Source organism: Manacus vitellinus, unplaced genomic scaffold (assembly GCF_001715985.3).
Source record: "Manacus vitellinus isolate BGI_N305 unplaced genomic scaffold, ASM171598v3 scaffold_87_pilon, whole genome shotgun sequence".
In the NCBI taxonomy this organism is placed as follows: domain Eukaryota; kingdom Metazoa; phylum Chordata; class Aves; order Passeriformes; family Pipridae; genus Manacus; species Manacus vitellinus.
Window position 1 is genome coordinate 261,748 of NW_021940854.1, and position 68,933 is coordinate 330,680.

Here is a 68,933-nt window from a genome sequence, read left to right on the forward strand (position 1 = left end):
CGTGCCAGCCAGGAGCAGCTCCCATACCTGATTTGTCGATGATGGCGTCGATCTCCTCGATCACATCGAAATAGGCCTCGTTGTTGGTGTATTTGACACCAGTACGTCTCCAAGGCACCACTGAGAGCTGCCCAGTGGGGAGCTGGTCACCCACATTAGTGCTTCCTGGAAAAAGAAAGGCAACCACAACCCCCCAGACGTCAGACAGTGCTCCAGAACGAGTCCCCTGACCTACAGAACTTAATTGTAATTAACCCTCGAGTGCCTGTTCCTTTGTAGGGGGGCAATTACTCTTGGAGACCCACTGCGTTCTACAGTTCACATCTGTCTTACACCCAGCTCTAAAACACACCACAGTAAGGCACGGGCAAGTGTGAACATGTGGGGATGTGTAAACCCACAGCACACTGACATCCTGCAAGTCAGGGCACGGCTGTGACTGGGGATGTAATCTGACTGTAAACCAACCCAAAACCAAACCAAAACCCAAAGTGCAGCTGGTGCTGGAATTGGAAGGATCCCCAAGCAAAGCACTTACACACCTGTGCTGCAGTTTAGAATGGCAGGGAACATAAACTTCCCTCACCCATGTCCTAATTCACTTCTGCAGGGATATTGCACATGGACTTCCCAGTCTATCTGCTCCTTGATTCCCTGTACCTGTGATGGTGTTGACGACTGTCCGCAGGATAGTGGGAGGTTTTATCAGTTCCTTAAGAATATTAGACTCTGTTGCCAATGGAAAGCCATTGTCCAGCATCTCCTCCAGCACCTCATAAACCACCACAACATTGTCCTTGATTATCACCTCTGAACACACGCCAAAGTAATCCTGTGCAAAAGAAATAATTACTCAACAATTGCTGAAAGAGAATCTTCTGATCATTCAGTCCTGTGTCCCCCCCCAGGAATAAATCCAGCTGCTTCTTGGAGGAGGTGAAACAACACTGAAACTCCAGGTTCTATGAGCAGACAGACTGACCACTCCAGCAGACATGTGCAGCTCTGAGCACCCTCTGCCACTGCCCCACTAAGCTGCCAAATCCCTGCATCAGCATTCCCAATTAATTCAGCAATTTTTAAAACTGGACATTTAATTTCCTTACAGTCTTACTCTATGTGGACTTCACACATCTTTCAGGAGAGAGCACAAACACACACCTGAGCTGCTGGTTAGTTACAGCAATTTAGGAGATCAGACATTCTGCACAAAGCATGAGTAATAACAGGCTGTGACAGCAGAGAACTCCTGTCCTGCACTACAAGCACTATTTCTTTTTCAGACATATCAGATTTTAATAAATGGCCAGGCCAGTGAAGACACACATCTTGTACCCCAAGAAAAAGCAAAACCTAAAGGGCTGACAGGATCCCTTTTTGGCCTGAACAGAACTCAGAATACACTCACATTTCAACTGGCATCTGGAAGGGAGAGCTCACATGACACTTGTTTGACCAAGCACCACATTTCCTGTGTTCTGTCAGGATGCTGGTCACAAGACATCTCAAATCTGGGCAACACAGCCCTGTTGTTGGCAGGCAGAAGGACAGGCATCTTCACCATTTTCTTACATGGACCATGTCCACCAGAGCCCAGAGGGAACAGGGCTGCTCTGGGGCAGCCCCACTGTTTAGGAGGATTCCAGGGAGCATCCCTGGACGTGAGCACAGGGGCTGGGTGTCACCAACTGACTAAAGCACGTCAAAGAGCTCCCCGTGAGAACAAGGTCAGCTTGGTCTTAGTTCCAGCTGCCAGAGCAGGAACACCGACTGCTGAAAGGTCCTTTCCCTGAGCGCGGGTGGGTCCCGAAGCCATCGTAATTCCTGGCAGTAAATCCCCAACCACCGCAAGCCCCTGTCTGTCCCCTCGCCAGTGCAGGATGCGAGTGAAGTGACAGGCGAACAGAGCGACCCCAGGGCCGCGGCACCGAAGGGCTCTGCCCGCCCAGCCCGCGGGACCCGCACCTGGAACGTGTCCACGACGCGGTGCAGGAACTCGATGACGAAGAGCGGCGGCACCTCGCTCTGGATGACGGCCACGAAGAAGATCTTGTGGCGGTACACGCTGAGCAGGTAGTGGTGCGGCGTGGGGATCACGGGCGGCACGTTCTCCGCCTCCGAGGCCCGCTCCTGCGCCTCGAAGAAGTAGTCGCAGACCGAGCGGCTCACCACGCTCTTCCAGTGCTTCTCCAGGAAGATGTCCCCGGCGGCGTTGATCAGGAACAGGCTGTGGATCATGGCTGCGCTGGGATGGGGGCGGTGGGACTGGGGCTGGGCTGAGCCGGGATGGGCTGGGGCTGGGGGGCGGTGGGACTGGGGCTGGGCCGGGCTGAGCCGAGCTTGATCTGAGCCGAGCTGATCTGAGCCGGGCTGAGCTGAGCCGAGCTGATCTGATCCCTCCCGGGCCGGGCTCGGCTGGGCCGGAGCGAGTCCCGCCGCGCGCGCTCCGGGACAGGCCCCGCCCCCCGGCGCGCGGACAGACACGCGCCGGGCTCTGTGGGCGGGGCCGGCAGCGAGCGCTGCTATTGGCCGGCGGGAAGGGCGCGCGCCCGGTGACGCACAGGGCGGTGCGGCGCGCGGCGGCGGGAGCGGGTCGGGGGCGCGCCCGGCAGCGCCCACGGGGGTCGCGGCCCGGCCCCCCCAGCCCCTCACGGGCCCTCAGGGGGCCCTGTTCCGGAGCTGAGCTCGGGGATGTTCCAGAGCAGAAATCAGGGATGTTCCAGAGCTGAGCTCGGGGATGTTCCAGAGCAGAAATCAGGGATGTTCCAGAGCTGAGCTCAGGGATGTTCCAGATGAGACCTCAGGGATGTTCCAGAGCTGAGCTCGGGGCTAGTCTGTGACACATGGGAGTGACCCGGCCTTGCAGCGAGGAGCAGCCGGGGGAATGATCTCCACTGTATTATTTTGCTGGTCTGTTCAGCACGGAGGAGTAACACCCCTGAAATCACGACCCAGCTGGCACGAAAGTGACAGTTGTCGTGCAAAATTTACCTGAACTCTGCCAAATGATTCCTTTGCGCAATTAGAACAGATGTTTCATGTTCACAGAGCCGATCCCTGGACTTCTGAGTCATGCAGATGCCATTACAAATGGTTTTCCTCCTACACTGTTGGGAACAAATAGAGAACCAACAGGAAAGCGGCCCTTTGTACCCTGTTAGAGCAGCTGTCTGAGCACACAGCCCTTGTCACAGGGGAAAGGAGGTCACAGGTCCCTCACTGCTCCAGGGGCAGGTTTACTTTTAACACAGAGACATTGTAAAGATTATCATATCAGTCCAGGAGGCTCTTGGAGACTGTATTAATGGGAGTCATAGAGATACCACAGACAGAACACAGTTAGACTGACAACAATGTAAAGCCTTTTTACATTTGGTTCTCCATGAAGCACAAACCTTTCTGGTTTTAACCTGGACCTTAAAATCAACAGTCACGGGCACAGGTAAGGAGTGCCCGCTCTCCGAGCTAAATGGTATCGTTATTTCAGAGTTCATCGCTTCGGGGTCTTTAAAAGCCCAGACTCGTGGTTCCCAGCGCAAGTTTAATTAGGACTAAGAGAGGGATTTCCTGCTTTCCAGGATACGGGCATCCATCGAGCGCCAACCGGACCCCTGAGCCCTCCCGCGGCCCCGCCCGTTCCCCCAGTCCATCCCGGTTCCCTCATTCCATCCCGTCTCCCTCACTCCATCCCGGTTCCCTCACTCCATCCCGGTTCCCTCACTCCATCCCGGCTCCCTCAGTCCATCCCGGTTCCCTCACTCCATCCCGGCTCCCTCAGTCCATCCCAGTTCCCTCACTCCATCCCGGTTCCCCCAGTCCATCCCGGTTCCCCCAGTCCATTCCGGTTCCCTCACTCCATCCCGGTTCCCCGGTCGGTCCCTCTGTCCCCCGGCCCCGCCCCCTCGGCCCTTGCCCCCCCCGGTGCCGCAGCCGCGGCTCCTCAGCGCCCCCCGGCGGCCGCGCGCGCCCCCCGCGCTGTTCCCGCGCCCCCCTCCCCCCGCGGGCTGTTCCGGCCCGCGCGCCGCCCCCCCTCCCCGCCCGCCGCAGCGCGCCGGGCCCAAGATGGCCGCCGTGTCAGTTTTCGGGCTTCGCCGCCCGTCCGGCCCTTCGCCCGCCGGGGCCCGGCGCTCGCGGACCTCGGTGAGTAGCGCCGGCGGGGCCGCGCGCCGACCGGGCCGGCTGGCGCCGGGGGGACTCGGGGGCGGGCGGCGGCGGCCCCGCGGGCTGGGGACGGGGAAGGCCCGGCGGGCGCTCCAGGCTCGCGCGCGCCTGTTCCGGCCCCGCCGCCGCTCTGCGCCAGGCCCGCCCCCGCCGCCCGCTCCCCGCGGCGCCCCCCGGGCCCGCGCCCCGGGCAGGCGGCGGCGCGCGGCGCGGCGCGGGAGGCGGGCGGAGCGGCCGGGCGGCCGCGGGCTGAAGCCGCGCTCCGCGCCCGGCGCGGGAGGAGAGCGCGGCTGGGGCGGCCGCGGGCCCGGCCGTGCCGCTGCGAGGAGCCGGCCGGGCTGCACCGCCCGTGTCCCGGGAGCGCGGGGAGCGGCGCGGGGCCCGCCGGGCGGCCGCGGCTGCGGCGCGCCGCTCCCGATGCCGCCGGTGCGGGTCCCGTGCCGGGGCAGTGCCCCGCGGGGCGCGGGACCCGCCCGCCGTGCGGAGGGGACGGGCGGTAGCAGGTGCAGGGGCCGCTTGTCAACGGCGAGAGCGAGCGGGGGAGAGACCCCCGGTGCCGGGACCGTCCCGCTGCGGCCGGGCCTGGCCGGGCGGTTACGTAACCCCTGCGCACGGAGCTGTGCCGGGAGCGGGCTCGGCATCCCCCGGGCTCGGCATCCCCCGGGCCCCGCCGTCCCGGCGGGCAGCGGCACCGAGCGAGCGCAGCTCCGCTCGGGCAGGAGGGCACGTCTCGGGGACCATTTTCCCCTTCACGTCTGTTGGAGAGAACTCTAGACAAGCCCCACGTCCTTCCCGGTCTGGAAGCCGGTCGGGATCTCTCCGGGACCGGCCGTGTGGAGCTGTGCTGTCGAGTCTGATGTCTGTGTGGAAATGCCTTGTGCGTGTTGATAGATTCTTCAGTGCTTACTGGAAAGGAGAACGGGAAAACTGTGTTGACAACTTAGCTCTTGTCTGAAACTTCGCTTGCAGAAAATCATTATTCCTTGTGGTAAACAGTTTACAGACCCTTCTGGGTTACTGTGCTCCTGCAGTAGAACTTCAGCACAACAGACTGTTATCACGTTTAGAAAAGGTCTTTGTTAAAGATAACTATTAAATGCTCTGAAGTAGAGCCTCATACCCTTTCATTAGCATCTTTAATTAGCAGTGTCATAAGCATTCCTTCTTCACTGTGCATGGTCACCTGTTACTGTGTCCTCAAGTGTTTTCAGATTGCCTCATCTATACTGAAAATTACATTACATTCTTTTTTTCTATGGTCTCTGAAAGTGGAATGTTTGATTACATTCTCCAGCTGTGTCTTCGGTTTTTTTTCTTTATGGAACAACTGTCATAGCTTTTCTTAGCAGAAGGCAAACAGACCTATGATTACACTCCTGGAAGAGCTCTGCAAGTTTCTTGCTGTTTGCACAAGACTCTTGGCTATTCCCGCCTTCTGCTGAGGTTTCAGGCAGTGTCTTCCATGTGCAAAAATGAAGAGACCTGCAGCTTTTTTAACATCTTTGTTGTGGTTTTCTTTTTTCCCCCAAAATATTAAGTTGTGTTTAGCAGTGATATAAAACTTGGTATAGAATTTATACTGACTTATTGATCAAAATGGAAAGGACACAGCCTTTTTCTGTGGGTTGAATGGAGATGCTTCAGTGTTAAAGTCTGCTTTTATTAGTAGTGAGGATAAAACCTGAAGTATTACTTGAGTATTTCAGAGCTGTAGTAGTGGCTTAAAACTCTGCTATATGTTTAATGAATTAATATTGTCTGCTGCTTTTTTTTTTCCTTCTTAACTGTTCTTTGGAAACATCTCTCTCCTTGTTTTCTTCCAGGCCTAACGTTACAGTTCTTGTGATTGTGAGTGTGCAGATCAGAAGCTGAGGTGAGAAATGCTGAGATCTTTATGCCTCTGTGGAAGAACCTTCCGTGAAGTTGTCCGGGGGTCTGTTGGAAGGAGTGCAGAAGTTTCTAACTGTTTCCTTTCCTCCCCTTCAGCGTGCACACAGATGATGTTCGGGCCGAGGGGGTTGCCTCAGAGCAGACAAGGTGCATGCTATGGTTAGCTGCCTCCCCGCGCTCGAGGGGCTGTTTTCTCGTCGCGTGGCGCTCGCTCAGCCCCGGGAGAAAGGATAACGACTCTATGGATATACAGAATCCTTCACCATGGTAAAACTCGCCAACCCGCTGTACACAGAGTGGATTTTGGAGGCAATCAAAAAGGTAAAGAAGCAGAAACAGCGGCCTTCGGAGGAGAGGATATGCAATGCAGTGTCGTCTTCTCATGGCTTGGACCGCAAAACTGTTCTGGAACAGTTGGAGCTGAGTGTTAAAGATGGAACGATTTTAAAAGTGTCCAACAAGGGTCTCAACTCCTACAAGGATCCTGATAATCCTGGGAGAATAGCACTTCCGAAGCCTCGGAATCATGGCAAGTTGGATGGTAAACCAAATGTGGACTGGAATAAACTCATCAAGCGGGCGATCGAGGGCTTGGCTGAGTCCAGTGGCTCATCCCTGAAGAACATTGAGCGCTTTCTGAAAGGTCAGAAAGATGTGTCTGCATTGTTTGGGGGCAGTGCTGCCTCCATTTTTCACCAGCAATTACGGTTAGCTGTCAAACGTGCTGTTGGCCATGGCAGGCTCCTTAAAGATGGACCTCTCTACCAGCTCAACACTAAAGCAACTACTAATGCTGATGGGAAGGAGAGTTTTGAGTCTCTTTCCTGTCTCCCTCCAGTGTGTCTCCTTCCCCATGAAAAGGATAAGGTAAGACACGGTTTTTGCCTGGGCATTTTCTTGTGATTGATGAGATGTGACAATACAGAGTCCCAGTCTGAGGTCAGTGGTTTGTTTAACTTGCATCTGGTAAGTTAAAAGTTACTAGTGTGCATTTAGGATCCTACTGTGTCCAAATTTCTAAGCAGGATCACAGGAGGTGTAATGGATTGCAATTAGTACTTGGAACAGAAAACTGCAAAGGAGCTGCTGTGGGGAATTTACCTCCTAACTTCTGTACAGTGGAACTGAATGGATGGTAACAGGCTTAGCAGAGTTGTGTTAGCAAAACATAGGAAGTAAAGCCTCCTCTCTTTAAGGTGAGGTGGATTTGCTAAACAAATTTGAGATGATCTCTTACTTTCACATTTTTATTTGACTACCAGTTCACCTTCTCATTTGAATTCAGGTAACACAGTGAAGTGCTGATTAGCAATTACCACCCAATGCTGTCTTAGAGGCTTTCTTTGTTCATAATGAGCAAATCCCTTTCTGTCCCAGAACCACTTTGTTGTGAAATAGGAAGAAACTTGGTCTAGTGGAGGGGAGTTGGATATGGATGTTTTTTAAGGTCCTCACCCAAAGCATTCTATGATCTAGAGAGTGTGGAAATGCTGGGATGAGCACTCAGGGACTTCTGTACCCTGTGCCACTGCCCACCCAGTTTACATGTAGTTCATTATACAAACAAAGGATTTTTCTGTTGCTTTCTCTTATTTCTTCCCTTCCTTTCTGCCATCCTTCTGCATGCCTAAGGTTGTGTATCCTCCACTCCAACCTCAAGATGAAGTTGTTGGAGTGCAATTCATACCCAGTCAGTGTCTTTCCATTCTTTCTGCTGCTGTGGGTGCAAAGTAAAGCAGAAGTTTGTCTTTTTTTATTTTTTGAAGATCAATTTGCCAGTCATTCCTGTATTTGCACCACTAGTGTCCAGGACATCTAGAATGTAAAAACTATGTTTTCTGTTCATGAAAGATACGTTTTTCAGCAGAATTGGAATTTCTTGTTGTTGTAAATATCCTGTTCTGGGATGAGTTCTTTGCATCTGTGCTGCTCCTGTTTTCTGGAGTCAGGTTCACTCTCTGGTGAGAGGGCTGCTTTATAATCTGTTAGGGTTTGAAGATTTGAAACCACTGTAGGAATCTTTTTCCTAAAACAAAATCTGCACAGCTGTTTTATCACCAGTAAAGTTTCTCTGAAGTTCTGGTTTAACTGTGGGAGGGCTCCTGTGGCCACAGTACTTATCTAGTCAGTGTTGTGTTGTGGGCTGGTGTCACATAGGAAGTCAGGATCACTATGCTGAGAATTCCAGCAGCTTCCTCCATCCTTTTTTCAAGTGCTCTGTCTACAAATGTTTCCTGTGTACATCTGCAGCCATATCTGTAATGAGATCAGTATAGCTGTAAAACGTTATGAAAACTGGATGTAAGCAAGCCTGGCACGTGAGGTGGCTGGACTGAGAGTGCTGGTGGCAGTGGAAAATATTAGCTGTGCATATTATTATTAACACAGTCTGTCTGACAGGCCGTGCAGGCTCCTTGGGAAGTGCCAAAACTCAGGACCCATTGATATTCTTTGAGATAAATTGTTCCCTGCACTTTTCTTAAAGTGATATATCAGAGTGGTGAATGATGATATGAGGTGTCATAAATACTGAATTTGGTCTGGGATTTGTTTTTTTGTCCCTCTGGGGAAAATCTGTGTATGGAGTTGCTGTGTGTGTGTCTGGGTTGTTAGATATGCTCTCTGATATGTTCCCACCTGTTCAGATCTGAGCAGCTTGAACACTGGAAGGATTGTTGGTAGCATGAGAATGCACAGTAGCCATAGTGGAAATTCTGCAGGGGATTTCTTCAGTAAATTCTTCTGAATATTTTTGTCTTTAGTGGAATATACTCAGTACAGATTCTTTGGGAGTATTGTGACAATGTTTCTCTTGATTCTTAGAAGAGCCTTGTCAGTAACATGAACAAAAAAGTTCAGCCTCCCAAATCTGAGAAATCCTAACAGCTTACTGTTAATCTTTTATCCTTGCACTGTTTGATCTTTGACATGCATTTGAAAACTCTCCATATATGATCCAAATTTATGAATCTTAAAGGTGTAATATTTTTTTCCTTTCATTTATTCAAGTGCAGCATCCACTCAGCTGTGAGTCAGTCTGACAGCACTGTCACTGTCACTTTGTTGGATATCTAGCAGTGGACATTCAGTTCTGGATATTTTCCCTGTATTATGGAATTGAGCACCTTGCATGAGATCTGTAAAGCTGAAGCTTAAATTTTTTAATCAAAATAAACATAAAGCAGCACTACGGAAGCTTTGTTTAGTAAACACTGTTTGATCTTATTTTTTATCTCAGTGTTCTGTGAATACCACATTCTAGTGTTCAAGGGCAAAAGACCTGGCAAGTTGTCCTGGTTTACTGGGTAGTAATGACATGCTGCTGACATTATGGTTTTGAAATCCCTGGCCTAAAACCACTACTTGGATGAAAACAAGCAAACAGAAAAAACCCCTCCTGATGGGCTGAGCTCACTGCTGAAATTTGCTTATCTGATAGTGACAGTGGCCTACAAAAGGAGAGTAGTCTTTAATTCCAGTTTTAAGGCTTTAGGGAAGTGGCCTTTCCTTTCTTTTCAGTTTCCTGAAAACTAGTTTAGAAGGGAAAATGTGAGTTGAGCTATTTCTGTATTACTTGTTCTGGACAAAAAAATTGATGTTTGTTGGTGGTGGTTCAGAAGAACAGTTTTATCATTTGTGGGCATGACTCTCTTGACCATGGCTCCAATAAATAAGGGCTGCTGTCATCAAACCACTGCTCACCCCTCACAGGAGGACAGGTGCTCATCAACTGCCCTGGGCAGCACTTGTTGGGGAGGTTTGAATTATTTTACCATCATTGCTGTTATTTTCCCTCTCTTTCCTGTCTTATTAAATTGTCTTTATCTCAACCCATGAATTTCACTGGTTTTTCTGTCGATTTCTTGTGCTCTGAGGGCGTCATGGTTGTTTTGAAGGCCTTTAAGCATAGAATAGCTACTGCTGTGTTGTGTCTGGTTTAGGTTCATAACTGTGAATTCCATGTCTTAGAGGAACTGTCCGATCCGGGAAGGGGTTGTTTGTGGGTTGGTTGGTGTGGGGTGGAGCACAGAAATGATCTGCAACCAGAGCATTGTAATTACATCCTGACAGCTCACCCTTGCTCTCCAAGGGTGCTCTGCAAGCTTTGGCTCCCAGCTGGAGGAGGATTAGGATTCACTCTCCTCCAGCTGGTTCTGGGGAAGAGAAGTCTGTAGTTCTGTCTCAAAAATGCCGTGGTTGATAACAGATGGCCTCCATCTGTACACTGGGTAACTCTGGAAACCAGTGCTAAGAAATGGCTTTGAACTTTATTCACTCGATTAGTGAACAGGTGAAGGAGCTCTCAGAGCCCAGGAGAGCAGGTCTGGAATGCTCCTGTCAGGGGCAGCTGCCAGTGGGTGCCATGGGCTGGATGGCACCGGGGGGGCTCTGCCAGGGTCTGCAGTCCTGGGAACTCAGAGCAAAGCTGTCACTGTGGGAGGACATCAGGTGTGTGCTGGCTCCCTGTGTCAGCAGGTGCCACTGTGGAGGATGTGTCTGTAACAGTGTTCTCTGACACAGGCTCAGCTGGGCAGAGGATACCTGGTTAAAAAGGAGACCAGTCCAATATGTCCAGTGTGTCAGTCCTGTCTGTCCTGGGGACTGTTGGCAGATATGGAATGACACATCTCTGAAGTTTGGTTAATAAAGGAACTGTATTTACTACAGAGCTTCAAAATCTAGTCAGACAGGGAGGAGGGTGGATGATGGAGAATGTTGATAAATAAACAACAGCTTGATTCCTCTGTTAGCTTTGTTATGTAGGAAGGGAAGAAACAGCAGAGAAAATGAGAACAGATAATCCTGTCCCTGCCTTTCCCCTTGTTTTCCAGCAATTTTGTCTTAAGTCATAGTGGTGGCAGGAAAAACAGTTAAAAAGGAATCATTATTAAAGGAAGTGCTGTCATTTTCATCAAAATATAGGTTCAGTTTTCTTAAATAAGTACGAATACACAGTCAACACAATCTGGTAAACAAACACAATGTGCAGGACTGCTGAGACTTCAGCCTCTGTCCTCTGTGAGTAGGTGGGTGGATGGGCTTTCTTCCTACCTGCCTTGTTCAAGCATTTCAAACTGCATTTATCCTAATGAGTTGTGATCAGTCATGTTAGGCTCTGTTCCACCTGCTTAGGTTTTCTCTTTATTTGGTGTGTAAATCTGACTTAATTTTTCTGTCCTCACTAATTTTTTTTCTCACTACACGAGCACCTCTCCTTGGAGCAGCTCCTAAAACTGCTGCTGGCATGGGATGCTGCTGCTTGTTCCACTGGCCAAGGGTCTGGCAGCCCTCCCACTGTCACTGCTCTTGTTGTGAAGCTGGACTTGCAGTGAGATGGAAAAGAGAAAGAAGGGTGTCTGAGGAGAGTGACCCTTGTGTTGCAAACAGTCTCATTTGTGATATATTTGCTTGTTTTGAGGTCCTTTGCAAGGTCAGTTACCAATCTGGGCAGGAACCACGAATTCAGGGATGAAAATACTGAATCTTCCAAGCATGTTTCTGTGAAGACCTATGAATTAGTAAAACTTTAAATTATCAATACCTCTGTGAGTTCACTGTATTTCGGGAAATTGGATAGAACAAATTATGGATCTTGGTACACAGTTAAATACCTGCACAAGTGTTATTAAAAATGTGAGAATGGACCTCTTAATTTCCCGGAATCTTTGCCTTTGCAACTCGAGTCACCAGTTTATCTCCACTTATCAGTGTGTAAAATGGAAATTTTGCCAAAACTGAAGGTGTAAAAGAAATTGCTGGTTTTACACATTTCATCCCATTTCTGTTAAACTGTTCCATCTGATCTTAAAGTCCCGAAGAACTGGTGTTGGATACAGCCTGTGGATGTGTGTGTGTATGGGTTTGACTTCATTTAGAATTCTTGAACAGTATACAACCTCTCCCAGGGATTAGGTTTCTCCTCAGTCTTTGAGCCTCAAATCTGGATATTTAGTAATGAGTGTTTTGATTGTAGTGCTGGATCTCTGAACTTGTCTGGGCTCATAGTGAATTCCTTGAAGGTGTGCGTGGAAGGAAGGAAAGTGATTCTGCTGCTGAGTGTTGCAATGGCTGAGCTTCAGAAGCTGCTGATCACTGAGCTGTGAGCAAAACCCTGAGTGCCAGCTCAGGAGCAAGGAGATGCCCTGGCTTTGTGCTGCTACCCATTTCTTAAAAAATATATTTATTTTCCAAAATAAACATCCATGAAATGCACAAGCTGACTCGGCACAGGCTTTACCTGGCTTTGCAAATTCAGGATGCCTCTGTAGGGGTGGTCTCAGCAGCAGACCTGTTGGGAGGAGGTTTTCTCTGCATGTGTTTGGGGTTTTGCCACACTGGCTGTGTGAGGCTGCTCCCCTGGGACTGGTCTGTGCCTGTGCAGGGTGCAGGGAGAGAGGACAGCACAGCAGGAGGACTGTGGGTCAAGAACGTGGCATTTTGTTCAATCTTACTGTCAACAGTGGATTTGGATAGTGAGGATATATTTGGATATGTAGAATTAAAAATATGTAGAAATATGTATGTAGATAAATATGTAGAATATTTCTTTTCCTTTGTTCTCTCCATTTTGTGTTCAAGCTGGTAGAGTTCCAAAAAATGAGTGGGATTTGGTGTCCTAGTTGCACTTGTGTAGGTGTCCTGGGTAAACTGCAAATAGCAGCCAGGAACCAGGTAGATATTTCTCATGTGCACAAAATGCTCATTCACACTTCCTTTTGTGTCTTCTCTAGTATCATGTTTATGTGGCTCCCTGCATTCTGTTAAATATTTTTGTTCATTTACGTTTGTTTTCTAACTGAAGTACTTTCCCTTCTTTTAGGGATGCAGCTGATGTTGATGTAAAGCAATGGACAGTATTTAAAGATAGAATAATTACCTATACATTTTTTAATCTAAAATAGAGTGATATAATCATCTATCACTCCCAAGACAGCATCCTTTATTTTCTAAGGTAGGACAAAGTGCAGGAGAGAGCTCCCAGGATCTAAATTTGGGTACAGAAAACTTCAGTGCCTTGAACCTCCAGGTTCCTGAGCCAGTGTCCAGTGGAGGGAGTTTCCTTACACTGCAGAGACAGGAATGTGAGCCTGTCCTCCCTCCACACCCCCAGTCTGCAGGCAGGAAGTCCTGGCATGTGATCCTGATTGTGACGAACAAATCTTGCCCGGTTTAATCCTCTGCTTAGAGGACTTGTTAGCTCTGGGCAGGTTATTTAACGACTGACTGTCTAAATATTTCCACTTGACGTCCTGTGAGGTTCTTGCCACGTGCAATTTCTTCAGATTGAGTGGCAGCCCCGGAGTGTCCACGTTGCTTTTTTGTGGGGGTTTCCAGGTGTCAGTAAGCACTGCATAAAGTTCAGCCTGTATGTACCTCACTAATATCCAAGCTGTTGGCCTTCACACTTGACTTTACTCTTGTAGCAGCAGCATTTCAGCTTTTCTCCCCATTGTAATAGTCCTTCCTCAAACAGCAGCACTTACTTCGAATGTCCTTTGGTTTTTCTTTTTAAGTGACCCTTACATGTTTCTCTTAGGAAGAGGAATGTATTTTGTGCTTGTCCTTCCTTCTGTATACAATTTTCCTTTCCTTCCTTACATTTGTTTTAATGTAGCCTCATGTTTTAGGCCATCATTCTGCCATATAAATAAGCTGCTTTCTTTCAAGTGAGACTCAACAAGTGAATTGGGGACAATATCCATTTGCACAGGCAAACATGCACACGTGTTATGGTACCAGTTTTTCTTGGGTGTATTCAAATATATTTAGCATTGTTTTCTTGAGCACAAACAGTATTTTATGGAATTTCTGTTTTTACTGTGTTGCTTCATGTTTTTTCTTCACCATACTGTCTGGAGAGAACATTAAAAATTGTGATTTGGTAGCTTAGACAGAAGAAGGGTTAGTTATTAACCATTGCTGCCACAGGTTGATACTACTGAATAGTATTTCCCAAATTATCCAGTTTTCTCTATATACCACAGAAAACCCCACATGATTAGTAAAATTACTTTGACAATCTGAAATTCCTTGGTTCTGATTTTATTGAGGCATGGAACTGGAGCGGTTTCCTTCCCCAGCCACTGATCCAAAAGGCATGGAATCCAGGCTTTGTGCTGCCCTCCTCACTGGAACATGTTTCCTCATGTTTTAAATAATTTTCTTCATGTGGTGTAGGTTGTAGTTCCCCTCTGGCTTTTCTGGTTCATCTGCTTCAGCTTTTGAGGCAGACCTTTGCACCAGTGTGGGCTATTTGAAGTGAGGAGTAGTGCTTGTTTGAAAACAGCCCCACAGAAAAGCAGTACCTGGTGTGAATTCTCAGCAGCCACCTCTCAGTGCCCCCCGAGGGCTTACAGAGCACAGCAAAGGAACAGAAGTGTTGGTGTGAGTGTCTGTGTTCCTTTTACACTGGTGTGAGTCACACACCCACTCAGCCCACCCCAGGAATCCCAGGAGCACACGTGTGATGGTGGGCACAGGCAGTGCTGGTGCCCAGTGATCCCGTGTGTGATGGTGGGCACAGGCAGTGCTGGTGCCCAGTGATCCTGTGTGTGATGGTGCCCAGTGATCCTGTGTGTGATGGTGGGCACAGGCAGTGCTGGTGCCCAGTGATCCTGTGTGTGATGGTGCCCAGTGATCCCGTGTGTGATGGTGCCCAGTGATCCCGTGTGTGATGGTGGGCACAGACAGTGCTGCTGCCCAGTGATCCCGTGTGTGATGGTGGGCACAGACAGTGCTGGTGCCCAGTGATCCTGTGTGTGATGGTGGGCACAGACAGTGCTGGTGCCCAGTGATCCCGTGTGTGATGGTGCCCAGTGATCCCGTGTGTGATGGTGGGCACAGACAGTGCTGGTGCCCAGTGATCCCGTGTGTGATGGTGCCCGGTGATCCCGTGTGTGCTGGTGGGCACAGGCAGTGCTGGTGCCCAGTGATCCCGTGTGTGATGGTGCCCGGTGATCCCGTGTGTGCTGGTGGGCACAGGCAGTGCTGGTGCCCAGTGATCCCGTGTGTGATGGTGCCCAGTGATCCTGTGTGTGATGGTGGGCACAGGCAGTGCTGGTGCCCAGTGATCCCGTGGTGGTAAATGCAGGGAGTGAAGTCCATCCACACTGTGACCACGGGGACACTGGGGGCTGCAGGCTGGGCTGGGAGTTCTGAGCAGCTCCTGCCTCCCTGTTCCTAAAGTAGGAGGGCCACAGAGCAGCTGGATGGGCCAGACTGGGACTGTCACATCATTACACACACAGACACACTCCTTCCATGGGCACTTGTCCGTGGTGCCTTTGGGAGGGGGCCCCGTGGGTGACTCCGTGGAGCACATTTGGTTCCTGGATCCCCTTTGTATAGTAACAACATGTGCTGGAGGCTGGCAGGCTGCAAGACACTGTCAGCCCAATTTGTTCTGGCTGCCTCCCTCGCCGAATCCGGTGACATCACACAGAGAGATGTGCTCGCGAGCAAAACAGCAGAAGGAGTTGAATGTCTGCCAAAAATTCGCAGTATAAAACTGAGCTGGCTGCTTCCAGTCTTGTTTTCACCAATCTTTCATTGTGTGCTTGCGTTTTCCACTTGCCAGGATGTTCTTTGCTGAACAAACACAGCAGCACTGAAATCTCTCCATACTTAGCATAACAGTCTCACACAGAAGGGCAGTCCTTTTGGAGGAGTAGCCTGATCTCCACCTTCAAAATTATTCCAATTTAGTTACTTACTCTAAAACATTTTGAATGGTGGTAGAACCTTCCCCCCATCTGTAGGTGATTTTTTTTTTTTTTTAAATGTGGTAAAGTCTTTGCTTGCAGCTTGTCGAGGTGGTAAACACAGGAAACATTGGAGCTGTGAAGGATAGTCTTTAATCTGGTTCTTCCAAACCTAGGCAGTGTTTGCATGTGGACATCAAATGGGAAGGACTATGGGGATGAACAGGGTGTGCACAAATACTGTTTCTTACAGAGGATTGTACCCTCCCCCCATAAAATAACCCTCATGGATTTGAGGCAGATAAAAAAGAAACAGGGGGTCAAAATGTATGGTTTCCTCCTGGGAAGAAAATATTGTAGTCTTTCAGATCAAAAAGTCAGCACAGAAATGCCAACAGCATTCACTGGTGGTGATAATGCAGCTGCACTGTTGAACTGATGTTTGTGTGGGGCACTTTTTGGGATGTCAGCAACCTGGTGTAGTGGAAGGGGTGTGGAACTGGATGATCTTTAAGGTCCCTTCCCAACCCAACCATCCTGTGATTCTGTGATTCCATAGTGCAACTTTGATGTCACATTGGCTCTTAACTATGAGTTAAAAACCAGTAAACTGTGTAAGAATGTAAGATTTAGCCATACATGCAGGGAAATTGATGCTCTTGAATGTTTAGTCCCACTAAAGTTTATAATAAATATTGTTTTTCCCTTCTGTCTGAAGGACCGTTACAATGTAGTTGAGATTCTCTGTGAAACTTCATGATGACATCTGACTGAACTGAACATAAACAAGTGATGGTGTTAATAGTTGTACACTTTGGAGTACTAACTTCTGTCCAGGTTACAGTCAGTGCTGTATTGAGTGTGAGAACCAAGTAAAATCTGTGAGATGTGCTGTACATCACAACAGTTTAGATGATCTGTAAATGTCTGTGTCACTTTGTGTGTTAGGGTTTGTTCCCTCGAGTTACTCAGTGCCTTTATTGTCCCTTTTCCTCACAGCCTGTTGCTGAACCAATTCCAATTTGCAGTTTCTGCCTTGGTACAAAAGAGCAAAATCGGGAGAAGAAACCTGAAGAGCTCATCTCTTGTGCTGACTGTGGCAACAGTGGTAGGTGACCCTTTACAGAGCTGCTGGTCCTACTCCCTTCCCTTGGGACAGAGGAGCTTGTCCAGTGCCTGCTTCTGTCCCACCCCACGGGGAGGACCCACCAGTGGGACCTTTGCCATTTAACACAGAGAAATCTCGTGTAGTGACTGCTGCTGACCCAGACCTGTGAGGAATATGCTGCTGGGGCAGAGAACAGTTAGTTCAGCTGGATCTTGTGCTTTCAGAGGGGAGACAGTTCAGTTCAGTCAGCCTCAAATAGTTCATTTGGCTCCTAGAAGTTTCTTTAAAAATATGGCAACAAAGACCAGTTTTATCATGTTTCTCAATTCAGTTATGAAGAATTACCTTTGTGTTCTTTTGTGTGTGGACCTGCCACTTGCTATCTAGGGCATTGGTTTTGTGTTATAAGTAGATGGGAATAGAAGCATCTAAAAATAGGAGTATCTGGATAACCAGAATTCTGCGTGGGAGCACATAAGTGATGCAGCAATCTGTCTGTGAGCTCTCTGTGACCGTTCCAGCAGCAGAAGGGTTTTACTGGTGTGCTTTGCCCCGTTCCCCCAGGCCATCCGTCCTGCCTGAAGTTCTCCCCGGAGCTGACGGTGCGAGTGAAGGCCCTGCGGTGGCAGTGCATCGAGTGCAAGACCTGCAGCTCCTGTCGAGACCAGGGCAAGAATGCTGTGAGTGCAGGGCTGGGGCTGGAGCAGGGGCACACAGCCCTGGGGCTGGTCTGTTAAACTACACAGTAAAACAGTCTAGAGGCAAAGACTTGCAGCTTTTATTTGAGTCTGGGAGTCCTTCCGAGACCTGTGGGGTACCTTGATATGTCTGTAGGTAAAACCTGTGCCTGTTCTCTGGGATGGTGACAGGTTAGAGGAGGGCTTGGTGCTGGTGCACATCTCAGGAGAGGTTCACTCCCTCTGTCTTCCCCAGGATAACATGCTCTTTTGTGACTCCTGCGACCGTGGCTTTCACATGGAATGCTGCGACCCTCCTCTCACCAGGATGCCAAAAGGTGAGGACTGTGCTATGAAAAGGGTGGTTTTAAGATGATGTGGGAAGAGATCAGTGGGTAGACAGTGCTTCCACTTACTTAGTCCTCTTTTAGCTACTTTTAGCTGCATTTGGCTTGTTTTTTATGGAATTGCTTTTCAGGTATTAGAAACCAGAGAAGGGTCAGAGCTTCACATCCAGATTTTCCACTATCTCCTGCTTCCCGTACTTTACTGTCTGTGAAGGGTTTTGAAAAAAAATCTTTGAGATTTGAAGGAGTAGAAGTGATCCCTGCAGGTTAAAAGGATCAACTTCCATTTGAATGAATAGCCTCGTCCAAAAGAAAGAGATGGATTTAGAATTTTTTGAAGTCACATCCAGTTGGACAGTAGAGTCTCCCAGACAAACGAACTTTCAGTCAGAAAGCAGGTTATCTATGGAAAATTCCTCCTTGGTAGTTATAAGAAAATTTTCCTATAGAAGATAGTTGGAAGTAGTACAGTCATAAGCAGATAATGGGATAATTAACCATTAAATTATGATTTTTTGGTGATGTGCTGCCAATTAAAGAGATTTCCTTCACGTTTGGAACTATTTGGGGGGTGGGGAGCATTGACTCGAGTCATTCCTGCTCTTACTCTCAGAAGGCCTGTGGACTGTAATTCTGCTTTTTGTCCTGTGTAGATGTCTCTTGCATTCAGTGATGGGGGCTTGTGCCTTGCAGGTATGTGGATATGTCAGATCTGTCGGCCCCGGAAGAAAGGAAGGAAACTGTTACAGAAGAAGGCAGCCCAGATCAAGAGACGCTATGCCAACCCCATAGGGCGGCCCAAGAACAGGCTAAAGAATCAAAACACAGCGTAAGTCTCTGCAAGGAAGAGGAAAATGTGAGATTCTGGAGGACAGGGGGTATTTCTGGAGTGTCTGCTTTACCTTGTGGGAAGGTTTCTTTTACAATTAAGAGCTGCTCATTATTCTTTAATACAGATTTTCTGAAAAGGGCTGTGAAAGACTAGAAGTGACTCCTAGGGCAATCCCTCTAAGAAGTGTTGAATACTCAGTTCTCTCATAGAATCCTTTAGATTGGAAAGGACCCCTAAGATCATTGAGTCCAACTTTATCCCAGCACCACTGTGTTCACCACTACCCAAATCCCCAAGCCACACCACACACCTCTTGAATGCTTCCATCTCAGCAGGGTTTTAAAATTTCCAGCCTGAAAGATGGCAACTGGTTGGAGAATGCTGTCCTCAGCTAAGATGACCACCAGTGGTGTAGGTTCTCAGGTAATTTGTGTCCTGCACGTCTTAACTTTCTGTGGAGTTCTTACAACAATTCCTGATCAGTGCAAAACTCTGACGAATGACAAGTGTTCATGTTTAATGACTGCAGAAACTGAAGCCTCGTGTGCAGTGTATTCATTCTGGTTACCAATTCTAAAATTTGATGTTGTATTAAATTTGGTGAAAATCTCTCGTTTATACTCAGATTAATTTCACACAATGTTCAGTGTGGAGAAAACCAGTGCAGTGCTTCTCCTGAGGTGTTTAAATGCTGGCTCCTGTGGGGTGCACAGGATCTCTGGCTGCTTCATTTTTAAACTCTTCAGTTCATGTGTGGTTTGTGTGGGGCTGACAGGTGAGTTGGAGAGGAGGGCAGGCCCCTGCCCAGCTCCCCTGGCCCCATCTCTGCCCTTCTCACCCCCAGGTCCAAAGGCCCCTTCAGCAAAGTCCGCGCGGGGCCCGGTCGGGGCCGGAAGCGCAAGATCGCCCTGTCCGGCCAGTCAGCAGGGGCAGAAGGGGGGTACCTGGAGCAGGCAGATGTCCTGGACTTCTGCAGAGATGGCAGCAACACCCTGAAGTTCAACAAGAAAACCAAAGGGCTCATAGATGGCCTTACTAAATTCTTCACTCCCTCCCCTGACGGACGGAAAGCTCGAGGGGAGGTGGTCGACTATTCTCAGCAGTACAGGATCAGGAAAAAGGGTACCAGGAAATCTAGCACTTCAGAATGGCCCACAGGTAAAGATTTTTCACCCTGCCAATGTAAGTATCCTGTACACCAAGCTGAAGTTTGACACTCAAATGCAGTTATCTTTGGTGCACTGAGGTAGAACCAGTTGGAAAAAGGAAGTGATCCTAGAGACCTTTGCCTCTTTATATGTGATTGCAAGGTCTGTTGGGGGATTGAATGATGACAGTGAGGTAAAATGCCCTAGAAAACATGCTAAATAATGTCCCATTTGAAAGAGGTAACATAGAGAGTGGTTAATGAAAATAAGAGCAGCAGTGTAGAAGTGGGAAATGGGAAATGGGTGATTCAAACCAGGCTGACAGACCGTGAGTTTCTGATCTGTGGTCTGGGCTCGTGAGTCGTTCTTAGATTTCTCAGCCATAGAGGAGCCTGTTTGTGCAGTTTGGCATCTTCTTGCTGGAAAGCCCCCCTTCCCTTCTTCTAAATACAGTTCTGCTTTTCTGGTTCTTTCTTTGTGGTCCCAAATCTGAATAGAAAATCCCATCAAAAAATCCTGGCAGGGTGTCTGAATACAACCAGGTGTTGTTTGTCAGTGCTCTAAAAGCAAGAACTCTTTTGTAAATGTAGGTGAAGACAATTTTCTCTTTTATTTACAGACAATCAGGATGGCTGGGATGGAAAACAAGAAAATGAGGACCGTTTTTTTGGGAGCCAGGATGTCTTAAATGAAAAAGACATGGAGTTGTTCAGAGATATTCAGGAACAAGCACTGCAGGTAAAGTTAAATTTTGGCATTTTGGGATAAAATCCTCATGACTTAAGAAAACATTTGTTTTCTTTGAAAGCAGAGCATTTAGTTTCCTTATTTTTGGGTGCCATAATAGATACAGTTACTATCAGAGGGGCAGAAAGGAAATAAAGCATGTATAAGTCATTAAAAAGTACTCTTTTTGCTGTTTTTTCTTCTTATAAATGTGAGGTAGTTTTTAATTCTTCTGCACTTGTGATGATAAGGATGTAGCTGCACCCTGAACATTGGTTTGGTAGCTGCTACATTTACAGTAGTACATCCAGTCTCAAAACTGGGAAGACACTGATGCATTAGGTTAAATACTTGCATATTCCAGTTTTTAACCTCAGGAGCAGTTTGTGTTTCTGTTCTTGGCTATTGAAATAACAAGAAAGGAAATTACAGTGGGACTAAAGAAAGATTGTGTTAAACTTCACTGTGTACTAATCTGCATTTAAAACTATGACATGCAGCAGTGGGGAAGGTAGTGGAGGTTTGTGGTGTGACAATGCTTATAATTCTTTCTTTTTGTGAATCACGTGGTTCCCTGAAGTGTGACTGGCACTGGGTTTAGTGTCAGAAAACAACATCTGCCTCTTGCTGGTTCTCTCTGAGTTTGAGTAGGATGGACTGTGTAGATAAGGATGTTTTAATTTGTTTCAGCTTAGAAGTCTTTCACTTGGAAATTCATGAAAACTTGTTTGTTGTTTTTCCCCTTGCATAGAAAGTAGGGGTGACTGGGCCTCCCGACCCACAGGTCCGCTGCCCTTCTGTCATTGAGTTTGGCAAATATGAGATCCAGACCTGGTATTCCTCCCCATATCCCCAGGAGTACTCGAGGTAAGACTCTGGTTCTGCCTCAGTGTTTATGGGAGAGCTGGCACAGAAATCTTACACATTTTGGTGTCTGGAGGGTTGTTGTGCTGTGCTGCATGTGTGGTGGTTCTGAGGTTCTCTTACCTAAGGCCTTTGCAAACTGTTTAAACTGCAAACTCTTTGAACTTCAACTTTATTCTGAAAGAGGAATGACTTCTAAGGGCTACAACTAGAGAAAGAAAATTAAGTGAAACTCTTTATTCACCATTTAATGAGAACACGTGGTCTGTCATGAGGAATTATTGCAGCTGTACTAAAGACATTGGAGGTGACTGCAAACAGCATTCCTGCCCAAGCTGGAGTATGTAACTGGAGTTAAAGCCCAGCAGTCCCAGGACACTGGCACTGCAGTTGTTGATGGCAGTGTGACCCACATGTCTGTGGGGATGAGGGAAGGGAGGGAATAGGAACTGTTCATCTCATCCATCCCAGCATCACTGTGCAAAACTGGGAGGGGTTACTTTGCTTTTATAGGATTTAATCGATGCCTCTATTTCTTCTGGCATAACTTAATGCTGTAAATGTAATTATGCAGGACATTAGGACACTTTTTAAATGTGCATTTGTTACAGAAGAAGTAAATGCCATGACTTTAACTATGGTAAGGTGGTTTTGCCTATCATTAGCACATTACACATGGTCAGTATACACTGGGTTTGTTGTCATCAGGTTCTCAATCTGCAGGAGTGAGGAATTTTATACAGAAGTTTGTATCTTCAGTCTCTGACCTTCCTTTGCCTTTGCTTACAGGCTACCTAAGTTGTACCTTTGTGAATTCTGTCTAAAGTATATGAAAAGCAGAACTATTCTCCAACAGCATATGAAAAAATGTGGCTGGTTTCATCCTCCAGCCAATGAAATTTACAGGAAAAACAATATTTCAGTCTTTGAGGTAAGTTAGAAAACTGAGTCACTCACTTTTATCTGTAAAATAGGATCTTCAGCACCAAATTGTGTGATAAGTTTTTCACAGCCCAAAAGATCTTCGTTCTTGAAACATTCACTTGCCAGGAGTGAAGAACTACGAGCAAGCAGGCAGTGGGAACTGACCTTGTATATAGATTATTCATCCACAAAACAGGAGAAAACTCACTTTGTAAAAATGTGTTTCTTTCGTTTTAGGAAAATTAATTTTAGGTTGTCTCTTAAGCTAATGAATGTAACAGGAATTGGCCACAGCCTTTGTTCTGGGGCAGTTTTAGTCCTTTGAGACACCACCTGTACCAGAGGAGTCTTCCTCTCATGTTAAGGCCTTTTAAACACACGGGGACACTCAGGTGAAGCACGAGCTTGCATGACAGCACATGGAGTGACAGAGCTTTTCCTCCTGTCTGTAAGGTTGATGGCAATGTCAGCACTATCTACTGCCAGAATTTGTGCTTGTTAGCCAAGCTCTTCTTGGACCACAAGACTCTCTATTACGACGTGGAGCCATTTCTTTTCTACGTGCTGACACAGAACGATGTCAAGGGCTGTCACCTTGTTGGCTACTTTTCCAAGGTGAGTATTTGAGTACAAACTGTTTGCTGTGCTGGAAAATGCTGTTCTGGAGTCTTTACTTCTTGTAATTTTAGGGCTCTTGCATTTTACGTGATAAATTATGTTATACAGGTGTAGACATCTGTTTCAAACAGATTTTTTTTTATGTTACATTCAGAGACCACAAATTAGTAAAACCAGGTTTCCTCAGAATGTTGAATAGCATATATTTGCTAAGGAACTTGTACTGCAGCTAGTGGTTAAAGAAGAGCTCCTCAAATGACTTCCTGCTCTTGATGGAGATGGGCAGTACTGTTTGTGAGATAAACAGAATTACCAACTGTTCTGTCTCACCTTTGTTCTGTGAATACATTGTTTTCCAAACAAGTTTGGCAATTTTGCACCTCATTTGAAACCTTTTATTTTTTTGAGGGAACAGGACCAAGATTTCAGATAGGCCTTTTTTTAAGATTTTTATCTTTTATTTGTGGCTTCCCCTCTCACTTTTTGCTATAAAATTACTTAGGAGCTTGTACAGAACAACTTCTACTATTTCTCACCGGTCTTCTGCTTTTCTTTTCCCACAGGAAAAACACTGCCAACAGAAGTACAACGTTTCCTGTATAATGATTCTTCCACAATACCAGCGTAAGGGCTATGGCAGGTTCCTCATCGACTTCAGTAAGAAACTTGACTTTTTTTAGTCTTTGTCTTTCCATGTTTTAAAGAAGGACTTAACAGTGGAAGTGGATGTATTAGTTTTAAATGGCTAAAATAGGTTTTTCCTCTGTCGCCTCCAAAACTGCTGTTGCAGCTGTGCTTTGGGCTGGGTGCAGTGTCTGGGCAGGCTCCTGCTGCCATCTCGTGGCACTGCCTACAACCGGTGTCTGATGCCAGCAGAGCTCACAAATCTCACACTCGAGCCTTGAGTAACAGGAGTTTAAACAAACAAATAAAAAATTGACCGAACAATTTGGAGTATCCTTCACAGTTACCATCTGTATCTTGTAGGCAGCATTCAGCTGCTTTCTGGAGAAATGCCTTTGTGGAAGTTGGGGTGGAAACAGAAGGTATTTTTTGTAACCTTTTCCCTGTGTGTCCTTTAGGCTATTTGCTTTCCAAGCGTGAGGGTCAGGCAGGATCCCCAGAGAAGCCCCTGTCAGACCTGGGGCGCCTCTCATACATGGCTTATTGGAAAAGTGTAATATTGGAGTGCCTTTATCATCAACGTGACAAGCAATTAAGCATCAAGAAACTGAGCAAGCTGACTGGGATCTGCCCCCAAGATATCACTTCCACCCTCCATCACCTGCGAATGCTCGACTTCCGCAGTGACCAGTGAGTACAGGAGCCCTCTGGAATCCCAGGTGCATTCAGGGGGGTTGCAGTGAAGTTTAGTGGTGCTGGGAGACAACTCACATGCAGAAAGCTTGATTTCATTTCAGACTACAGTGGCTGTAGAGATTATGATGCTCATTTACAGTGCCAGAGGTGCCAGAGCTGGGTCAGGTGTCCAGCTGTGTAGCACTGCAGATGTGGAACCTGGGAGGAACTTGCAGCTGTGAGAGAAAGCGAGCTGGTCTCTTGGTCATGTTCTCTTGGGGTCCCTCAGCAAAATCAGTGGAATATCCTCACAAAACAGAGCAAAGAACAGCAGCTTCCCTTCTCTGAAGGGAGGTCTGCTCTTCATTTTCAGTTTCTGAGCAGACAGTTGTTTCTGAGCTGTTTCCCTCCTTTTCTCTGCCTCTCAAAAATGCCATGAGCTGTGTGGAATAACATGGAATGCTTGAGGAGTGGGATAGATCACTGGGAGAAATGAGGTGTGTGGGTGTAGAATAGAGGTAGTCTGCTTGCCCAGCTGACAAGTCAGGTGAAATACTGGGAATTATTCTTGTTTCAGACCATAGCAGTTTCAGTGGGGTTGTATTCTGTTGTGTGTTAAACTTGAAACTTATTTGGAAAACTTGAAGTTACTTGAGAATAGTTTTATTTTCTCATTTCACAGTATACTTTAACCAGTGATATTGCTCCCAGCCCCCTGAATAAAAGTCACTTATGATAGTGGGACTAAAACTTTTTTAAGCAGTTCTTTAGTACCTTTCACCTTCTATTACCAGTTCCCCAATGGCATACCCCTTGTCTATTTAAGTGTCCTAAAAGTGATACTGTGCAGCTCAGTGGTACCCATGGCAGGATAAAGGCTTCACCATTAACAAGAAATGGAAAGAATTTAGTGTTTCCTCAGCTGTGAGATGGTTTCTCTGGTAGTCTGATGGTACTGGAAGTTGTGCAGTTTTAATGAGCTGTGTGTCCTCTGAAGTCACTTGTGACAGCCCTGATGGAGAGCACACGGGTTTCTCTGTAACACATCTGTTCCCTGTGCCAACATGTGCAGTGTGTCTGTGGCCTGTCCCTGAGTGGGTGTCGTTGCTGCCCAGGTTCGTGATCGTGCGCCGGGAGAAGCTGATCCAGGAGCACATGGCCAAGCTCCGGAGCAACGTCCGGCCCATCGACGTGGACGCCGAATGTCTGCGCTGGACGCCCGTCATCGTCTCCAACTCCGTGGTCTCTGAGGATGAAGAGGAGGAAACTGAGGATGGTGAAAATGAGGAGCAACAACAGCAGAAAGAAAAGGATCCAGAGACCAGTGTAAGAGTGAATCTGTTACTCCAGGGTGGCACGTGGTTTACCCTTGGTGCTTCTGCAGGCAGTGCTGACAGGATTTCACATGCAAAGTTTGTCATAATCATAAAAAGCAATGCAGTCATGACAAGTTGATGTATCTTTATGGTTTCAGGTTAGAAAATAAAAATAGAGAAAATGTGGAGGCATAGTCTGGAGAACAGTCCTTGAAGGGGTTGGAGTCTCGCACCAGGTGATCAGCACTGACTAGAATACTGAGGCAAATTATCTGCTGTTACTGTATTTACATTAAGCTAATTGTGCATTTCAATGGGAAAATAGATTCAAGTTTGTCTCACTTTTTTCTTGAAAAAGGCACAAACACGGTGTTGGAATGTAGCAAGGTGATGGGTAGTGTTCCAGCTGCCAGTGAGCAGGGAGGCTAACTGAGGTGCATTATCACCAGTGAGGAAAGGAGTAGCAGGTGGCACTACTTGGATCTCATAAAGGTCAATTCTTCTTTTTAATATCGGATTCTTAAAAGTCACTCTTGTTAAACTTTTCTGACGTTTTGCTCGAGAGCTTTTGTGGAATCAAATTCAGGATAGACATGCATGCTGAAATAGGAGGTGTGAAATCTGTTTGTTTTTCTTTAAATCAGATGGTAAAATCTGTGTCATGGGAGAAGAAGGAGCAGGAGCCTTACTCACCTACAGAGAGCGAAAAAAAGCCAGACATCGTCGCTCCGGCCAACTCTGCACGACCAGACAAGCACATTTTCCCCCTGGACAGTCTTCCTGCCAACAGCCAGCCCTCCCGGAGGGGGCGATGGAACCGCAAGAGCAAAAAGCTGCGCGAGCCCTTCTGTGAGAAGGAGCCGGCCCTGGCCGGGGAGGACAAGGCCGCGGTGCCCGGCGGGAGGTGCAGCGAGTGCGAGGAGAAGTCGGCGGCCTCACGGGGCCGCTGCAGTGACTGCGAGGAGAAGTCGGCGGCCCTGCAAGGGAGGTGTGGGGAGTGTGAGGAGAAGTCTCCAGCCTTGAGAGGCCGCTATGCTGAGGATGAGGAGAAATCCCCGGGTTCCCAGGGACAGTACGGCAAAGGGGAGAAGGCGGCAGTTCCCCGCCGGCGGCACAGCGAGGGCATGGAGAGGTGGAGGGGGCAGCTGAAGAAGAACACGGAGCCCCCCAAGTGTCGATTCCCAGAGGACTGTGACAGGTTACCCCGGCGCTACAGCGACAGCGACAGGGCACTGCTGAGGTGTTTCAGTGAGAGCAGCGAAGAGGAGGACGATGAGCCCGTGAGCCCTCGGTCAAGCTCTCCCCCCGTCCTCACCAAGCCAACACTGAAACGGAAGGTGTGTGCCTTATTTCTTCTTGTCTCTGGCTGTGTCATGCAGTGGGTTTGGTCAGGATGTTGGGGCTTTCTGAAGGATGGTGCAGTTCAGGAGGTCTGTATTAAGTGGACGGGTGGCACGTGCTCAGTGTTCCAGAACTCTCTCTAAAGTCCTACTGACTTTTTTTTAGTGGTGGATTTTGTTGAATCAGGGGTAGGAGTTTGGGTAGGAGTTTGGGGTTTTTTAGTTCTATCTCATGCCTTGGGTTATTTTTCTGCCTTGGTTATTAAAGATTCACTCAGTTATGCAAAATAGAAAGAGATATGGTCCTACTTATGAAAGAAGCTTGCAAACCACAAATGCTCTCTAAACAACTGAAATCACAGCATAAAGTCTTTGAAATTATTTACTGTGGAGGTGGAGATGTGAATTCTATCAACATGACTAAGCAGATCCTCTCTTTGTGGGAAGCTGCACTAAAAGGTTCTCTCCTATATCATCTTCGCAGCTTATTCTAAACTGTTCACCTCTGTGTTGTAGTGTCCCTAAACTCCAGCTGTTATGGATGGGCTGTGAACTTCAGCTGTTCAAATTCCAGCTGATGGCAGGTGCTCATCAGTGTTTCTGGTGAACTCTGGGTTCCAGGAGGGAGCTCTCTGGTCCTGCTCAGACCGCTGAACTCTGCCGGTCCTTTTTTCCGTGTTTATCAGTGTTGTGTTTCTGCCTCACTTGCTGAAATGCCTTCTCTTTCCCCCCACCCCGCTCCCAGAAGCCCATCCTGCACCGGAAGAGGCGGGTCCGCAAGCGCAAGCACCACAACAGCAGCGTGGTCACCGAGACCATCTCCGAGACCACCGAGGTGCTGGATGAGCCCTTCGAGGACTCCGACTCCGAGCGGCCCATGCCCCGGTTAGAGCCCACCTTTGAGATCGAGGAGGAGGAAGAGGAGGAGGAGGACGAAGAGGAGGAGAGTGAACTTCTGTCCAGTGGATACTTTCGGCACTTAGCCCCAGCAGACACGCTCAGGCACAGACCCTCTTCCAAGAGGAAGTCCAAAGACGAGGAGGAGTCTGATGACAATACTGGTATGTTTGGTGCTATGCTGGTGAAAGTTTGGTATAGGTTGTGTGAGATGATAACAGCTCAGGACAGAACAAGTTGCTTACCTTGCCTTGTAACTTCTGGCCCAAATGTAGGGTAGGCATAAATTCCCAGTTCAAACTAACCTCAAGCACTCCCAAGTTTTATGAAAATGTGGTGCGTGCATTTAACTATCTTATTAGCCATGAGCTGATCACAGGCTTGTCCTTGTGATTCAGCTTTCCTAATGGAATTTGTATCTGTGATTGTGGAAGAACCTCCGGAGCAGGGTCACTTACAGAGATAAAATGAACATGAACTGGGAGCCCTCAATTTTCCAGAACAAGGGGAAATATTAAATTGTCTCTTCTGAGATCCTCTTCGTCATCACATTGCACGTTCAGGCACTCAGCTTCTCACATCTCCTCGAAGTTCTCTGAACCCTCAGTTCACAAAATAAAATCATTTGGTTGAGGCTGGTTGTGTAGAGTCCACAGAAGCAGCATCTGTCATTAGCTGCTCCATTAGCAATCTTCGTTATGGCTGTTTTCTTGATGGGCTGCACAGTGCAAAACAGTCAGCCAAATAAAAAAACTGTATGGAAAACAAGTATGGTGCCATTATCCCACAATAAAAAATTGTTACTGGAACAAACTCATTAATTCATGGCTTTCAACGAGGCTGTGGTTACCAGAGGAGAATTTTTCTTTAAAAGTACTTAAATACTAAAAGCATCAATATGATCATAGCACAGTTTACTATCTATTTAGCATCAGTTCCCCTTAAATCCTTACAACAGCATAGAACTATCAATTTAGTTCAAACACGTGCTGATAGAGCATTAAGTTGCTTAGTGGGAATAGATGCACAGTCATCTTGTACCATTGTTTTTTAAATTCTGTTGTGGTCAGATTACTCATTAAATATGTTCTTGTGGTACTCCAGCAACCACTAATAAGACTGTAGGGTCTAACAGAGCTGTTAGATCAGTTGTTTTCAGTCTTTTGTGCTCTTCTGAATGTTTTCTGGTGGAGATGCAGATCCCTTTAGAGATTCCACTCGCATATATTGTTTTATAAAATAAATCAATGATTTTTAACTGTCTTTTGCAGACTGCAAATAGTCCATAGAGTGCCCAGGGATCAAAAATGGTATTTGCAAAGCCACTGTTTTAACTCACACCTGTTACATACTACAATGATAAATTTCTTGCTCAACTATTTTATAAATACTTGTCACTTAGTGCTTTCTGTTCCCTTGTCTCATTTCTGTTGCCTTTTTTAATTTCCCCTGACTTCTGCAAATTTGTCAGAACCTCTGAAGTAATGAGTAGTAAGCACACTATTTTAGGGTGTTCTGTTCCTGACATCAAACAGGAGCTGTTGGCTGCTTTTGCCTTTAATGCAGGTGGGGATTTGAGGCCAGTTTTTAATAAGGGTCAGGTGTTCTAGAAGACAGGAGGTGTTCTGTGGTGTGGGAAACAAAGCTTTTTCTCTATGTTCTACCAGTTCTGTGCAGCTTGAGTAGTGTTGTGGGGGGGAAGATGAAGCTCAGTAATAGGCTGAACTGTGTTTTTTTACTTTCCCTTGTTCAGTCTGTAAGTTTTACTGTGAATGTGATAAATCTCATCTGCTGTAGCAGATATGAAATGTGAAAGACAGGGAAGAGAAATAGTGATTTACTTTTTTTAGGAGGTGGATTTTATTCTTAAGGGTTTAAGTGTTAATGCTTTAACAAATACTATGAACACAGATCTAAATGGAAACACGTTTTTATTGCAACTTCACGTGTTCCCCTACGCTGCAGCACTTTCACTTGTGAACATATTTTATCAGTAAAATCTGTCTTTTCAGGGCTTTATTGTATAGCATAGAGCTTAATTGGAATTGTGTATAAAGGCTCAGAGATTTGAACATTCAAAATCTTGAAAGCACTGTTGTTCTTTGAAAATACAGTGTGCATCGTGCTTGCAAATGAGCAGACCTTGATCCTCCTTGTTGCTCTTCACAATAAATTTCCAAGCTAATATTGGAGTTGATAAACACGTTGGGTGTGCTTGGGAAGGCTCCCCATGAATGCTCAGGTCAAACACAAACGTTTGAACAGTGTCTTTCAATCTGTGTTTTCAGGTAACCCCCCTCTGAAACCGTTGTCTATGCTGAGGAAATGCGAAGCAAAGGATTCTTCACTGGAGCCAGATACTTCCACACCCCTGAAAAAGAAGAAGGGATGGCCAAAAGGGAAAAGCCGAAAACCAGTCCACTGGAAGAAAAGACCTGGTCGAAAACCAGGTTTTAAACTGACCCAGGAAGAGGTGCCACCACCAGTTCAGGATGAGGGAGCTGATGAAGCAGCAGCTAATTCAAAACCAGGGCGTAAGCCCAAAATTTCAGATAAAGAAGAGTGTGTTGAGCAGAAAGAAGACCTGCCTCTCCTTGAGGAAAGGAAAGAGGAAGATGTGAACATGGAAGCAGAAGAGGTAGGAGAGGGAGAAGAGGAAGATATAGCCAGCAATGAAGTAAGAGCAGTTTCTCCTGTGGACAGCAACAGCAGTCCAGTGCCAGAAGTAAAAGAGCCTGAGATAGAAGAGGAGGTAGAGGAGAAGCCACGGGTTTTAGAAGAGCAGAGGCAATCAGAAGAAGAGCAGCAAGAACTCGATGAACCTGAGCACGACCATGAGGAAGAGGAGGAAGTTGCAGTAGTGACAAATGAAAATGAAGATCACGACGCTGACGACGAAGATGATGGTCATCTGGAGTCAGTGAAGAAAAAAGAATTGGAGGAACAGCCTGTTAGAGAAGGGGTCAAGGAAGAGCCTCAGGGGCAAGAATGTTTTTTAGAAACAAGCATACCAAGCAGTAGAGAAGATGCAAAAGAAAAGGATGAAGCAGAGGCAGATTCTGAGGAAGAGCAGGCTTCCAACGAGACATCAGTGGGCTCAGAGCACGTCCCTGGGTCTGAGGATGATCACGAAGAAGAACAAAGTAATAAAGAAGGGTTAATTGAATTAAAGGAAGAGGAAGAGATTCCTCATAGTGAACTAGATCTTGAAACTGTTCAAGCAGTCCAGTCCTTGACACAGGAGGAAAGCAATGAGCACGATGTAGCTTACCAGGACTGTGAGGAAACTCTTGCAGCTTGTCAGACTTTGCAGAGTTACACCCAGACCGAGGAGGACCCTCAGATATCAATGGTTGAAGACTGCCAGGCCTCAGAACACAACAGTCCAATATCCTCTGTTCAGTCCCACCCCAGCCAGTCTGTGCGTTCTGTCAGCAGCCCAAACGTGCCTGCTCTGGAGAGCAGCTACACCCAGATCAGTCCTGAGCAAGGATCCCTGTCCGCACCCTCTATGCAGAACATGGAGACCAGCCCCATGATGGATGTGCCTTCAGTATCGGACCACTCCCAGCAGGTGGTGGATAGTGGCTTCAGTGACCTTGGCAGCATTGAGAGCACTACAGAGAATTATGAAAACCCCAGCAGCTACGACTCCACTATGGGAGGCAGCATTTGTGGAAATAACTCTTCCCAGAGCAGCTGTTCCTACGGAGGACTGTCTTCTTCCAGCAGCCTCACTCAGAACAGTTGTGTTGTCACTCAGCAAATGGCAAACATTGGCAGCAGTTGCAGCATGATGCAGCAAAACACTGTCCAGCCTGCAGCAAACTGTAATATCAAGTCACCTCAGAGCTGTGTGGTGGAAAGGCCCCCGAGTAACCAGCAACCAACGACACAGCCCCAGCAGCAGCAGCCTCAGTCCCAGCAGCCCCAGCCCCCCCCTCCGCCGCAGCAGCAAGCCGCCGCTGTCCCAGTGTAGCATGAACAACAGCTTCACCCCGGCCCCCATGATCATGGAGATCCCCGAGTCGGGCAGCACCGGTAACATCAGCATCTACGAGAGGATCCCGGGGGATTTCGGCGCCGGGAGCTATTCCCAGCCCTCGGCCACGTTCAGCTTAGCCAAGCTGCAGCAGCTGACCAACACCATAATGGACCCCCACGCCATGCCTTATAGCCATTCTCCTGCCGTGACCTCCTATGCAACCAGCGTCTCTCTGTCCAACACGGGGCTGGCCCAGCTGGCCCCCTCCCACCCCCTGGCCGGCGCCCCGCAAGCACAAGCCACCATGACCCCCCCGCCCAACCTGGCCTCCACCACCATGAACCTCACGTCGCCGCTGCTGCAGTGCAACATGTCGGCCACCAACATCGGGCTGCCGCACGCGCAGCGCCTGCAGGGCCAGATGCCCGTCAAGGGGCACCTCTCCATCCGCTCCAAGTCGGCGCCGCTGCCCTCGGCGCCCGCGCACCAGCAGCAGCTGTACGGGCGCAGCCCCCCGGCCGTGGCCATGCAGGCGGGGCCGCGCGCCCTGGCCGTGCAGCGCGGCATGAACATGGGGGTCAACCTGATGCCCACCGCCCCCTACAACGTGAACTCCATGAACATGAACACCCTGAACGCCATGAACAGCTACCGCATGACGCAGCCCATGATGAACAGCAGTTACCATAGCAACCCTGCCTACATGAACCAGACAGCACAGTATCCTATGCAGATGCAGATGGGAATGATGGGGAGCCAGGCCTATACCCAGCAGCCTATGCAGCCAAACCCTCACGGGAACATGATGTACACTGGCCCCTCCCATCACAGCTACATGAACGCTGCCGGGGTGCCCAAGCAGTCCCTCAATGGACCATACATGAGAAGATGAGCAAGATGAACTTGCGTCCTAAAAACTGAAATATATATAAATAAAGGAACCTTTTATACTGACAAACCAGAGAAAATGGACCTTTTTCCAGTTAAAATATTGCTGTAGATTTAGAGGGATTTTCTTTGGTTTATTTTATTTTTTAGGAAGCCTGGTCTTTATTTTTTTGATTTTTTTTTTTGTTTGTTTATTTGTTTGTTTTTGTTTTCTTCACAATCCTCAAACATTTTACAGCTAAAATCATTTACAGATGTTTTTTAGAGAGGAAAACATGCACAAAATCTTTTCATAATTTAAAAAGAGCCTTACTTTGCTGACAAAGTGGACAGACTATGTGTAACAGTGAAATCATGTTCCTAAATTTTTTAAAAAATGTATGTCCTTCTCCCTCCCCTGTGCCCCTCTGTATGCAGTTTCTAGTGCTGCAGCCATGTAAAATGTTTGACATCTCAAAGAATAACAACCCTTCCCTCTAAACCCCACTTAGCATTTCCTACTTCTAGCAGGAGGCACTTATTGGGAGACTTGGAAGGGGACACAGAGGATAAATGAAGATCTTTATTTCTGCAAGTCAGGAAAAAATTTTAATCTTGTATTTTCCCTGACTCCCTCACCCTCAGTAAAATTTGGAGTTAGGTGTAAACAATAAACTATTCACATTGGTGTTTTTGTAGATGAGTTAATTGAAATTGTATGTTTCATGCTGAAAATATAATGTAACTTTAAAGTGATCCCATTCACCACCCAGACATGCACGTGGACACACGTGTGCAGGGATGCACACACGTCCTGGCACGGGACTGCTGGAAGCACCTCAGGAGAGAGCTTGGCTGTGTCCCCCTGCGTGGGGGGACGGGAGGGCGATGTCTGCGGGGACGAGGCCGTGGGCACGGCTCCTGTGGGCACCTGGAGTCAGCCCCAAACTGCTCTGGTGTGTCCCTGGAAACGCTGAGGGGCTTGGTTCTGAGCCTCGGGGTCGGGCTGAGCTCGGGAGCAGCTGTTTCCAGTTCTCTCTTGGCTCGGGAAGTGCTGGAAGAGAAGTGTTTGGTGACTGGGGCGGGAGCCCTGCGGGGCCCTCGGCCCTCTTCCCTCTCTGCTCCGGGGTAGGAAGTTGCTGAATGTGCCACTCGCTGGGGGAGTCGGTGATGTGCTCCCTGATTCTCCCTCTGTGTTTGATACCCATTTTATAGGAATAGCCACACGTTTGATCTAGTGTGGGCAAAGAAGGGAATCCTGTTTGACAGCAGTGAAACCGTCCCAGCACCGGAGCAGGATGGAGGCGGCAGGATTTTGCTGTTTGTTGCTGCATAATCCAATTTACATTCTTTTTGGCTACACTGCTGGCACGTCACCCAGTACAAAAAGGGACACCCTTTAATGTAAAGTTCTTTTTTTATTGTATATGAAGTAGAGATACAGACACATTAATAAGACTAATTTCTTTTGTTTTTAAACCAAAAGAGTCTAAAAGAAAGTTGGGGTTTTTTCAGATGCACTAAAATGGACTTTTCCTCCAGTAACTGCTAACCATAAAAGGCAGAATTCAAAGGACTTCCACTTTTTATTTCTGTTTAATTTTGAGCATGTACAAGGCTGTGTAGGACCCCGTTTCTCTGTATATACTATTCCAGTTCCAAATAACCCGTGTAGAAAGCGCACTGTGCTGCCCTCTCTTCCTTGATCTTCAGCTGTGTCGCTGCTTCCTGGGGGTGGGGGTGGGTCTGAGACAGGAGGAGAAGCTGTTGAAATGAGGGCCGTGAATTTAGTTTGTTTGCTGTTATGTTTGGTTTGGTTTTGTATGGGTTTTTTTATCAATTGGGCAGCTCCCTTTTCCACAAGCCTTTGTGACTGTAGAACTATTGTAGAAAAAAAAAGTTCTTTTCTATATATAAAAAGAAATTATCCAACGCAGTAATATTGGTACCTACCATTTTTTCACTTCTGTTTAAAAAAAAAATGTATTTTTAGCAAGATAACTTGGGTAATCTTCTAAAAGAAATTAAAAAAAAAAATCTCACAGTTAGTGACTTTGATGCCTTTTAAAAATAAGAGCTTTTTCATTTCATTCCATCTTTAAAATTTTTTATCTTTGTTGTAGAATATTAAAAACTATTTTAAGAAAGATAAAATTCTCTTTAAAGAGATCTCTAGAGTGTGTGAATAGGAGCTCCAGATGCCTCTAAAAGCCGCATGTACAAATGAAGCTGAGTCTATTCCTGTCTGTTTATATTTGCTTTTCCTGTTTTGTAACCTCTTTGTACTTTGTTCATGGTGACTTGTAAGCTAAGGGGAAGGGGGTGCCTAGATGCCTTTGTAATTCTCCATGTCATACGCTCCTGGCTGGATGGTCTCCCTTCCTCTCCTTGTATGTAATATCACTTTTTTTTCCCCTTTCTAGCAAGTACTTTCAAAAGAACTCTGTACATTTTAACATAAAAAATAAATTATGTTGAGCCATTTTGGATGTCAGTTGTGGGTGTGGATTTCTTTTCTTCCCTGGGGAAAGCTGTCCCTGGTCCTTGGCCCTGGGAACACGATTCCCTCTTGGCCTTTTCACCTGGGAGGGAGGTGACACTGGGAATTCACTGCCGAGATCTCTGCCAGCCAGAGCAGCCCCAGCACCCACGGGCACCTCCCAAAGGCTTTGCCACAGAGGGGCCCTCACGAGGATGTCCTGAGAAAGTGGAACTGTTTGTAAACCCCATTATTTGATCAAATAATCTGTTCACTGCTTGTTGGTTAAAAAATGACAACAAACAAACCCCCACCCCCTGCTCCTGTGGGCCAGTGGGATGATAAATCCCACCCATAGAGAGGGACTGAACAGGGGAAAGGGGTTTGGTTTGTTGGGTGTTTGGTTGGTTGGTTGTGGGTTTTTTTTGAGAGACTTGCCAATTGAAATCTGGCTGTCCTGAAGTGCAAGGACCTTTGGTACCTGAGAGCAGGGTGGGAGCAGCTCTGCTCGTGCTGGGGCCAGGGGAGAGCTGCTCTGTTCAGCACTGCCACCTTTGCTCTGAATTACTTGGTGGGGGGACCAAAATGTCTGTTGGCAGCTCTCAACACGCAGGGAAGAGCTGGAATGCAACCCACAGCACCAAACTACTGCCTGGGAGCCCGGAGTGGTGGTTCTTGGGAGGGACTGACCAAAAGGAGAATGATCTCGGAGGGTTCTGTGATTTCTGAAAGCTCATCAGTGAGATAATTTGGGCAAAGCTAAAAAGCAGAGAACATTCTTAATTAGGCTCCCAGCTCAGGGAAAGAGCTCCTTGCTGAGATCCCTGCGAGCTCTGCAGTAGCAGAGGAATGCAGATTGACTGAGGCACACCAAGTTTACAGCAGCTGAGGTGAGGCCTGCAGCATCTTTTATCTTCACAGCTTGTCAGCCAGAATAATTTACCTAAAAATAGCTGCCTGAAGTTGAGCTTTGAATGTAAAATCCTTTTGCCCCGAATACAGAGAATCTCAGCAACTTCACCAAACATTGATTTTCACCTAGAGCGAGGCAGGGCTCCAGCTACATGCTTAATCTCTTGAAACAGCTGCAGTGCCTTGCAGAGAGAATCAGGAATTTGTTCCTGTGCTTCCCTCCTTATGGGAGGTTCTGTGCTGTAGGACAGCTCTGTGTGTGGAACTGGCACATAATGACCTTGTTCATTTTGTGTGATAATTTTCAAAGATTCCCCTGTCAGTATCTGTTTGTTCTCCCTTGCCAAATACTTTACCCTGTGAACTCTTTAGACAGGGGCTCTGTTGTTGGTGTGTTTGTCATTTGTCACGTGGCAGAATCTCAGTCTATGACTGAGATAACAGAGTTATCATAGCACAAATAATCTGTTTTCAAGGGAAAAGCGATAAACATGGTGTTCTGTGCCAAAAAATTAAATAAGGCTCTTGAAAATTCCTTTTCTATTCACATGTTGGCTAATAGATGCCTGTGGTACCTTCCAGCTATAGGAGAGAGTGTGTTTACTGAAATATTCATCCTCTGTTTTCCCATTTTAACCCATAGGAACAAGCAGCAACAAGATATGACACATCTACAGTTCTGGATATTTCCCAAACAATTTCTCCAAAGAAGATAAAAATCACTGTTGGACAAAAAAAAAAAGACACGGTGAGTTAAGGTCCTTTTAAATCAGACTGTCAAAATTCAGGACAGGTGTTTCTAAAAGCACCACCACTGACACCAAAGGCCACTCAGGAGGCAGCACTTGCTGCTGCCCTGTCAGAGAGCTCAGCATCTCTCCAGAGGCTGCCAGCCAGGGGGGCCAAAGCTCCGAATTCAATGGGGTGAAATTCCCCTGGAATCTGGGGGGAAAGGAAAAAGAGTGCCACATGGGAAGAACTGAATTGTTACTGGACAGCAGATTTCCTGCACCAGGGCTTCAGTCAGCCCTGCTGGGAGGAGCTGGAGCTGTTCTCCAGGGGGCAGGTTCAAGCTGCTCTGTGTTCCCTCCCGATAAAAATCTCCTGCAGGCTGAAGCAGGCGAGGCTGCAGCTGCTTTCGGAGTGTCCTTGTCCTCCTTTGCTTTGTGTTGGTGAACATGCTCCTGAGAGCAAAGAGTCGCAGGAGTTGGTCCCCAGAAGGTGATCAGAGCTGGCTGGGGATGGACAGCAAGGAGCCAGCAGGTGATGGCTGGGGACAAAGGAAAGCACTGAACAAAACAGTGTCTTTAGAGGCCGTGGCAGACACCCTTGATCATCTCTCTGTCTGTCCAGCTGTGAGACAGGCACTTTGATCTGCTTGGAAACCTGATCCTTGTCCTCAAGAACCTTCATCACAAATCCTGCACAGGGCCCAGTGAGTCCAAGCAGTAAATGTTGGTGCAGTAGGAAGGTAAAAAGGGAATTGTGACGTTATGGGGTAGCAGTGTTTGGAAGCTCTGACAGCACATGTACAGCTGCAGATAACAGGGATACAGTCAGGGGCTGAAGAATACAATATTGCTCTGGGTAAGGTGATAAGGAAAATGAGTTTGAACAGGGAAACATTTCCAGCCCTAGAAAAGCACAAATGTCTCAGCTGCACTGGTAAAAGTGATTCATCTGCTCAAGTGCTCCTTCCTTTTCTGGCAATGGCAGATGATGCTGTTGGTGCCTTTCAGGCTGTACCTAAAGGGCATTAGATCAATAATCCCTCTGATTTACAGATGGAGTCTGAACCTGGGGCTCTCTGGAGTCTTGCTACCTACTCCTCTGTTCTGCTCTGTGGGCTGGCAGGCACTGGTGATATTTTGCAATTCAAGCAGTAACACAGAGGGCAGCAGGGAGAGGGGTTTGTATCAACGACATGGCCAGGAACAGCACTTTGGAAAGTTCTCTGCCTGAGCATATCCAGGCCCCCAAGAATGGCCACTCAATTAGTTACTGGAGTCTGCACTTGCAGAACAGCCTTCCCACGGAGTGAGGCTGTTTTGGCTTGGCAGCTGATGGCACACGTGGTGATGAGCTCTGCACCTCCTCTGGAAAGTGTCTCCCTCACGGTCACTCAGAGCACTTGCATTTATACCTCTGAGTTCTCCTGAGCTCTTCTGAGCTCTGAGCTGTGATGTTACCTTGTAATAGTATGTCCCAGGCCTGTTTTGTGATTAATAACTTCTTTCTTAGTTTGGCTTTTACGTCTCTACCCTCTGAGTTCATTAAATGTCCCTTTTCCCTAATGCTGCTGCTTTTTTCCCCAGCCCTTTGTTTGGAGCTTCTGGCGACACTGCCCAAAGCTGCCTGGGGAAGAGAACCAGACAACTGAGGTCTCACATGTTTCTCCCAGTGTGGAGAAAGAAGGAATGCAGTGCCTGCTGCACGAGCCAGCAAACAGGTTAGCAGGTGAAAAGCAGCAGTGGCAAAAGGAAAAGCTTCCCAAGAGACTCCTGGGCTCGACAACCTGGTGGAGGTGCCCCGAGCTGGTGGCAGTGGCTGCCCTGCTCCTAGTTCCCAGAGCAAACTTAGGGGATTCTCTTTGTGGCAGCCGAGGCTCCCCAGAGCCAGGCAGGGTCCCTGACCCCCCTCAGCTCCTCACCCAGCCCTGCTGGGCTCTTTGTGGCTCCTGCCCTGAGCTCTGGCTCCCAAGGAGTTAAGAGGTGGGCTCTAGGCTTGAGTGTGTTATTTGTCCACGTGGGTACAATACACAAAACTAAAGCTGTAGTTGGAAACACACCATAAAATTCTATGATTTCCTAGTCTTCATATTCTATTAGGACCTTCTCTATATCCTCAGTTGTCATATCCTTTAGAAACTGTAGTTCAGCCTTTTTTCCTGATTTTTGCGTCTGCTTTGGTCTGTGGGGAAGTAACAGAACTGGAGGAACTTCAAAGGGAAAAGAAACAAAGGGAAAAGAAATGCAAGAGAACTTACTCAGGTAGAAAAGTGACCTATAGTGTTTGTACAATTTAGTCTGCATCTCAGCTTCTTGCCAGCCTAAAGAACCTGTGAGTGTCAAGTAGTTGCTGAGAAGTTGACATTAATCCCTGTTTGGCCATCTTTTAACACAAAAGGGACCATCAGGGCCTGGAATGGGGGGGAATGGTCACAGGAAAGGGCAGCCTGTGCAGAGCCTCCCCCTGTGCAGACAGTTTGCCCGGGGCTTTGCACCCAGGCAGTGGTTTTTCTGAGGGACAAGAACTGAGCTGGTAAAGGCAGGGCTGCTCTCAAGTGCCTGTACCTGCTTTGCTCAGGTGATGGTGTGGCCACCACAGAAGAGCCCACCCCCCTTTTATCCTGCCCCCTCACACACTGGTGCCATGTGCAGGAACCAAAGGGACTCCTCCAGGCCTGGCCCCTGCATTCCCACACGGAATTGTTGGTGCTTTTGGAAGGCAGCTGCAGCTGAAGTGCAGGGCTGTGTGTGGTGAAGGGGTCCTGACTCCCTGGGTGTCTTGCCTGGGTGTCCTCAGAGAGGACCTGAGCTCTGGTGATGCCAGGGTGGGCAGGAGCTGCTGGATTGGGTTAATTTGCTGCTGCTGTGTAAACGAGCAGACTGAGCCCTTGGTTTGTGTCTCCTGTTCACAGCTGAGATCCCTCCCCTCCCCTCGCTGCTCACGGAGATGAGAGGAGGAAAGGATGCTGCTGAGCTGCACTTTGCTCCAGTACTTGGCACATCCTTTGCAGAACAGGCTGTTTGCTGAGCAGAGATGCTGCAGCCATTCCCTCCTGCTCCCCGGGAAAGGAGAGGGAACCAGAACCCGGGGAGTGAGTGAGTGATGCGGCCGCTGCACAGAGCCTGCCTGGGAGGAGGGAAGCTGGAGAGCCTGGAATATGTGCCTGCCTCAGCAGCACTGCAGTGGTGAAGCCCCTGACTGACTACGTGCAGGTTCCTGCTCTTCAGGCACTGCTACAGAGAACTCGGCAGTCGGGTGAGATGCGTCGGCCTCCTTTTCCACTGCTGCTCTATTGTCACCGGGCATTAATTGCTGGGAGTTATTTTGCTTCCTGTGGCTGCCTGCCTGCAGCTCTTCTCATACTGCAGGAGAGACGGTGAGCAGCAGCCCAGTGTCCTGTCCCACAAGAACGCTCCTGCAGGATGTGCCAGCGCAGTCAGGGGCTGCTGCAATGGTGCGTGGGACCTCGCAAACAGCTGGATTTGGGATTGTTAATGCTTTATAAAGGTGTCCCAGACTCCATCTAGCAACTAGCTGGAGACATTGGCTGCCCTTTGGGGCTTGCTGACTGCTTTTGATTTTCCTCTCCTTCCTGGTTTCACACTCATCTGGGTCGGCGGCGTTTGCGCCAGGGGAAGGGACTTCCCTGGCCAGGAGGATTTTGCTGCGTGGAAAGTGCAGGTGTGAGCTCTGGAGGGGACTGCAGTCTGACCAGCCATGGCTCAAGCAGCTAAGCAGCTGAAGAAAATCAAAGACATCGAGGCTCAGGCTCTGCAGGAGCAGAAGGAGAAGGAGGAATCCAACCGCAAGCGCAGGAACCGCTCCCGGGACCGGAAGAAAAAGGTCAGTGGTGCTGGGAGAGCAAACCCAGGTCCAGGTCCTGTGGTCTGGCACTGAGAGGTGTTTGTGGTGGGGGGAGAGAGGGGCAGCCTGGTCCCTGTGTGAACCTGTGTGCAGCCAGCACAGGAAACAGTCTGCCAAAGAGAGGACAACTTTCAGGAGCAGGATCTGCTGTTTACCCTGACATCTTAGGGAGGGGGCTGGAGAAAAGTCTGGCGAGGGGGAAGGGAAGTGAGGGGTTTATCAAGGCAGCTCAAGAGGTTTGTTCAGACCAGTGACAGACTGGATCTCTAAAATAAAATTGCTGGTTCCTGGCTTCCTGCAGCTTCCCAGAGTTGCTCTTTGTGTTCAGAGCAAAGGGCCAAGAGGCCCCCACTCCTTTTCTCTAGTGAAGGAGCAGTTTTGGTGTCCACTCCATCTGCTGTTTGGTCTCCACCAGAACACCAGATCAGGGGACAGCAGGAGCAGACAGAGCAGGCATGTTTGTGCAGGGACTGTGAGCTCTGCTGCTGAGGGCAGGCTGGATTTGTGCATGGGACAGGGGTCATCCTTCCCAGCAAAGGCACATCCCTTGCTGGCAGCAGATGGGGGGATCAGGGATCAGGGGTGTCTGTCCCCTCTGCTGACACCCACATGCTGGAGCCTGGGGTCTGCTGGCTCTTCTGAGCTGTAGTTCCTCTCTGGAAAGTCACTGCCAGCTTTTTCTTGCCACCAGCTTCCTGCAGGAGCAGGTGTGTTGGTAAAATAGCTTTGCTCCCCCTTGAAGACCTCTTGAACTGGATGCTCCTCTCCCAACAGGGTCTGAGGGTGTTTGTGCTCTGCACCAATGCAGAGAGGCAGCGAGGAGAGAGGTGAGACCAAGGGTAGTCAAGGATATATCTGGCAGCAGGTTGTGATACAGGAATTCTTAGGTGGGCTCCTCCTCTGCCTTTAGCAAAAGACTTGGAGACTTCCATGTGCCCCTCTGAGCAGGAGCCCCAGAGCAGAGCTCTGCTGTTGGAGAGTCCTGAGGAGAGCCCTGCTTTTCTTAAAGCTGGGCCAGGGCAGCCTGGGAGGGGTCTGTGTCAACAGCAGCTCCTCAGGGGGAGCTCAGTGGGCACATCAGGACAAACGTGGGGTCTGCAGGCAGCAGCTGGAGGTTGGGTGTGGGGATCAGGAGCCTCCTCCAGTGACAGGAGCTGCTCCCCCCGGGGGTCCCTGCAGGGTCCCTTGTACTGGGAGCTGATGGAGCAGCTTCCCTCTCACATTGCCAGAGGACTGCAAAGGGGTTCTCCTGTGAAGAGCCACCAAATCAGGACCTGTCTCTGTTGGGGCAGCTCTCTCCTGTTCTCCCCAGCCCCCAAAGCCTGGGTGTCTCCAGTGGTGGTGTTTTTACTGCCCAGCTCCCCCTGGGACAGGCAGAGGGCTGCCAGGAGGTGCTGGAGCCCCATCCTGTGCTGCTGCAGCAGCTGTGGAGGGTTGGTGTGTGTCAGGGCAGGCTGTTGGTGCCCTGTGAGCCCGGCAGGACTCGTGTCGTGGCCGTGCCAAAGGCCCCTGCACTGGCCAAGGATGGACTGAAGGCACTGTGGTGTTCCTGCCCCTCTGGCAGTGCCTGCTGGCTGTGCCCTGCTCTGTGCACACACAGGGCTCTCTGGGGCACAGGCTGCTCACCTGCTCAGGGTTTGCACAGTGCAGGGGATCATATCTCGAGTTCTGGCTGAGCCCACCAAGTATTGCTGCAAAGGAAGTTGTTAGCACAGGTGTGACCTGGGATCCAGGGAAGCCCCAGCATGACACAAGGCAGTGGAGATGGCCAGAGGGAAGGAGATGGTGGCCCCAGAACAAGTTTCTTCTCGTCTCATGCCATGTGAGCTCCTGCTGTGAGCTGTTATGTCTTGAGCTCTGTATCCTTCAGCATTTCCTGGCATTTTTGTGTGGTTGTGTGTGTCCTGTGAACTGCACAGTCGAATCCTTCAAGAACCTTGTGTTCTGTGACACCTGGGGGCAGTGAGTTCTGTTATTTAATGCTGTGTTCCCCAAAACCCTTCTCCTTGGACCATGATCATATTTGTTGCTCTTCAGTTTCCATGGCAATTTCTTGGGTTTTGTATTAAGTGCATGTAATGAGATTGACCTTGTACTGTCCATTTTCGTGTTCTGTGCCTCTTGTTTGTCTCTTGGCACAGGGACAGTCCAGGAGTGTGACCCTGTCACTCCTCCAGTACCCCCTGCACCCAGCCTTTGGAACTCAGGTGATGAGAGCTGATGTTTTGTTTGACAGGGGCTGCACGAAGGATTTAAGGATCTTGTCACTCCCCTGTGCTCTCTGTCCAGCCCAGGCACACTTGACCCCAGAGAGCAAGTGTACAATAGTTGTGCCTGTTCCCACACCTGGTGCAAGTCCTGAACTGTGAGGACTTACCAGGGCTGTGGCAAAATGTGCTGGTGAGTTCTCGGGGTGCCCTGCACACTGGCAGGTGTGGCAGAGAGCAAAGGAGAGTGGACTAGCAGGAGTTCACTGCCTTTAGAGAATGTGCCAAGCACCCTCTGGGCTGGCTCCTTCCTGTTCCTGCTGCAGGATCCCAGCTTCAAATCTCTGTGCATTTTGCTTGGATGGGCAGAGACACTCTGTCCCTGCTGCTGGGCTGCTCGAGGAGTCTCTGATGTGGCCACAGCTACACTGACAGGGAAGTGGTGATGGGCAGCCCGATGTCTGTGCTCTGGATGCAGCTCTTTATCCCTTCTTTGCGGTTTTGAGAGGCAATGATGGTCAGGAACACTTTCTTCCTTCCCCTGCAGTTGTGGTCAGGCTCCCTCAGCAGGAAGCCCTCACGGGGCAGTCACAGAGCACTTGAAAGGCACATTCCTGCCTTTGCCAGGGTCATGGGCAGCAGCACAACCCGCTGGGGGAATGGGAGGTTGGGACTCTGTTCCTGTAACTTGTGTGAACACAGTTACTGAGTCCTTTTGGAGTTGCACAGGACTTGTTGTGGTTGTGTGTTAAGGACAGAAAATGGGCTGAATCTCTTTCCAGGAATTCTGGAAGCACTGGCAGAGCTCACCAAATGGGTGGTTAGAAAGGGCCCAAAGTGTCCAACCCCCAAACTGGGGCCCAGAGCACTTGGGCCCTTTTATCTCAAACATAAACCTACAAGCACCTTGCAGCTGTGCCACCATCACTGGTGGCTGGTGGCATTGCAGCCTGACACAGTTTGAGATTAATAAATCGAAGTTAATACTTTTATGAGCATCTTTCTTCCTACTGAATTATTCTTATTCTGGTACTAAATTCAGCCATGTATATTCAGCCATGTATTCAGCAGACACCTTCATGTGCCTCTCTACAAAGAGGCAGATTCCAGCTGTGCTTCTCACTGGCCATGCAGGATTCATGGAGCAGGAGGCTGGAACCCCTAAAATGTCTGTGACAAGGGTGCCACACAGTAAAGAGCAAGAGGACTTCAGTACCAGCAGCAGTGCCAATAATGCTCAAAGAACTCCCCAAGTGCACATGTGAGAGCACAGGCAGTCTGTCTGCAGCATAACTGGAGCCATGGTATTAAATAAAAATCTGACCAAGAACTCAAAAGGAAATTCCTGTGATGATTGCTATCAGTGTTCAAATGATAAATTATTAGTATGAAAGATGTGATGTATCTGCTTGGTACATTCAGAGTAAATTTTTCTTGGGCATGTAAAGAACAGAGGAACTGCCTGAATTTACCACTTTTTTTTTTTAATTTCTTTTTTTTTGGTGTGGGGGAGGAACAAACTGCTTTTCTCCTGCCACTCCTCTCTAGTTTCCTTCTCTTGCAGCTGTTCAAGGGTAATTCAGTCCCTTGTTATGGGTTTGTAGAGCATCTCACACAATGCAGTGTTAAGTAGTGAAAGAAAGTGATTCCTAATAAGAAACCTCTGCATAAAATTCCTTGGCTTTTTCTAGTTGATATTTTCCTGGAAACAGCACACAGAGCAGCCTGAGGGTCCCTGGCTCTCCCCAGCACAGGCTGGCACCCATCCTCAGTGCAGCACTGCTTCTGCAGCAGGAAACGTGTGGTGCTCACTGTTAGACACAGAAATACAGCCTGGCAGGAGAGGCTGGGGGGGTTCTTCGGAGCAGGGAGACAAGAAATTAATGAGAGAGGGTTTGAATTACGTGGGAAAGCAGGAGAGGTGTTTGTGCTTGGCAGGAGCTGTGGCAGAGACAGAGCTCTTCCATGGGCTGGGGTGAAATGGTGGGAAAGAGCAGAGGGAGGACAGAGGAGCAAGGGACCCCCTTTGTATAGTCAGTCATGGATAAGGAATAAATGTGGGCCTTTGAATGGCTGGCAACAACTGCCAGAAGAAGCTCCAGGCTGAGGTGTGTGAGGTGAGCTGGGAGAGGGGCTGGGTCCTGGGAGGGCAGCACTGAGAGATTACAGTGACATGGAGGATGCTGATGAGAATGCTTTTACATGGGTGAATTTTGGCATCCTTAGGAAGCCAGGGAAATGTGGGAACTAGAACAAGTCGGAACAGTTTGGACCAACAGCCACAGACCCAGTCAGACAGGGAAGCAATTGCAGAGGATTCCTTAGCAGGACAGTCGAGCAGTCGCGTAGGGTGACCACGCTTGTGGTTGTCGTGTGACAAGGAAAGGAGGTCACTCACTGACTGTTCACTGATAGGGTGTATCAGGGTGTATTGGGGCTGAGCTTAGGGTCCCTGAGATGTAAAATCCAGACACCTCTGTCAGAATTATGCAATGAGCACATGAGAAACTGGGGTGAGAAATCGCTGCTGGAGCGTGGCCAAGGAGCAGCAGGGGCTGCTCTCCCTGCTCACCTCAGCCTCCCAAATGCTGTCACTGTGCAGCAGCCTCAGCTGGCACTGCCTTCAGAGGGGCTGCAGGGAAAAGGGATGCACAGGAGGAGGGCAGAGGGTTTCAGCAGAGCCAGCTGCAGGGGGCTCAGGACAGCCCATGGTAAATGCACTTGTGAGCCCCACTGGGTCCTCCTCCCGTGGGTGTTTGGCTGTACAATCACTGGGCTGGGCTACCTGGACTCTTGCAGCAGATTCTGCCAGAGATGTGACATGGCTGTCAGCCCCTCAGGCCTTCACTGGCTGCTGGGAGCTGTGCTGGTGTCTCACCTGCAAGCTGGAGAAAGGACCTGCAGAGTCTCAGAGCACCAGAGCTGCTTTGTCTCCTCTCTCTGCCTGCTCCTAGAGCAGCAGCTCCTGCTGCAGCTTCTGTTCTCTCCTACTGCAGGTTTTGTTGGTTCTATCAGCCAAAACCCTGCCTGCATCTCTGGTGTGGTTTAACACCAGCCAGAGGGACAGTATAGACAAAGAATTGAACTATAACTGGTAATGAGCCCAACTGTCAGCTGTTACCTAGACTGTCAAAATTATTTTGCAAATCAAAGGGTCATCTCACATCTTCCTCTGGGTTGTTTGTGTGCCAGGTTCAAACTAAGTAGTGTTGAATCTTTCCTGCTGTAAATGTCCAGTGTGTAAAGCTGAAGGTGCTTTGTGCACAGAGCTGCTGGCAGAGTGGGGCAGAGCATGAGCTGCCTTACAGGAGATTGGAGCACAGAGGGATGGAGCAACTGGGGAGGATTTGCTCCTCCACCTCTGCCCAGTGTTCCAGCCTGGAACTGCTCTGTGTGCCAGCAAGGTAACTGTGACCCTCCCAGCTCTGTCAAGGTTGTTGGGGAAGCAAGTCCCTCTGGGGTGTGGGGAGGATTACGTCAGCTGGCTGCACTGTCAGGAGACTCAGACCTCTGATTCATAGAAGCTTAATAAATATTTAGTTCTTGCTTTAGGCTGGGTTGGGAAGCAGAGGGACTGTGTGGGACTGTGTTTTCCTCTGATGCTGCTTGTCTGACCTGCCACTGGAGTCCTGCAGGAAGGGAAATGCTGTCAGGATTCCCAGCAGGATCCCTGCAGCACCTCTCGGCTCCCGTGGCCTGGGAGGGACATTGTCCTCTCCAGCCACTGAGGCTTCCCCTCCATCTCTTTCTCTCCCTGTGTCTCTCTGGAATGGAGTCAGCAGGAAGAGGCTGTTTCAAACTGACCTGTGACTAAACTCTGGGCAGCCTCACTTGCCACTGCTCCCCACAGCCCTCGTGTTTTCCTGTCGAACCACGCAGCACACGCTGGTTGGAACGGGAGCAGCTCTGCCCCCAGCACGGGTGTTTTCCTTCAGTGCTGGCATCGTGTCTGGGGGAGGGATGGCAGAGGACAGTGCACAGCATGTCTGTGTGCAGGATGGAAAGAGGCAACGCTGATCTCAGTGTTCCTGCACAGTGGGGATGTCACAGGAGTTCCTGGCTGAGCACAGGGCATCGCAGGGGACGTGGACCAAGAGCCCTCTTGAGTGACCCAATTAGGAAAATCAGAATATTTATATGGTAGCAGGTCCTCTCTGGTGTTTACCTATTTCTTCTTTCACTGTCTGCCTTGCCCTTTGCAGAATGTGGTGCCAAGAGAGCCTGGTCTCTGAGATAACATGAGCTAATATCTATTGACCTGTGTTTGACTTGACAAGTCCATCCCTTCCCCACTAAATAGTTGTCCACAAACACTAAAGGCAGTTGTAGCTGAAGAACAGTGTGCACAGTGCTTGGCTAGAAAGGCATTTCAGAGCAGTGCCTGTGTCTTTTCCTGGTGTTCCCAGGCAGGAGGGAGATGCAGCACCCTGTGGGGTGGGGTGAAGAGGCATCTGGATGTGAGGGAGGTTGGGCAGGAGCAGAATCCTCTGCTGCAGGGACTCACTGGTGGGAGGAAGCACTGGGGGGATGTTGGTGCTGTTCTGCACTGCTGCTCTACAGGCTCTTAAATTATTCAGGTCATAACAGCATCTGTATGTGGCTGGGGAGCCCAGTGGTTGAGGAGGTGCTGGAATGAGGTGAAACCTCGCAGCACTCAGGAGTGTGTCTCAGTTCTTCCACGCTGTCCTCGCAGCAGGGCCCTGGCTGAGCACAGGGACCAGCCCTCCCTGGAGCAAGTGCCTTAGGAGGGTGAGCACAAAGGACTCTGTGAAGTCCTGCCCTTGGCAGCCCGGGGGGCTCAGCTTATCCACTGTAGGAAGGCATACAGGCAGTGTGGTGAAGCTGAGGTGCAGCAAGCTGGATCTAAGCTCAAAGGAAAGCAGCTTTACAGAGTGCTAAAATTAGAAGTTTAGTCTGAATTATGCTAATTTGTTTTAATTGTCTAAGTGTGTCAAGGTTCTCCAGAAATACACCCTCTCTGTGGTGGTCTGGAAAGGTGTGGCATCACCAGGGCTGTGATGGAAGGATGGGTCAAGGATGGTGGAGGTTTCTGGGTTCCCTGGCCTACTTACATCTCCCTCACAGTCCTCACCTCCAGCTCTCAAAATGCCACGGGGGTAGATTCTGAAAGTGTTAGCTCTGGGCTGAACAGACCAGCTTGCCAAAACCTTCAGTGAGTAGAGGGAAGCTTCCTGGGTGCAGGGAAGTTCCTGACACCTTCTCTCTCTAAGGGCACTTACCAGCACAGTAGAGCCATCTGAAAATTCACATTTTCTTTCACAGCTGATTATGTCATGTTTTGAACCTCAGCTCTGCAAACAGCAGCAAAAATTCAAGCTCCCTTCCTATTTGCAAATGAAATTTTGCTGACTGGGTGAAACGTTAAGCCAGAGCCATACATTTTGTGTGGAGGGGCTGCAAGTGTAGGGGACTATGTTAAATCTATGCCTCCGAAATGTTGCAGCCTCAGTGAAAAATCTCCAGCAGAGACAAAGCAGCAGGTATTCACCCAAGTGCCTTGGGAGGCGGAAGGAGAGAACGCAGCAGCAGGAGAGCATTCAGAAAACAGACGAGGTTTCTAAATTTATCCAGAGATGAGGAAGGAAGGAGAGAGTGTGTGTGTGTGTCCAGGCCACTGGGAAGACTCCTGTCTAATGGAAAAGGTACTGCAGCAAGACAGCAAGCAGAAATGAAGGCTTTGGTCCTTCACTGCACTGTGGTGACAGGACTTTTCAGGGCTTGCAGGGTGCATTCATGGACCTGTGTTGGACCTTCCCAATGGGAAATGCAGAGAACAGCATTCTGAAACCCTTTGCAGAATATAAACTTCTAGGTTCTCACGCTGTAAATGATTTCCATGGGTTTGGTTATTGGAGTAGTGTGTCCTTAAATAAGATACTAAAATTCAATGATCCAGTGTTCTTGACTTTGGAATATCTGTGTGGAGTTTCTCTTTTTTTTGGAGTGTTTTTTTGTTTTCCCCTCTCCATTTCCCTCGTGGTGGATGAAAGTCCTCTGGCTGGCAGTGGGAACAGGGAGTGGAGTGCAGGGGGTGGGTGTTGTGCCAGAGAGTTCTGAGAAAAGGAAATCTTACCCAACTGGCTTTTGATGTTAGACTTGCTTTTACTGCAGTGGGGAGTTGGTACAGTTCTTCCCCTCTTTAATACTGAAACAGGAGTGGCATCTGTGGCACTCTGTCCTTGGCACGGGGGGGTTCAGCTCTAGGAGGTGCCTGCCTGGGATCAGTATTTGGCCCGCAGGCTGTAATTTTCTAGGCTTTTTTCGTTCTTCAGCTCTTTTCCTGGCAGAAGCCTCTCGGCTCCCAGTGACAGTAGGTTTGGTCCAAGCAGGAATTGCTCAGTGGAGCGTGGGGTGGCAGCTCCCTTCACACGCAGCTCGGCCGTGCCACTGCCCCGACACCCACAAGGTGCCCCCGTGGGGAGCAGCACGAGGGGCTGAGCCCTCCCTGGGAGGGCTGGGGAGAAATGCTCCCTGTCAGCCTGCTGTCAAATGGCTGTGGAGCTGAGGCTGCAGTAAGAGGAGCTGCAGTGTCACAGGGCACGAGTATAAAATATCTGCTGCCCATCAGTTCTGTATCAGCAAAACTCCTTCTCAGAACTTGTGCACTCGTCCCTGCCAGTGGGGAGATGTGCTTCTTGGACCTGGGACCAGGGAAGTCCCCCAAGGCCAGCAGCAGCTCAGTAAGGCACAGAGGAAACACCCTTTCCATCCAAAATGTGAGGCAGCAGCATTCCCTGTCTCCTGACAACATTTCACAGGGATCAGCAGCACTTGCCTGTGGGGCCTTTCAGCAGAGTCTGTAGTAGGAGACTGCTTCAGGATTCTGTGTTTCATGTTGTAAAGGAAATTCTGTCAGAAGTCTGGCATAAAACCCCCTCAGATGTTTCAGATCTTTCTCTCTGCCCCCACACTTCAGAGCATCTTGGCTTGTACTGCACCCCCCTGCCCTGGCTGGGGGAGGCAGGGGGGTGCAGGGTCAGAGGGGTGCAGGGTCAGGTGGGTGCAGGGTCAGGTGGGTGCAGGGTCAGGGGGGTGCAGGGTCAGGGGGGTGCAGGGGCAGGGGGGTGCAGGGGCAGTGCCCAGCATTTCCTGGCACTGACAGTGCTGTGTTTTAGCAAAGCCTCAGAGAATCCCAGTGCTGAGTGTTACAGGAGTGTTCATTTTTTTAGGGTAAGCAATTATTCAGTGCTGAGGTGGGAGGTGTCCTTGCCATGCAGGGCATCTCTGTGTGCTGCTGGAGAGGTGACCAGGCAGCAGCTCCTCCTGTGGTTGGCACAGCCTGTGTTCATGTGGAATGATGAACTGCTGTGATGCAGTGGACGATGGGGACAGTGTTGTGCTGCATCTTCCTGGGCTCTGCTGGCTCTTCTGGCTGCTCTTCTGACTGCTCAGCCCTTCCTGAGTGCCAGCACTCTGTGGGGCTCAGCTCCCAGCATGGATAACATGGAGTAACACCATCTTATTTCTGAATCGTTGGGGGGAAGGGGGATTTTTTATTAATAACCCAAATTACCTCGTGAAACAGCAGCTTGTCTGACGTTAAATATTAAACTCCATTAAGTGGGTGAGCTGGGGCACAGAGGCAGCAGCCTCTGGCAGTGCTGGGCTGGGGAGGAGATGAAGCAGTGCTGGCCAGCACCAATCCTTGCTCCTCGGGGAGCCTCCCATCTCCAGGGCAGTCAGGGGCTCCTCCACTCAGCTCCCCAGCTCCCCAGCTTCCGATTTGCACGCTTTAAACATTTTACACGCTTCGAGCAGATCCCAACATCAAAGGCTGGTGGATCCTGGCTCTGGCGTTACCATGGCAACAGCAGCTGAGAGGATTTGGATGTTTCTGGGGTAGGATTGTGCTGCTCGGGGTGCTGGGCAGAGCGGGGCTGCTCTTTGCACGTCGGTGCCACCGAGGGCATCGTCCTGTGTGAGGGGGGGTCTGGGCACACTCAGGGGTCCTGTGGGGCAGAACTCTGCACCCCACTGCTCACTTCAGCTCCTCCAGCCCGGGAGAGGAGGAGGAGGAGGAGGAGGGAGTCCTTCCCGTGCTGCGCCACACGTGGAAGTAGGTCAGCTGAATTACACCCTTGGAAATGCTCGTTTCTCTTCCCTGGCTCTCCAGGGAGCCAAGCAGCGAGTCCTGCTTCAAGCACTGACTCTGTAGGAGCCCAACACTGCTTTGGTGAGCCTGCCCTCGGGATCTTGGCCTCAGGTGCTTCTCCCATCCTCCTGCAGCTCCACATGTGCTGGATACTGTGGATTTCCAGGAGTGGGCATAAAGCTGAGATTTTTACACTGTGAAAATTGCTCCTGGTCTGGCTGGGCAGCATGTCAGGGGCTGCTGTGGGCCCTCCCTGGGACTCTGTCAGGCTGTGTGTCCTGGGCAAAATGCCCCATCCTCCCCCCTGTGGTCTGTGAAATGGCCCCTGGGAATTCACTGCTCTTCTGTGACCATTTCTCTTTTGGGTGACCCCAGCATCTCTGGCCAATGTGAGCTGAGGGGACAGGCACATGTGGGACTTGTTTGGACACAGCAGATGTCCTTTGGGGGCTGTGGAGATGGGCATCAGGACAGCTGGGAGATGTGCTGAGGGAAATCAGGTAACTCTGAGTGCCCTCGTGCTGTCACAGCAATAAACAACCCTCAGACTTGTGCTCTCAGTGCTCTTGGCCACTGCAGACTGAAGGAGGAAATATTTTGTCAGACTGCCTGAACAGAGCAAGATCTTGGTGCAGACTGTGGTGTTTAGGGACAGTGAGATCTCAGGGAGGCTGAGAATGAAGGTCCACTGAAAGTGTGGGATGAGAGCTGAGTTCTTGCTCTCTGGCTTGATGATCAGCAGCAGAGCAGGTTTCTTTCCAAGAGGAGCAGAGTGCAGCCTCCCAGGTGGGGACTGTGCCTTCATCTGCTCTCTCAGGAGGTCGGTCTGTGCTGCCTCCAGGCAGGCACTGCAGCCAAGGGCTGGAAATCTCTTGGTCCTGAGATCCCCAAACAGGGGGAACAATTTTGGCATCTCTCAGGGATCTGGAGCCTTGCAGTTACTGCAGGACCAGGGGATCCAACAGGATCAATAGCTGGGGTGGATTAACTGCAGCCTGGGCAGGGTCTTGTTACGTCTTTTAGTTTGGTACCTGCCTGAGTGAAAGCTGAAATCTGCACTGTGAGCAGTAATTAAGAAGTGATTTGCCCTTGGCCCATATTGTGGGCATAATGCCAAATTCCTTGTTCCTAGAACTGGGATTTTTCAGATTCAGGCTGAGCTAGGGGATGGTTTCTGGTCTCAGAACTGCCTGTTCTCTGAGAGGGGGACAAACAGTGGCTGTTAATCCTGTGGGTAAGATATCTTCTGGTTCCCTGGGTAGGAGAGCTGGAGGCAGAGGTTGCTGAACACTTTTTATCTGTGCAGATATCTTCTTTGCAGCCAGGACAGCACAGAACTGAGCCATAGTATAAACAGTGGGCCATGAATATTCCCTTCCTTTGGGAACTCTGCAGCTCTTCCATGTCCTCACTCTGAAGGTCTGACTTTCTGAGCTTTCATGGTGAATAAATATGGATAAGATAAATCAGTGTGGTGAAATTTTCAGTTGTGTTGCTTGGCTTGTCCAAATGATGAGCAAAAGGAACACCTGCTAAGTCATGGCACAAGATGCCAGAGAGGCACATGCTGTGAATTTGTCTGTCTGCTCACTGTGTGCAGGGAGGGGCAAAGGGCTGCTGGAATGTCTTGGTTTGAGGCTCAGACTAATTCCTCTCCAGGAACTAAATGGTGGTTCTGCTGGCACAGGGCAGCTGTCTCTTGGAGTGAGACAGCAGGCTGCTTCATCTTCAGAACCATGCCTTTGGAGGCAGCAGTGCACAGTTCAAGAAACAAAACCTGAGGAACATCTACTTACTTTGTATTTCTGAATTTCCTTTGGGAATCTCACAGATTAAATAGTTCTGAACCGATAAACGACCATGAAATGGTTTCTTAGATCAGGGCTGTGACAGGAGGAGATTTCTTATGTCTATTAGGTGCTTCTGGGTGCCAGTTTTTAGACTGATTTGGGGAGAAGTACTTCTGAATTGGCTTCCTCACCTTCCTCCCCTCCTGACAATAAAGAGCAAGGGCTGGAATATTTGTGTACAGCAAATCTTTGTCCCCCTCCCACCACATAACATTGCACAGCTCCTCCATGGACAGAGAGCTGAAGAGCAGGTGTGGACCCCTCACACAGCTCCTCTGGTGCTCCTGGCTGGTGATTCCAGCACTTGGGAGGCTGAGGCTGAGCTGTTGGAGAGGTAAGGCACCAGCAGCACCCATGAATCTCCTGTTGGATCACAGATCACTGTGCCAGGAGCCACAGACACCCCAGGGAAGGGAAGGTTCAGCTGTGTGGTGCTCTGGGAGCTGCCTGCTCTGAGCTGCAGCTCTATCCCAGCTCTGCAGAGCATCCTTGTCCCCTTATTTATGCATTTCTGGCTGCATCACCACTGCTCTCCCGACAGGAGGGAGCAGCCTGACAGCACCACTGTTCCTCTGAGTACCTGCTGTTATCCATGGCTGGGCAGCACTGGCAGAATTGCTAAAGGTTTAAATTATTCAGCTTCTGTTGCTGACTCGGCTGTAAAACTCCCCTGAGATTCCTGAGGGAACAGTTTGCTGGCCAGGCCCTGGCTGCTCCTGGAGCCCCAGCAGGTGACAGGAGCACAGCCAGTGCTTCCCTGGGTAAGCAGAAAGGGACATGCAGGAGTAAGGTGAACCCCTGGGTGCCCGTGTCCTTGCACCAGGAGGGGACTGCCAAGTGCTCAGGGAGCAGCAGTTCCCTTCAGTAACTGCAGCCCTGGACCCAGCCCATCCTTTCCCAAGTGCTGAGTGCAGGAAGGGCTGCCCCTCCTTCCCCAGCAAAGGCACACAGAGCTGCCTCCAGACAGGAGAGCCCACTGCTGTTTCCTCTCCTGCAAGGTGTTCAAGGCTCTCTGCTGCACACACTTCCCTCCCCGTTCCCTGAAGGCAGAGGAAGAGCAGCTGAGGACAGACTGGCAGCAGCCAGCACGTCTCTGGTTACAGATCCCAGGGAAGGAGCCTCACGTTCCTCCACAGCCACATCACCACCTCAGGAGCTTCTCCAAAGGTCACAGCCAGGACTTTGGATCTTGAGAAAACAAAACTCTTTGTAGCTGAAGGGGTGGTTCCCTTCAGACCTCCTCTGCTCCTGAATTTCTGGCAGTTTTGCCGCACCCCCGAGTCCATCGGCAGCTGCTGCTGGAATTTGGTGTTTTCACCTCACATTCACCTGCAATGTGATGGCACTGAGGCACAAGAGACGTGGAGCCTCGTCCCAGGAGCCATCTCAGGATAGCAGAGGGAGAAATTCTTTTTCCTGTGGGTATGATAGATATTACAGCATCCAGAGGACAGTACTTAAGAGAGTACTGGAACCCTGGCTCACAAAAACCCCCTGAAGCCCACAGGGGTGCCCAGTGGCAATTATTTGCTGTTATTCACTGTAACTCTTGGTCACTTTTTCTCAGCATGAGTTAGCTCTTTTTTTAGACAATGCTCCTGTTTTTCCCAATGTAAATCATGTCCCTTTGCAGAGGCCCAGTTTAACTCTGTGTCAGCTTTGTGGGTCCAACATGACACCGACCTGTGCAGTCTCTGAGGCTTTAAAGGGACATTCATTTGCTCTGATGTCACTAAGGAGAGGACACAGAATAAAATCTTGGAGAATGAGCAAACCAGACAATCTCAGTTCAGGGTCTGGAAACAGGTAAGTGTTAAGGAGCTGCCAGAGACCTTAGATTTTTGAGCTGTTTTCATGGAAATGGAAAGGGCTCTTGGGAGTAAAAGCTATTCATTTATAAGAACTGTATTTGTTATTTTTCAAGCTCTCCCAGGCTCTGATTTCTCAGACAGGGTTGTGCCCATAGTGTTGGTTTCTCCAGAACTGCAGAGATATTATTGTTAGATATAACAGGCAAGGTAACAGCGACAAACTGTAAACCAAGTTGCTCTGTGGTATGAGATTCAGCACTGATACATGTCTACAATTAGATAAGGGGAACTTTTGAAGATGCCTCAGGTGAGGTGATAATGAGTGAATGAGACCTGGTAGAGGCATCAGTGGGAAGTGTTCAGGAAATTATCATTAACAAGAGACAGCAATTAATGGAGCAAAGAGACCAGTTTTCTCAGAGGTGGAGCCTGCACCAGCTCCACCAACAGCCCCAGGGATTGTCTCGTCCCTGAGTTTGCCTGTTCTAGATTTGTGAACGTCCCCAGTGCCAGAGGCTGCACAAAGCAAAGCTAAACCCAGTCTCACAATGGGGGAGGACGAGGGGGGCAGTCTCAGGGGCACTGTGACACTGCTTTTCCCCGTGGTGCCCGAAGGGAACCCTGGATGGACTGGAGGGCAGAGCTCCTTTTTCCAGGACCAAAGCTGTGTGGCTGCCCTGCAGGCCCCCAGTGCCTCGTGGAGATGGCCCTGGTGCAGCATCTGGACCCAAGGTGGGGTAGGCAGAGCCCAGGCAGAGGGATGGATGAGTCCTGCCAGCCCAGCTCTGCAGGTCACCCCGCAGAGCCCCCGGAGGGTGGGACGGGAGTGATGTCCAGGAGGGCTGTTCCTTTGGACAACTGGTGTGACTCCCTTGCGTGTCTTTCAGAGAGGGCATGCACCAACCACTGTGGACCCCTTGCCTTCTTGCTGCAAGCAAGGATCTCCTGAAGGGATGCTGGAGCAGGAGTCTGCTGTGCAGGTAGAAGGGGGGAAGGGGCGCGTTCATTGTTTGCAGGGGCTCGAGGCCCTTCCAAGAGCCTGGAGCTGCTGTCACGAGACTTCATTTGCCACTTCAGTTCCATCTCGGTGTCCTCCATTTGGGACTGTGCCCAGCCAAGGTCTGCAGAGACCAGTGAATGACATGAGGTCTCTGCTCGCTGCCTCTGGCCCAGCCTGCTTCGTGTGGCACAGGCCAAGGGACACTTTGGTTCGAGCCACAGAGCTGTTCCATTCTGCTTTGTATTGCTGAAGTTTCATCTTCCCTCGTACTGTTTGCAGAGCAGGGTTCATGCACGTGGGCTCCTCCCTGTTAACAGCCCACAGATGTGTTCATGAAGTGTGGCTCAGGCATGACACCAAACAAACAGTGTCCTTGAGCCCCTGCCGTGGGACAGCCCAGCCCGTAATCTCCAGACTCCAGGCAGGAGCCTCCTTGTTGTGCTGGCTGGCAGTCAGGTGTGTGAGTGGTGATAGGGTGCAGTCCTGCTGCTGATAAACCTCCAGCCTGGCTGCTCACACTTGCTTTGGCTGCAGCATTCAGTGTGAGGGGCTGATCAGAGCTGCAGACCTGGCTGTCCAGGGTGAGCTGACCTCCTGCAGCCATGACATGTCTGCACTGCCTCAGGGTGAGTACTTGGGCATGGTCAGGGGTGTGCTGGGAGCACAGGGGGAGAGGAATCAGGTCAGTTGGTTTGCACAAGGGAGTTTAGGTGTATTCTGGCTGGGAACACAAACTTAAGTCCTAGCCCAGAGAAAATGGCCCTTCTCCACAAATGGTTGCAGCTAAATGGACCTCAGACTGGCAGGAAGGGTTTGCTGCCCTTCTTAAGTCACTGGGAGCTTGCCTAAGGTCATACTGGGAGCCAGTGACAGTGTCTGGTGTCGAAACCAGGTCCCCTGGTGCTGTATTTGCCTTGTCCTTCTCACCACTGCTTTGCTATGGCAGGGAGGTGCCCCGGGGTTGGTTTTTGTGATGGTCCCTGTTGATTTCTGTGTTGCCACCTTTGCTGTTTTACCCTGGGGCAGGAGCACAGGGTGCTGTTTGTCCCCCAGCACGGAGCAGGCTCTGAGCAGGGCAGGGGCTGTGCTGCTATGGCTGTGCTCACATGTCCTCCCAGGGCTCAGCTGCAGGGACACATCCCAGCCTGGGCTTCAGGTGCTTCCCTGCCAGTGCTTCCCTCCCTGCATGGCTTCTGGAGGCTGCCCCCGAGTCTGGCCAGGCTGAGGGCTGATGGCAGTGAATCCATGGGCTGCACTGTGACTCCTCCCAGGGTGCAGATCCCAGAGGAAAATTCCCTTCCCAGCGCTTTTGCTCATGCAGGCAGGGCTGGTGTGCTGGAGCAGAGGTAGGGAATGAGTCAGAACAGACTGCAGGGAGCAGGAGCCGTTTGGGAGCATCACCAGCAAGGAGGAGGAAGCTTCTCCACAGGGTGCCAGGGCAGATCCTGATGGCATGGCCTGGGCTCAGTGTCTCTCCTGAGCAGGAGGGCACTGACAGAGCCCGGGGCAGGTTGAGGCTGGTCCACAAGCTGTGTCTGAGTCCCTGGCTGGCAGCAGGCAGGCTCAGGGCAGGTCTCTGATCCTCCCTTGCACTGGGCATCCCGTTAAAGCCCTCTCAGCTCCCCAGTGCTCATTGCACAGACCTGCCTGAACCATGCCATGGTCCAGAGAGGGTATTGCCTTAGGAAAGCAGGAGATAGAAAGCAGTTCCTGTTCTACTGCATCTCTCTCAGCAGCTGTAAATGTTGTTATGCTGTTAGAAGAGGTGTAGTGCCTGAGCAAAAAGCTCTTGTGTATTGTCTTCAGTCACAGTCTATATATTTTCTGATGAGGTAAAAATAGCTTTTCTTTTTCAGGATATGCAGAGAGCAGAGGCTCCTGCTAACATCAAAGGAGAGTGACAGCTTTCCCCTGGGTGTGCGTGGCCTCAGCTGGCAGAGGAGCAGTAGCTGTGTTAATTCTTGCCTTACTTTGGCTCTGTGTGAAAGGAAAGATGTCCTGCTCTGCTTTCCCTGTTCAGGTCTCTGGACCAGCCCTTGTTCCTCTCTCCACTCTCTGCTGGACCCAGCACTGTACTTCACAGGGGAAGTGATAGTTTACAAATGACAGAACAAGGTCTCAATCCCACTGCTTAGAAAATCCATGAGCAGCAGGCAGGCACTGCTGGAGGGAGGCTTCCACAGAGCTGGAGCACCAGGGGACCCTTATCAGAAGGATCAGTCTGCTGGGTAGGGGCAGGTCCTTGCTGCCTTGCTCAGTGCAGATTAAACTGTTCCTGCTATCTGCCCTCCTCACAGTTCTGAACCTGTTCCAGCTGCAGCAGGGAAAGGGGACCCATGAAGGGGGAAGGAAGGAGCCAAACGGCAGCAGAGATGCTGCCTGTATCCCAAATGCTCAGTAGGGACTGAGTTAACCTGACCTTTCCAGAAGCCCACTACTCCTGATTATGTAATGATGGAGGACTGTGCATGGTGGAGAGGCCAGTCTGGCACCTGAAAGCTTGCCCCTCTTCAGCTCTGTCAAAATGCTAATGGACAAGTTGTCTCCCCTCCCACAAACCTGCCAGGGGCCCTCCTTTTCTGCTTTGGGATTTCTCCTCTGCCAGTTGTGTCGAGATCTTCTCCAGCTCTGTCAGCCCCTTGCACGGGAACGTGAACAGATCTTTCATTCCCTGCATGCTCTGATTCACCTGCTGCAAGATGGTTGAGCTGCCCCTTCCATCGTGGGCTGGGGATCTCTGTTGGGCAGGTCAAGGTACATCCTTTGGGGCTGTTGTGAAATCTTCACTCAGCAGAGAGCAGCATGGACAAAGGGTTTACTCAGGCTGGTGCATGAAATGAGAACAAACTCACCTGCCAGATGCCTTCCAGAGGTAACTTCTTGTGCCTGGACTCTCATCAGTCCTGTCAAGGTCTGTGGACCTGTGCTAAATCACGTGGCAGAGGTGAGGATGATGAGAGAGCAGAACTTGGGCACGTGGATTGATGCATTCATCAGATGAATTTTCCTTGTGCTTTTGCTTTTCTTTTTCGTCTGGGTTTGCAGTATCTGCCTGTTCTCCATGTTCTGCTGGCTGCCTGCCTGGGGCTTTGCTACTGTGGCCTCTCTGGAGACGCTGTGCTCTGCTGAATGCTGCCTTCTACTCAGAAGGCAGAAACCTGCCAGTAGGTTTTCTTTCCACTGCAGGGACCACTGAGAGCATCCAGTTTCTGTTAATACAGATAGGAGAGAAAGTTCCTGCAAGATGGATGGCGTGGTTTCCATTTCTGAGCATTCTGAGTTGAATCTCTGATTCAATTTTCCTGACCTTCCCTGATCATCCTGCAGGGACCCGAGGTGTAATCTGCTCTTAGTCTTAGCAGGTCTTTTAGTGTGTCTGCAGGACTGACAAATTCATCTGATGAGAAGGGACTGAGGTTATCACCTGCAGACCTGGGCACTTGGTATCTGTAAGGCAGAGGGAGGCCCAGATGAGCTCTGGCTCCGGAGGAATTCCTGGGTTGGGCAGTTGCCTAAAAGTGAACCCCTGCACGGATGAGAGGCTTTGCTGCCTGCTGGAAACAGTGCCTCAAAGGTGAGGGTCATGCCCACTGTTGGACTCAAGCCCCCGTGAGCAAGGAGACATCCCAGCCAGTGCCAAGGGCTGTTGCCAGGTTTGTCACCCCTGCCCGGGTGGCAGTGCTGGCTCTGGGTTCCAGCAGGCTGGCATTAGCAGCTGGAAGTAACTGGATGACCTCTGAGACGTGAGTTGGACCTTTCCACAGCATCTAGACAGGATGTCCACAGCAGCACATGGCTTGGGTGCCAGGCCTGGGGCTCTGTGGCTGTGGGGTGAGCGGGTGCTGCCCAGCCCGAGGTGTGTCCGTGCTGGGCCTCCTCTGCCACTGCCCACGAGCCCCTGCCAGCCCAGCTGAGGAGATGAGTGGGCACCCAGGGGAAGGAGGGCAGTGCAGCAGGGTGCACATGTGCCTTTTGCCAGGCTGGAACAGTGTGGAGACCTGCTCCTTGCTGCCTCTGTGTCCCAGAAAACACGGTGAGATCAGCACAAGCCCCTGAACTCGTTTGCACTTGGAAATCATCGACTTACAGCATTTAGCAGCTTGTACAGAGTGGGCTCCTGCCAAGTGTGGCCACCTCTCACAGGAGGAGGCAATGCTGAGACCCTCCCTCCCGTTATCAGTGATGGGCAGCAGGAGCTGGTGGGAGTGAGAGCAGGCACTGCCAGAAGAGATAAGAGCAGGAGACACAGCAGGCTTACTGAACCTCTGAGTGCAGCCCTTGAAACCCAGCCTGAGCCTCTGGTTTGGCAGAACTTCCCCTCTGCTTATTGCCTTGGCCATGGCTCCGATGCAAAGGGCTCAGGCAGTTCCAGGCTTCTCCTGTTGGGGTGAAGGGGCCAGTGGCATCAATGCTGTGAGAGCAGGAGGACATTAACTCTGTCCTAACTGAAACCAGGGCAGAGGGAAAGGGGAAAATTTATATTGTCAGCAGGCAAGGGGAGGTTTTTCCTGAAGAAAAGAAAGGGAAGGAGTGCTATGTTTTTGACTTTAGAAGGTCTTGGAGCACTTATCAAAGTCCAGATCAGAGGCTTCTTTCTTGGGGAATTGCTGGCAGCAGCCTCCTGACACATCACAGCTTGGATGGCCACAAGTCTGTGGAGCATGACGCCTGTGTATAGGCTTTAGCAGATTAAATTTAGGATTTAGTGAGAGTGCAGGAGGTACTCAACGGCAAGTGGGGCAGTTTATTTTCTCCTCTGGAGTAGCTCCTTCCTGGAAAATTGCTCGGAAGGCGAAGCAGACTGGAAAGAAACTCTGCAAACTCCAGTAAAGGAGAAGCAGCAGGGGCAGTTTCTGCACCTGGAGGCAGTTGCTGTGTGTCCTGGGGCACACGGGGGGGTGACTGTGTGTGTGCACGGGGCAGGGCTGGGCTGCACTTTGTGCTTGTCGGGGGGGTGGCTGGACAATGTGTCTCTGTCTGGGTGTGTTGGGGTGGTGCTGGCTGGGGTGTTGTGTGTGTATCTTCTCGATGTGCACACTCCTCGTGTCCCTGGGGTCTCTGCAGTTCTTGCTGTCGCTGCTCCCTTGTGCTGCAGCTCGGGAGGGGGCAGTGGCCCAGCTCTGCTCCCGTTCCCTGGGGAGGGAACTGCCCCAAGCAATAGGCAGCCAGTCCCACTGAGCAGCCTGGCATCAGAAGGACAATATGACTGTGGATCCATTTCCTCTGCTTGTCCCATTTGAGCTGAGCTGTCCCATCTTCTCTGGCGGCGTGTGTGGTGTGACTGCTGGTGTCTGGTGCCCTGCATCTCCCTGTGCTTCCTGAAGGTACGTGCTGAGCACAGGGAGCCAAAGGCAGCACCTCTGACTCACTCCAGCCTTGGCACGTTCTCCCAGACCCGGGCCCCAGCATCCAGGGGGTCGGGAGGGAACTGCAAGCCCTCTCCTCTGTGGCAGGAGTTACCTGTGGGATGCTGGGCTCCTGGGCATGGCTGTGGGGCTGCTTTTCCTCTGCTGTTCCCAAGGTGGTACCTGCAGCTCTGACCCACTCCCTGCGCTTGGCAGCAGTCATTTGCTTTCCGGAGGCAGCTTGGTATTAAATATCCTGTCTGACACAATAATGGAGAGAAAATGAACAAATTCCATTAGCAGTTGGCGATCCCTTCAGGGTCTGCGTTGGAGAGAGGACGGAGCCTGTATTTTTAGATAGAATGCAATGTAACTTACTGGCTCTCTCAAAGCTGGGGAGTAGATAACCAAGGAGGGAGAGAGGGGACACCGGGCTCAGGTTTCAGCCGAAGTGCTGGGCTATGGCAGCACGAAAGGGCAGGTCTGGTCCAGACGTGGCTGTGAGTATACAATGCACTTCTCCTTCGTGCCCACAGAGACCTCTGCTTTGCTTCTCTGCTTGCTTTCTGCTCGTAGTCTCTGCTGCTGGGCGTGCTGGGGCTTCAGGAGCCCCTTTGCTGCTGGACCATGTAGAGTTTTGCCATTTTAATCTTCAGAGCTCCATGTGTGTCCCACGGGGGCAGAGCCTGGCTGAGCTGTGCTTTGGTTTTCCGTGGGGTTTGCTGTCAGAGCTCTGTGCTGTGCTGGCGTGCTGGGGCACAGCTGAGGTGCTGCCTTGTCCTCGATCCCGACCCGAGACACAGAGACTGCCAGCAGGGTCTGCATTGGAAAAGCCCTTTGCACTCAGCCTGTTGCTTGAAGCTGTCAGTGTTTCCTCACTGGACCCCAGACAGCACACAGGGTGTCAGTGTGCACTCCTGAGCACAGCACTGCTGCTGCTGCTGCTGCCTCTGGCAGCCAATCCTCCCGCGTGGGCAGAGCACTGAGGGGCCGTGTTCTGCCTCCCCTGTGCTCACACACCCCCCAGAGCCACGGCTCTATCATGAATCCAAGGGCTCTGCCCTGATGGACGGGCCCCCCTCCGAGGCAGAGCGAGTGGAGCCAGCTGGGCAGGAGGTGTCGGACCAGCACGTGCTCCCCTGGCACCAGGACGGGGCACGGTGGTCCTGCCACCTGCCCCCATGGCACCCTCCATGTGGTGGGAGCCCAGGCTGAGCTCTGTGCCCGTCCCAGCAGGGCCAGGACACCCTGTCCGTGGTGGTTCTGTCTGCAGGGGACAGCAGGGTCCCCCTGGGCCCAGGGCACGGCTGCATTTCTCTGGGGTAGGAGGGTCAGGCAGAAAGGATGAGCTGGGGAGCAGAGGGAGGAGAGCAGAAGGCATTTGAGTTGTGCTGCTCCAAAGTCCCAGTTCAGATGTCTGAGACTGTAAAGAGAAGGGAAGAGAGGAGCCTGAACCCGTGTGGTGCATCATCCTCCCTAGGTCTGCCTCCAGGGCTTTTGTCTTGGCTGTGTTGCTCCCAGCTCCTGTCCAGGAGCTTCCTAATCCTGGGTGCTCTTCTTCAACCAGGCTGTGGGCACTACAGGATGTTCTGGGGTGGCAGGATGGAGGCTCTCCTAGCACAGGTCCCTTGGTCAGTCCCAATGTGAGTGGTACAAGAGGGCTTCTGGGTTTTCTCTTGGAGCTGAGGACAGAGTAGTGTGTCCTGTGCCCCTGCCATGGATGTCTCATGGCTCTTGGCTGCAGAGAGCCCTTTGGGCTGGCCTGAGCAGGCAGGTACCAGCTTGGAGTTACCAGTCCAAGGTCCCAGACTCACAGACCCACATCACTGCATTTCCACCCTGTTCTCCAGCTTCTGGTGAGCCATGCCATTGTCTTCATTTGCTGCCTCACCCTGCTCAGTGGTGCTGCTCCAAGTGCTGCTGTGCCTTGCCTGGGCTGGCTGTGGTGTAGCAGTGCAGGGAGGCACTGTCAGAAAAGAGAGCTTTGACTGTCACAGCTGCAGGGTTCTCAGCTGGGGCTGTTGTCCCTGGTGCTGGTACCTGGTGTTGTGGTTACCTGGCGGCTGCTGGAGGAGGGTAGGGGTGGGCTCACCACAGCTCCATCGCTGCAGCCCCTCAGCCTGGACACAGAGGGGTTTCCTGGGCCAAGGGGGGCTGCCATGGTGGCAGGACCTCCCTCTCTATCATCCCCACAGTGCTGTGAGGAGCTGCAGACCTCCTGCCCTGTCATCTGGATGCTCTTCACTTTAAGTCCAGGTCCCAGCCCTCCTTCTTCCTGTCTGATTTGGGGCACCTCAGTCTGTCCCAGCAGTTCCCACTGTGACCTCCTTGGTCTCTGCCTTTTCTGCCTGGTCTCTGTAGTTATGTTCTCTGCAGCTGAGCCAAGAGCTGACCCAGTGTTGGTGGTGGGGGAGAACAGCAGGACTCTGAGTTTCATGCTTTTTCTTTTTGTCCCCAAGGCCGATGCTGCAACCAGTTTCTTGAGAGCTGCAAGATCCGGGAATCTGGACAAAGCCTTGGATCACCTCAGGAATGGGGTAGATATTAACACCTGTAACCAGGTAGGTGAAACCCACGGGGCTTCTGGTACCATCTCCAGTTCATGTGAAAATGTGGCTGACCAGGAGGCAGATCTGCAGCAGTTGTCTTTTGGGGCCAGGAGGGCAGCAATAGCTATAAAGATCTGGGGCGCCTGCATGTACTTGCAAAGGACATTAACAGGTAAGCAGAGAGGGCTCCTTTAGTGTGACAAGCAACTGGGACATCTGGAAGGGGCTCAGCTGCTTCTCAGAGGGCAGAGCAGGTAGCTGTGAAGAGTAGCACAGGGGCTGGAACATCACAGGAGTGGCTCTTGGGGAATATTCCCCTTGCCTGCAGTTCTCGGGCTTTCAGACTCCCAGGAGCTGCAGCTGATCACAAGCAAGGAAGGTTTGCAAACGCCAGCCGTGGTGTTTTGGGAGGTGTCGGGCAGGGGGAGCCCTACCCGTCCAGAGCAGAGACAGGTCGGCACAGGAACAAAGAGCTGCAGGCACCGAGGAGCTGTTTGCTCATCACTGTCAGAACATTTTGTGTCTGTGGAGCTGCCAAATGCAAGTGGCTGAGCCCGAACTGGGGCAGGGACAGACTCAGGGGGCTTGGCCTGAGCAGGGGGAGCAGACAGGCTCCCTCGGGAGCAGGGTGGTGCTGGGGAGGCTGACTCAGCACAAAGGCACCTTCACCTGCTCCATTATCCAGTCCCCAAACCAGGTGAAGTTCAGACCTGTGGGTTGTGTGCTGTGGTGGCCAGAGCAGTCCCTGGGGACAGGCTCCCCCAGGCACAGGCAGAGCCCACCACGGATGTTCCCTCATTTCCAATAGCAAGCCCAAGAGCAGAGGGAGGATTTCTATGTGCACTGGTCCTGTAACACTCTGGGAATATGTGGTTCTGGAGAGGGCTCTGCAAAGAACTACAGCAGGGTGACCCAGCCACAAGCTAAAGGTGGTGGCTTTGAACTTCTTCCTCACCCAGAGAGATGGTCAGTCATCAGCTGTCTCCACTGACCAGCTTCAAATCCTGTCTCCAGCCAGATTTCCAGTGCTGGTGAGGAGATTAACACTTTGATGGGCACTGAGTGGCCGCAGCAGTATGAGGCACTTCTCTCAGTGATGCCTTTGCACTGGTTCCTGCCATCTCCCAGAGGTTAGATGGCACTTTGGGGTTTCCTTCTGAGGAATATCAGACCTGTGGGAAAGGTCCAACCTCACATGTCCTGTATAGAATAAAGAGGGATATATGTGGTCAGACCTATCCCACAGGCCCTGTATTCTTGCTCAAGTGCAGAGACCTTGACATGCCATCTGATCTTCATCCCCTCCATCGCTGCCATCTGCATCTTCATCATCCACCTCTCGTGTTTCAAACCCCAGCATGCTCCCATCTCACCCACGAGGAGCTGGAGGCCTGAGGATGAGTGCACCTTGCTGCCAGGACTCTCACCAGCAGGGAACAGTGCTGTGCTGGCACGGGGGTGCCCGGAGATGGTCCTGTTGGGGTGGCCAGCCCTGATGGACAGTCCAGGGCAGGGCCCTGCTTTGGGACAGGCTGAATGCAAAGCCTGTGTTTTTCTGTAGGGCTGCATTTGTCGCACTGACAGCCCGTGACTGGGATTTCTGGGAAGTGTTTGCAGCACTGGGTGAGGAAAACACAGCACCTTTCAAATTACGCACGTCCTGTGGCGGTTTTGGGTCAGATGAGCTGTCAAGCCAAAGCAAATGTGCAAAACAGCCTGTATTGCTCCTGGAGCAGAAAAACCAATGGAAACAGTCTTCTGCAGACGTTGCACTTATTGCTGTTAGGACAGAGAATAATGATTTGTCACAGGTTTTCAGCATTCAAAAGGTTATTTATGAATCCTTTGCGTAGAAGGGCACATGGGTGAGGAGAGCAGCTGGGCAGCTGTGGTCTTGCACTCCAGGTGTTGGTTACCAAGAAAAAGCCTGCACGTCTGTGTCCACTTATCCCTGGTGAGGCAAGGGTGCCAGTGATCATTTGTAAGGGGTTGTGTAGGTGTGTCTTCATCAGAGAAGCTGGGCTCGGTCAGAGAAGATGGACTCAGTCAGTGTAGCCAGACCTGGCTGGGGAGTATTTCCCTTCAGTGACACTGTTCTGTGGGTGTTGCAGCACTCCCACTTCATTTCCCCTTGGAAGCAGGCCTTCTGTGCTTGAGGCTTGAGGGAACACTGGGGCTGGTATGCTGAGGAAGCCTGGGGGTTTTTGTTTTTATTGCTGTAACCAGAGCTGAGCAAAAGAATCTGTAACTCTTCAACCATGGTCCTGGACAACTGGTGCTTAGAGTGAGGGAGGGTGGAAAAACCTTTTCCAGTCTGGCAATGCTCTTGAAGCTGTTCTGTTTTTAACTGAAGTATTGAGGGCTGGAACTGGAGCCTCCTTGAGCATTTTATGCTCCCCTACCTATATTCAGAGGATGAAGCATTTCTGTGAACTGACATTCCAGTCAGGAGTCCGAACAGATGGTTGGGAGGTGGAGTACTTGGGCAGGAACTCTGCCATGTGACAACACTGCGTAGGGGTGAGTAAACCTAGTGCATCCACCTGGCAGAAGTGAGGGACAAGGAGAAAAAGTGGCATTTGCAGGTATTTAGCCTCTTTTCCAGCAAATATCCCAGCCCTTTTGTTACCTGGGAAGTGGGTGTCCAAATGCCTGCAGTCGTGTCTGCACAGGAGCTCAGAGTAGGAGGCTCCCCAGAGAGCCCCAGCCCCAGATGGTGACTAATTCCCTTCTCCCACCTTTGCTCCCTCCAGAACGGGCTCAATGCCTTGCACTTGGCCTCCAAGGAGGGCCACGTGAAAATGGTGGTGGAGCTGCTGCACAAGGAGATTGTTTTGGAGACAACGACCAAGGTAAGGACAAGGCAGTCTGGCCTCTCCCCTGTGGGGGCCACTTCCCTTGAGAGAGGAGTAACATAAACCACAGCATGTGCCAGTGTTGCCTGACTGACAGCTCCCCCAGCACGGGCTGCTGGCTCAGGTCAGCCCTCCCTGCCTGCTGCAGCACTGAGGTGGCCTCAGCACCACTGTCACAAACCTGGAGAGCTCTGGTGCTCATAAAACACGTCCTGTTGTCTCGTGCATCACCATGGGGTGTGGTTCTTGCTTGGTGACAGGCGAGACAGTGGCACAGGCAAGCAGGGCTGACAAGTGAACAGTCTCCAGCACCGCCTGAAGGGCTGAGAACAGGAGGAGGCCTCGCTTGCCACCTCCCTGCTGCTCTCACGGGGTTCAGGACACGGAGCAGAGTCTGGCATTCTGCCTCACCACCCAAAGGCAGAGCCTGTGTCTGCATTTTCCAGCCTGCTCATCATCCCTTAAGTCTGCTGGGGTGCCTTGGCTACCAGGGCACACTCTGCAGCTTTGCCTGGAGACTGCCAGTTCAGCTCCCCCGTCCTGCCTACCCTGCTCATCTCTCAGTGCTGGACATGCACAGCACCTGACAGTGCATACAGCTTTTCCTGCCAGTAACTGCATGGGAGAGATGAAGTCACTCTCTTGCCTGGCCAGCACATGGGAAGGGTGGATGGCTGATCTGTGGCAGGGATGGGACATGGAGTGAGGGCTGCACGGCCCCCACAGGCTTTCTTGGCCAGCTGCCCTGTTTGCATGCCTGTTAGCACATGTCAGGCCCGTCTTTCCTTGGCATCCTGGGCTGCTTCAGCCCCTGAGCACTGCCCTGTGGTGTCTTTTAGAAGGGGAACACAGCCCTGCACATCGCTGCCTTGGCTGGACAACAGGACGTGGTCCGGGAGCTGGTGAACTATGGGGCCAACGTCAACGCACAGTCACAGGTAGGGTCACCTGGTCTGGAATGGGAAAGACACCTAGTGTGTGATGGTGGTGTCCTCGTGGTGGGAACTGTGCCCAGCGTGGGCACTTCAGCAGTCCTTCTTTTCCTGGATGTGTGGGCTGCAGCTCCGGGATTGCTTCACCATCACCATGTCTTTTGCTTTTTCACACCCACACTGGGGATGGTTTTGCCCCAGTTCACTGAGCTGGGGGTGTGGGTGCTGATGGGGTGTGGGTCTGCAGGGAACTCGAGAAACTCGAGGAAGAGTTGTGTTGATGTGCATGGCCCTGTGTTTGCAGAAAGGCTTCACACCTCTCTACATGGCAGCGCAGGAGAACCACCTGGAAGTTGTGAAGTTCTTGCTGGAAAACGGAGCCAACCAGAATGTAGCCACAGAGGTGAGATCCTTGGGGGGAGCCTGTGGCCCTGCCTGGGGGGGCTGCTGTGGGGTGTTCCAGGTTCTGCCATGGCTCCTTGGCTCTCCCCCTCTTACCTGGTCTCCTTGGCAGGACGGCTTCACGCCACTGGCTGTGGCTCTGCAGCAAGGCCACGAGAACGTGGTCGCTCACCTCATTAACTACGGGACGAAGGGGAAGGTCCGCCTGCCCGCCCTGCACATCGCAGCCCGCAACGACGACACCCGCACGGCGGCTGTGCTGCTGCAGAACGACCCCAACGCCGACGTGCTCTCCAAGGTGTGTGCCCTTCCCGTCCTGCCTCGGGGAGCTTCCCCACGCCCCCAGGGAGAGCAGCAGCTTGGTATGCTGTGTGTGTCCATCCTTTCAGCAGGGAGCATGTGTCTGGCTGGGCTGATCCCTCCTTCTTTCCCCTAGACTGGATTCACCCCCTTGCACATTGCAGCCCACTACGAGAACCTGAGCGTGGCCCAGTTACTGCTGAACCGCGGAGCCAGCGTCAACTTCACCCCCCAGGTGAGGGCAGGGGGGAGCTGCTGGGGCTCTGCTTTGCTCACCCCTTGCCTCCTTGAGAGAGAGGGGCTGCTCCTCTAACAGAGTGCTGCTCTTGCTGACAGAACGGGATCACTCCCCTGCACATTGCCTCCCGCCGGGGCAACATCATCATGGTGCGGCTGCTGCTGGACCGCGGGGCCCAGATCGAGACGAGGACCAAGGTGAGAGCAGCTCTGAGCACGGCCTGTCTGGACACAGGCCATGTCCCTCCCTGAGCTCCTTATGCCCAGTGCTGACCCTGCAGACCTCTTGCTGGGGCTGTGAGGGAGGGTGCCTGGTGCACTAAGGGGATGGACCAGGTTTTTGGCTGGCACCTGTAGAGGTGAGAGGAGCCACGGAGCTTCATGGCTGCAAGGGTGTGCCTGGGGGCTGAGGGCAGACTCGGTTTTGCCTTATTTTGCAAACAGGTTGAAAGTCCCTCTTACTCCTCTGCCTGAGGAAACCCTGCCCTTCCGTGCCATACTGAGCCCTCGACCCCTCCTCTCTCCCCAGGATGAGCTGACCCCTCTGCACTGTGCAGCACGCAACGGGCACGTGAGAATTGCAGAGATCCTCCTGGACCACGGGGCTCCCATTCAAGCCAAAACTAAGGTAGCCATGAGACTCAGTGG

General features: G+C 50.5%; 3 protein-coding genes across 3 annotated transcripts in view; 2 read left to right on the forward strand and 1 right to left on the reverse strand.

The window, feature by feature from the left end:
* Nucleotides 1–2,276, reverse strand: part of AP3M2 (adaptor related protein complex 3 subunit mu 2) — a 6,321-nt gene extending 4,045 nt beyond the window's left edge. The window contains exons 1-3 of the mRNA XM_018085772.2: nt 1,966–2,276; nt 661–832; nt 28–165 (exon numbers count right to left, since the gene is read on the reverse strand). Of these exons, the coding sequence (XP_017941261.1) occupies nt 28–165; nt 661–832; nt 1,966–2,238 (583 nt within the window). The 5' untranslated portion in view covers nt 2,239–2,276. The remainder of the gene's footprint in view (nt 1–27; nt 166–660; nt 833–1,965) is intronic.
* Nucleotides 2,277–5,828: 3,552 nt separating this feature from the next.
* On the forward strand, nt 5,829–33,387 carry KAT6A (lysine acetyltransferase 6A). Its single transcript, XM_029964999.1, is given in 18 exon segments — nt 5,829–6,034; nt 6,148–6,918; nt 16,752–16,860; nt 17,425–17,540; nt 17,794–17,875; nt 18,578–18,713; nt 19,561–19,874; nt 20,484–20,602; nt 21,342–21,457; nt 22,244–22,385; nt 22,832–22,993; nt 23,560–23,653; nt 24,079–24,310; nt 25,411–25,621; nt 26,256–26,948; nt 27,697–28,012; nt 30,137–31,806; nt 31,808–33,387. Coding segments are annotated over 17 exon segments (6,033 nt in total). The 5' UTR covers nt 5,829–6,034; nt 6,148–6,315; the 3' UTR covers nt 32,726–33,387.
* Nucleotides 33,388–40,238: 6,851 nt separating this feature from the next.
* Nucleotides 40,239–68,933, forward strand: part of ANK1 (ankyrin 1) — a 49,373-nt gene continuing 20,678 nt past the window's right edge. The window contains exons 1-9 of the mRNA XM_029964998.1: nt 40,239–40,663; nt 63,470–63,571; nt 66,313–66,411; nt 67,254–67,352; nt 67,651–67,749; nt 67,861–68,046; nt 68,185–68,283; nt 68,385–68,483; nt 68,815–68,913. Of these exons, the coding sequence (XP_029820858.1) occupies nt 40,538–40,663; nt 63,470–63,571; nt 66,313–66,411; nt 67,254–67,352; nt 67,651–67,749; nt 67,861–68,046; nt 68,185–68,283; nt 68,385–68,483; nt 68,815–68,913 (1,008 nt within the window). The 5' untranslated portion in view covers nt 40,239–40,537. The remainder of the gene's footprint in view (nt 40,664–63,469; nt 63,572–66,312; nt 66,412–67,253; nt 67,353–67,650; nt 67,750–67,860; nt 68,047–68,184; nt 68,284–68,384; nt 68,484–68,814; nt 68,914–68,933) is intronic.